The sequence below is a fragment of the Lygodium microphyllum genome, chromosome 8 (assembly GCF_053477565.2).
Source record: "Lygodium microphyllum isolate KBCC chromosome 8, Lygodium_microphyllum_v1.1.10, whole genome shotgun sequence".
Taxonomy (NCBI): Eukaryota; Viridiplantae; Streptophyta; class Polypodiopsida; order Schizaeales; family Lygodiaceae; genus Lygodium; species Lygodium microphyllum.
The window spans coordinates 80,410,433-80,482,521 of record NC_141142.1 but is presented as its reverse complement, the minus strand read 5'-3'; the positions used below and the strand labels follow the sequence as shown (position 1 = coordinate 80,482,521).

General features: G+C 41.6%; 1 protein-coding gene and 1 long non-coding RNA gene across 2 annotated transcripts; one reads left to right on the top strand and one right to left on the bottom strand.

Moving 5' to 3' along the window:
* The first annotated feature begins 11,132 nt into the window (after positions 1–11,132).
* On the top strand, positions 11,133–11,673 carry LOC148032497 (uncharacterized). The gene is made up of 3 exons (XR_015691759.1): positions 11,133–11,216; positions 11,387–11,477; positions 11,551–11,673. It is a non-coding gene; the product is annotated as an uncharacterized LOC148032497 (long non-coding RNA).
* Positions 11,674–44,143: 32,470 nt separating this feature from the next.
* On the bottom strand, positions 44,144–69,227 carry LOC148032496 (PH, RCC1 and FYVE domains-containing protein 1-like). The gene is made up of 9 exons (XM_087683172.1): positions 67,943–69,227; positions 62,719–62,805; positions 62,372–62,461; positions 62,144–62,224; positions 61,784–61,981; positions 59,389–61,518; positions 58,023–58,169; positions 45,065–45,489; positions 44,144–44,875 (listed from the first exon to the last, which is right to left on the bottom strand). Exons 1-9 carry the CDS (start codon positions 67,988–67,990, stop codon positions 44,698–44,700), a joined length of 3,384 nt encoding a protein of 1,127 aa, XP_087539298.1. The 5' UTR covers positions 67,991–69,227; the 3' UTR covers positions 44,144–44,697.
* Positions 69,228–72,089: the final 2,862 nt, after the last annotated feature.

Here is a 72,089-nt window from a genome sequence, read left to right as displayed (position 1 = left end):
TAGATGCAAGAAATGCTCAATGCAAAATCCACTCTTCCCCTCACATTCGTAGCCTGATATGGCTCTAAGCGTAGGTTCTGGCAGATCTAAGGTCTTATTGAAAGTCCATGTTGCGTTCTCTATTCACAAGGAGCCTTTTTATCATTGTTGAGGCCCAAGAAGAAGTGCTTCACTTCAAGATTTCATTGTAGTCATGATCTTGAGGTATGAATAAGTCCCATTGATCTTCTTCTCACTCCAGCTTATTCCAAACTTGTTCAAGTCTTTTTGGGGGAGCATTTGGACATTTGTAAGAGTTATACCATGGCGTTGGAGCCAAAAACACTTATATAGGGAGTAGTAGTATCTCTGAGCTCTACTTCTTCCTTCTTCTTTTTACCTACGTCTAAGTCATCTTCTATCTCTTCTTTCTTGGCCTCACCCTCAATCTCAATGGATGGAGGTGTTTCAAGATCAAAAGGATGAAGCTCATCCTCCCCCTTCTCAAACTCCATTTCTTGAGCTGCAACATGTGGTGCAAGGATTCATCCTTCTGACAAATCCACATATCTTTGTCTTCTTTCTTGTATCCTAACTCCATCATAATATATTCTACCTTTGAATACACATCCATTCTCCATCCTTCTCCCTTCACATAATACTCCATCATTTCTTCCTCTTCTTGGACTGCTTCAAGTTGGTATTCTTTGTCAAAAGATACAGGGAGATAAATGAGGCAACATGGAGTAGTGAACTCCCATATTCTTCATTATTCCATGTACTTCACACACACATATTGAATGACTATAAAGAACTAGGTCTAAGTCAATGTACACATGAGTTGAGCTTGAAGTCTCAGCACTCCCCCTCAAGCTCAGACTAGCTATTGTACTCCAAGTAGGTCCCTGAAATGAAAAAATTACTCTTTACCAAGTGATTTGGTAAATACATTTGCTACCTGGTCTTCTATCTTCACATGAATTAGATCAATCTATCTTGCAAGTACCATTTCCTTGATGAAATGGTAATGAACCTCTATGTGTTTGGATCTAGCATGATAGATGGCATTGCTAGCCAACATCATACTATTGAGATTGCCACAATGCAATGTGACTTTGATGTCCAACTGGATACCCAAATCATGTAGCAGTTTCGCAAGCCAAACTGCTTCGCATGCCACTAAGGCTCCACCATGTATTCTGCCTCTATATTAGATAGGATGCTTCTTATTACTTTAGTTGATCATCATACTACTGCCCAAACTGAAAGCATAACCACCAATTGGCCTTTTCTCATAGACACAACTAGCCTAATCAACATCTGTATAACCTATCAAGTCAAATGATTTCCCATGCTCATGAAACAACCCATAATTTGTAGTACCCTCAAGTACTACATAATCCTCCTAATTGCATCAAAGTGTGGCTTACGAGGTTTCTGCACTAGCTAATCAACCCCACTGCATAACTCAAGTCAAGACGAGTAATAGTAAGGTAAACTAGGCTAGCCACCATGTGTATTACATAGTGACGTCCTTGATCTCAATCCCAATATCAACTATAAGTTTGACATTATGATCTAATGGTGTTTCCATGGCTTTACACTCCATCATGCCATATTTCAGCAACATATCATGACCATACTATTTTTGCAACAACCATATACCTTGAGGTATAGACACAACCTCAATCCCGAGAAAGTACTTTAGCTCACCTAGATCCTTAACTTTGAATTCAACTTGTAACATTGCTTTAATTTCAACAATCCCATGATCATCATCTCCAATAATGATCAAATCATCAACATAAACCACCAGAAAAACATAACCATGCTTTGTCTTCTTTGTAAACAAGCTATGATCTGCATGACCTATCTGAAAACCAAGCTGTTGCGAATAAGTGCTTATGCAAGCATTCATTCGGTGCTCTCAATGCATGTTTTAGCCCATACAATGCCTTTGTCAGCTTATACACATATGTTAGATAGTCAGGGTGTACATAACCCTCAAGCTGCTCCATATACATCTCTTCAAGCTAGTCACCATTCAAGAATGCATTTTTGATATCCATCTACCATAATTTCCAGCCCTTAGAAGCCACTAATGCAAGGATTGTTCTTACTATTGCCATCTTGGAAACCGGGCTGAAAGTTTTCTCATAATCTAGGCTATACTGCTATGCATATCCCTTTGCAACCAGCCGGGCTTTATACCTTTCCAATGAACCATCTGACTTGCATTTCATTTTATAAACCCATTTTCTTAAAGACATCAAGCACCTCATCCTTGTGCTTTAGAATGTACATCCGTGTGTATCAAAGACCAAAATCATCTGTCCAATCGATAGTAGATTCTTACAGATTCTGTTCTACCATGTGTCCAACTGACTGTAGATTCTTGGTAATAGAAGGTACATGTAGTACATCATGTAGGCTCTTCTTTCCGCCATCAGGAAGAAAGCATGAGCAACAGAACGATACCTATATGCTAAATATCATGCTATGTATCATCACCAGTATATACAAACCCATGAGACCCTACCACTAACTCATCAAACCATTCGCCATTAGAAGGAGGTGAAAAGTCATATGATTGGATGCTCCTAAGTCTATGTATCATTTCTCATCTTTGCCTTGCTTTAGCATATTCTTTGATACATGTTGCATATAGCAAATAGTCTATCTCCCTTGTCATCTTGAATACTCATTCAATTCCTGAGACTCCTTGACTAACCCATTCAATGTCACTGCAATCAAATCATCCTCTAAAACATGAGATCCAATAATAGCCAACTGGTTAGTTATGGTCAAAAAAGAGAGAAGAGAGAATGCACTTACCTCAAAGATTGAAGAAGAATCATTTTGTGCTTCTCTCCTTCTTCTTCTTCTCCTTCATGGTTTCCCTCCTCCTTTGGGTACAGTTGTCCCCTCTCTTTTCATGGATGGTGATGGAAATGGTGTTGGTGGCAACTCTCTCTCTCTCTCTCTCTCTCTCTCTCTCTCTCTCTCTCTCTCTCTCTCTCTCTCTCTCACATTGATCTCTCTCCCTTCTCTCTATACATCTCTTTATCAACAAGAAAGAGAGAAGTAAGAAAAAGAGAAAAACAAAGAGAGAAGAGTGAATGCACTTACCTCAAAGCTCGAAGAAGAATTCTTTCATGCTTCTCTCCTTCGTCTTCTTCTCCTTCATGGGTTCCCTCCTTCTCCTTTGTAGTTGTCCCTCTCTCTTTTCGAGGATGCAGTTGCAATGGCGGTGGCAATGAGACCTCTCTCTCTCTCTCTCTCTCTCTCTCTCTCTCTCTCTCTCTCGCGTTGATCTCTCTCCCTTCTTCTCTCTATACATATCTTCATTTAAAAAATAAAGAGAAAAGTAAAGAAAAGAGAAAAACAAGGAGATAAGAGAGAATGCACTTACCTCAAAGCTTGAAGAAGATTCCTTTCGCGCTTCTCTCCTTCTTGTTCTTCTCCTTCACGGATTCCCGCCTTCTCCTTTGCAGTTGTCCCCTCTCTTTTCGTAGTGGATTGGAGGTAGCAACGGCCTCTCTCTCTCTCTCTCTCTCTCTCTCTCTCTCTCTCTCTCTCTCTCTCTCTCTCTCAAGAAAGAGAGAAGTAAAGAAAAGAGAAAAACAAAGAGAGAAGAGATAATGCACTTACCTCAAAGCTTGAAAAAGAATCCCTTCATACTTCCCTCCTTTTTCTTCTCCTTCGTGAGTTCCTTCCTTCTTCTTTACACTTAAATGCCACGCTCGAGTTTCGACATTTTTTTATGAAGCCCCTCTCTCTCCCCTTTTTTATTTCTCTCTGCCTCTCTCTTTCTTTCCCTCCCTTCTTCTCTCTATTTCTCTCCCTCCTTCCCTTCCCACTCTCACTCAATGCATCTTGTTGCAAACACAATCAAAGATAGAAAATAAAAAGCTTAAAAAACAAAGATATTGAAAGCAATGTCACCCCACCTCTCTTTATCTCTCTCTCTTCCCCCTCTCTCTTTACTTTTCTTAAATTTCATTCTCTCTCATTCTCTTATTATTTTTCTATTTCTCTCTCGCTCTCTTTTTTTTTCCTCTCTATCTCTCTTTCTCCCTCTCTCACTGTTCTTCCTCCCTTTACCTCACCCTTCTTTTCTACCTCCTCCTCCTCTCTTCCTTTCCTCTCCCACTTTCTATTTCTCTCCCCCTTTCTTTCTCTCTCTAAATTCCTTTCTTTTTTTTCTCTCTCTATGTTTCTCCCCCCTCTCTCCCTCGTTGTTTCTCTCACTCATCCTCCTCTCTCCCTCCCTTCATCTCTCATTTTTCTCTTCATCTTTCTCTTTGTTTCCTTTCTCCCCTTTCTCTCCCTCTTTCTCTCTTCCCCTCTCTTTCTTCTTCTCCCTCCCTCCCTCCGTCTCTTTCCAAGCATCTCTTTGTAAAGGAAAACAAAAAAAGAAAAGAAGAGAACACAAAAATAAAGCAAGAAAAGGCAATGTACCTACCTCAAAGTCCTGAAGATGAAACCCTTTGTACCTCCTCTTCGCACCTTCCCCTTCTTCTCCCTTGCACATTTCTCTTTCTTATTCATATATAGTGGTGGTGTTGTTGAGCTCCCCCTGTCTCTCCCTCTCAATGCTTTAAGCTATGTCGCTCTCTCTTTCATTCTTTCTCGCAAATGTTTTCTCGACAACTGTCATGCTCGGATTTTTGAAACTTTTTTCTTAGACCAACATCGTTATTTGCATCACTATGTGCCTCGCTATTAGTGTCTCTATTTGTGTTGCTATTTGCATCATTATATGCATTGCTATTTGCATCGCTATGAGTATCACTATATCTATTGCTATATGTGTCTTCTATTTGTGACCTAATAGCAACACTTTTAGCAACACCACTTTTTTGCATTGCAAATGGCCATCACTAGCCCCATTCCCTTGTAGTGGAAGTTACTATATATATCTCCTCTATATCACATGCGTTCAAGGCCTATTTATAAATATCCTTATCCGCATGAGTTTTTCTTGAATAAAACATAACCCTGATCTATTCAATTTGTAAATAACCCCTTTATACTACACCCTTTTGTATGTAAAAATTTATATTTTTAAAATGTCTTATTTTGAACCCATGTGATGCACACATGTATTCATGAGTAACTTACCTGAGATCCCTATGAGCCAAGGATGGTCTTCTTAGAAGGCCCTCTTACTAGTTAAAGGTAGGAAACTTTGTGGATTATGCTTCCAAATTTGTTCTTATTGATATGAAAGATATTGTAACAAAATAAACCTTCAAAATGAATAAAAGACTATTTACAATATTTGCTTTACTTATTTGAGTATTGTGATCTTGATTTATGTGAATGAACCATATGTTTAAAGATTAATTAAGAAATCTTATTTTACGTATTCTTATAAATGAAATATCTAATTAGATAGCTAAATAATGTCCCAAAAGAAAAGTGAGAGGGCAAAACCAGTGATAGGTTCATCATAAGGCTGGATGGCCTTGGCTACTCGAGATCTTTTCTTTAAAGTTGTGTTAGTTACCAATTCTCACATTGACCAACTATGAAATCTACTAGAAGCTTGACTATGTGTCATTTTAAGGGACTAGAGTAAGACTATGCCTTATAGGGATACATTTCCCCTGGTTTCTCACTCTCTTTGAATCAAGTACAACATGGATCAACTTTGGCTCGAGTGTTTTATGCAAAGAAAATGCACAAAAACCGATACTAGAAGACCATTTGGTAACCTAAATTTATATATGGAACCAAAAGTTGATTCCTTGTGGAAATGGCTAGAACCTGGACTCTAGTAGATCAAGGTGACAAGCTCTATGATATTCTAAGGAGATTCAAGTGGCATCACTTAGAAATGTGGCTTAATAGACCACCTAGATTCACGCCATTGAGAGCTCTTCAATCAAGCACATCACACATGGTATTAGAGTGGAAATAGAGAATATATATTTTTATAATATATGATAACAATGGATAATCTAAGTTAGATTTTAGGAGGTTTTCTCACTACTAATGTGGAATTGATAGAGTGGTCAAGCTTGGGAATACTTTTTGGTATTTTGAGCTATGTATTCATCATTGATGCACTCTTCTAATTTTGGGTGGATAAGAGAAGTTATGTGCATCTTGGATGGACTATATGATCCTTCACTGATATAGCTAGAAAGATGATGGGTTTGGAATAGACAATCTTGCTACATTGATGCCATTGTCTTCCCTATATCCATACCAACTTGAAGAGGATAGAGTAGATGGAGAACTTGAGGGTCGTGAAGAAATTTATATTGTGCAAGTCTAGAGGAAGTCCCACCTTCTTCTTCACAAGTGGTTGGTAGATCTATCTAGACCGGTACATTTACAAGGAGGTGACAAAAGTGACTCTATTAGATAGAGTGTTTGTGCAAGGTGCTCTAGTCACCACATCTATTGTGTAGGTCTCCCTGACCTTCCCTTGTAGTATAGGCTGATGGATGTCCATGGCAAACCAACATCCTATTACACTGTTGATGTATTAGATTATGAACCCTAGATCCTTTTAAGGGAAACGTACTACCTTAGGCTATGGAATCCTAAATATAGAAAGATTCTATTTTGCCACAAACCATACATAGATAAATTATCCCTACTTGATATAATAAACCTATCTAGCATTATCAAAACTACAAATAATGGAGAGAATCTTGATTAATTTTCAAAACTATATACTCATTGTACTCAGTTCATATTTTTAAACTCAAATTTATGGGAATCTTGCATCATGAACGTTAAATGAGAGAGTTTGTGTCGTTCCTGAAGTATGTTAAAGTGAACCTTTCATTAGATACATGCTTGGAGGCAATGTATTTGTTTGATCTTCAAATTGTATTAATCCTATCAACGCCAATCATTCAAGAGGTTCAATAAAAGCCTAGAAGTGGCAAATTTTGGTGATAGGATTCAAGAGAGACATCTAGCTTTGTTAAAAGAGATAAAGGCCAATACCAAAGTAACCAAAGAAATAATGCCAAGAAGATAGAGTCAAGAGTTTTGTGCCAATAGGTAGCAACAATGACATGGAAAGAAGCTAACATATTAATGAGCTAGGCCACCTCAAGAGGCAATGCCCAAAGCTTAACTAGACTTTTTGTTAAGGGTAGTTTCATAGTAAAAAGTAATCTGCCATGCCAAAAGGAAAAGGGGAATCTTCCAGTGTGACACATAAGGTATTGGAGGAAGATGAAGATCCAAGACTAGACATGGACATGGAAAGAGCAATTATCCATATTGCTCTTAACAAAAAGGGGCTGAATTGCCAATTCTTGGTCATTCAAATACCTACAAGTTATCCAAGTAGAGCTTTCAAAATTTTGAATGTGTGTGAAGGATATCATTCATTCATTTTATCAAAGTGTGCAAGAAAATTAGGAATAGATGCTATACCTACATCCACGCTCCTAGCAGAATTAGCCAATGGAAAATAAGTTTGGTTTACACAACAATCTACTAAAGTGGAATTTAACTTAGAAGGAAATCCTACAAACATGAGGTTTAGAGTTATGAACTTAGGATCCTATGAGTGCATGTTAGGAATGAATTGGCTAATCCCCAATGAGGCTTACATGCATTAAATGTGGAAAAGGCATGATTACATTACAAAACCATAAAGGGAGTAGGTGATTATCTAAGTAGAGGGTGGAAAGCCTAGGAAACAATTGGAAAAAAATTTCCACGTTGTTAAAGGAATAAGGAAAAGCCTATGTGTCTACTTAACTAAACTTAATAAGATTGAGCAACATCATGAAGTCAAAGAAGAACCATCTTTGCTAAAAGAATATTTTTGAAAGAGCTAATGAAACTCCCTCTCCAAAGGGAGGTTGTTAACCCTCAAACAAACAAGGTGGAAAGCTAGAAAATCTAAAGGAGAAGACAAGGTCAAGGCAAAAGTGAAACAGAAGATGAAGGCGCGCCAAGAAGAATCTGGAAACACAAGAAGTGCAAAAAAATCCTAAATCAAGGAAAAAGGTGCATGAGAAAAAGTGTGAGCCTATACTATTGTAAAAAAGCGCAATGCACACCATGATTTATTTTAAGAGTGCCTAGCTCTCACCCGTGCAATTTGTAAATGTAGTGGGCAGTGGAAAGGAAGCTAGGAAGATAGGAGGACAATGGGAAAAAGGGCCTAGGCCACGGTTGGCCATGTAAAAAAGGGGATAAGGGGATGACTGCCCAAAAGGGATTTAGGGTTTTGTATATAAAGTTGAAAAGTAAATGAGAAGCTCATTCTTGTGTGTAGCCAAAAGGAGCTCTCCTCTTCTTCTTCTTGCTTGCTTGAGCTTGTGCATGAAAGAGGGAGTGTGAGAGTGTGAGCGAGTGAGCGTGTGAGGGTGAGGGACCAGGGAGGAGAAGCTCTCCGTCTTCTTCTCTTCTCTTCTCTTCTCTTCTCTTCTCTTCTCTTCTCTTCTCTTCTCTTCTCTTCTCTTCTCTTGCTTGTGGAAATGGAGCTTGAGGATGGTGCTTGCTTGAAGCTTACACTTGGATCGTGGAGCTACCAAAGTGCACGAGAGACGAGGTAACTCGATCGGCATGGAGGTAAGCTCACTACACTCATGGATGGATAGTGTGTCGGCTATGTGAGAGGCAACCATTAGTGCTCGGCTTGGAACGTTGGAAGCCATAAGAGGTCCGTGGGTCTTGGCAGTTGAGCAAGAGCTCCCACATTTTGGTTCCATTTCCAGGACCAACGGATTCAAGCCTTGAGTGCTTGTGTGCTTTAAATAGAGCATTGAAGTACGGTTTTCCCCGAACCGGTGCTTGAGGTAGGTAGGTAGGAAGCGAGGGATTTTGAAGAGGTATCTGATCTCCTTATCAAGTAGGTTTTTGATTTTTGGACTTGGGAAAGCATGATGGAAGTAGTCTAGGTATTTCCCTTATGATTTTTTCTTACATTTAGGAAGGATTGGAGCAAAACATCGGAGCACAGAGTAGGGTTTTCTGTTGCTATATAACAGGTTGAAATAAGGAAAAGAATGAAAAAAAATAAAATTTTGAGTTAAATATTAGTAAGGGAAGCAAGATTAAGGTGAGTATAGGCCCAAGCAGGGTGATAAGGGGCCATGAGTGGCAAGAAAGGCCACATTTTGCATTGCAGGGTTTCAGGAGAGCTGGAGAGAGGGACAGAGCTTCATTGCATGGACCTGCTTCGATATTGTCATCTAGGAGTTATTTGCCTAGCCCAAGTAATTCCACACCTTCCCCTGCATGAGTAGCTTGGATCTGGAGGTGCTCAACAGGTAGGAAGGCCTCGATCACTCGACGTGACGAATTCTTGGAAGTCCGGCAAAAAAACTCGTCACGCTCGGCCTGTTCGAGTGACGGAAACTCTGGGCCGAGTCCCAGAATTGGCCCTCGGACCAGGCCCTCGAACCCCTCGGCCATTCGTCCCTCAGACCACTCAATCCATTCGGTGCTTTAGTATTCAGCCCTTGGCCAACTACACTCAGATGCCTTTCACTCGGCCCCGTCCGAGTGAAGCATTCGGACCACTTGATACTCGGCCCACCTGACTCGGCCATTAGACCCTCAGCCCACTCGTCCTTCGGACCACTCAGACACTCGGCCCCCTTGAACAAACGCACTCGGACCGGCCGAATTTAACATTCGGACCAATTACATTTGGCCCTCAACCATTCTAACGGGCCGAATCGGGAATTCGGCCCTTGCAATTCAAACCCGTTGGGCCGAATTTAGATTTTTTCAAATTTTAACTTGTAGATCCTGAAACTGACCGAGAGACCATATAGAGCGAAATCACATCATAGGTCTATCTTTGGGCTAAAATCTAGGAGCAAGTAGTTCAAAACTTGGCTATAAACTATCCTTCAAATCACGCATGTTGTTTACCGTAACGGCCCTACGGGCTGGGGGGACTGCCTCCCCCCCCTCCCCTGGGACCCCCGCCCGCAGAGGGGGCTCTGTCCCCTCCGCACCTCCCCTAAGTAGGTTGGAGAGAAAATGTACACTATGGCAGGTCCTCCAAATTAGATCCTATTGTAGTAATGGCTCTACCCAAGCATGGATTCTCACTTGCAAAAGAGCAAGTGAGAATCCATGTAAAAGAGCAAACAAAAGCCCATACTCGAACAAAGACAGACAAAGACCCTAGAACCTCAATGGGCCAATCTAGCCAACAAGGGTATGGGCTTTTGTTTGCAAAAGAGCAAACAAAAGCCCATACCCGAACAAAGACAAACAAAGACCCTAGAACCTCAATGGGCCAATCTAGCCAACAAGGGTAAACAGGCCATGCCATAAAAACATGTCTAGATTGCGTCTAGACTACATCTAGTCAAAGCGAAAAGCAACGACCTCAAGCTACAACTACGAGGATGACTAGACATGACAGTCCTGAAGATAGATGCACCTTGAATAGCACTACCACTACAAGGGAATGGGGCAATAGCGACGGCCATTTGCGACGCAAAAAGGCGGTGTCGCTAAAAGCATCGCTATTAGCGTCTCTATATGCGTCGCTATTTGCGTCGCTAATATTAGCGACGCAAATAGCGACGCTAATAGCGACGCATATAGAGACGCAAATAGCGACGCCGGTCTGGGGAAAAAATTTCGAAAACCCGAGCGTAACATTCGTCAAGAGAACATTTGCGAGAAAGAATGAAAGAGAGAGCGAGAGAGCTTAAAGCTTTGCGAGGGAGAGAGAGAGAGAGAGGGAGCTCATCACCATGCCGCCGCCGCTATATATGAAGAAGAAAGAGAAGTGTGCAATAGAGAAGGGAGGGAAGGTGCAAAGAGAAGGTACAAAGGGTTTCATCTTCAAGCCTTTGAGGTAGGTACATTGCCTCTTCTTGCTTTATTTTTGTGTTATCTTGTTTTCTTTTTTTGTTTTTCTTTACAAAGAGATACATGGAAAGAGAGGGAGGGAGGAAAGAAGGGAGAAGAATGAAGGGAGAGAAAGAGAGAAAAAGGTAGAGAAATGAAATAAAGAGAAAGAGGAAGAGAGAAATGAGAGATGAAGGGAGGGATAGAGGATGAGTGAGAGAAACAATGAGAGAGAGGGGGGGAAAAAACAAAGAGAGAAGAAGTGAGAGAGATCAACATGCGCAAGGGAGATTGAGAGAGAGAGAGAGAGGTCGCTGCCACCACCAATCCACCACAAAAAGAGAGGGGATAACTGCAAAGAAGAAGGAGGGAACCCGTGAAGGAGAAGAAGAAGAAGGAGAGTAGCGCGAAGGGATTCTTCTTCAAGCTTTGAGGTAAGTGCATTATCTATTATCTCTTTGTTTTTATCTTTTCTTTACTTCTCTCTTTCTTTTTGTTGATGAAGAGTGTATAGAGAGAAAAAGTGAGAGAGATCAACGTGCGCAAGGGAGATTGAGAGAGAGAGAGAGAGGTCACTGCCACCGCCAATCCACCACAAAAATAGAGGGGACAACTGCAAAGAAGAATGAGGGAACCCGTGAAGGAGAAGAAGAAGAAGGAGAGAAGCGCGAAAGGATTCTTCTTCAAGCTTTGAGGTAAATGTATTATATCTTCTCTCTTTGTTTTTCTCTTTTATTTACTTCTCTTTTTATTTTTGTTGATGAATAGATGTATAGAGAGAAGAAGGGAGACAAATCAACACAAGGGAGATTGAGAGAGAGGGAGAGAGAGAGAGAAGCTGCCATTGCCACTACCATTGCCAGCACATCCACTAAAAGAGAGGGGACAACTACAAAGGAGAAGCCAACCTCTGTCTCTTCTCCATCTTGCCCTCCTCGAGCTTGCATGGCAGGCACCAAGCAAGCATGTCCCCGTTTCTCGGCCATGGAGAGGCCTCATGCCAAAGCCCGCCACCTGGAGTACAAGGTGGAGCCTCCTCTAGTGCAGCAACAAGTACTCCCCATAGAGCACAATGACCACTAGAGAAGAAGAGGAGATGGAAACCAAGCAGGCACAAGTGTGAGACAGCCCACCAGTAGGAAGGTAGACTGCTACAGCTATGACGATAGAAAGAAGAGCCTACATGATGTACTACGTGTACCTTCTATTACCAAGAAGCTATTGTCGATTGGATAGATGGCAGAACGAAATTTGCAAGAATCTAGTGTCGGTTGGATAGATGATTTCAACTGATACACATGGCTGTACATTCGGAAGTACAAGGATGAGGTACTCGATGTCTTTAAGCAAATGGGTTTATAAAGAGAAATGCAAGTCAGATGGTTCGTTGGAAATGTATAAAGCCCGGCTCGTTACAAACGGATATGCACATCAATACAGCCTAGATTATGAGGAGACTTTCAGCTCGGTTGCTAAGATGGAAATGGTGAGAATAGTCATTGCATTAGTGGCTTCTAAGGGCTGAAAATTATGAAAAGTGGATGTCAAAAATGCATTCATGAATGGTGACTTGCTTGAAAAGGTATATATGGAGTAGCATGAGAGTTATGTATACAACCTGAGGTGTATATGGATACTAACTAGCAACCCCGTCTATCATGCTAGATCCAAACACATAGAGATTCATTACGATTTCATCAGAGAAATGATACTTGTAGGACAGATTGATCTACTTCATGTGAAGACACAAGACCAGGTAGCCGATATCTTTACCAAATCACTTGGTAAAGAGAAATTTGTTTGTTTCATGGATCTACTTGGAGTACAGTAACTAATTTGAGCTCAAGAAATGGAGTTTGAGAAGGGGGAGAATAAGCTGGAGTAAGCAGAAGATCAATGGGACTTATTCATACCTCAGGGTTCTGACTATAATGAAAGCTTGAAGTGAAGCTCTTTTTCTTGGGCCTAACGAGTGATAAAAAAGCTCCTTGATTAATACTTTTTTGAATTGATTATATCTAGCTTTTGTAATCACAATCTCTTTTTCTTCTCAGCCCTAAGCAAGTGATGAAAAAGCTCCTTGCGAAATACCTTTTCGAATTAATTATATCTTGCTTTTGCAATCAAAGGATTCAGTTTTTTTTAAATAATCTGATACACAATTTTTAGACATTAGACGTAGCTGACATTGGCAAATGAATTATGCAAGAATATTTAGTGCATATAGCTAGAAGGGTGGCAGGGCTGTATGCCCTGCCACCTATTTTTTCCCCCTCTGTAACCGTCGCTATTTGCGTCGCAAATTTACTCTGCAACCGTCGCTATATGCGTCGCTATTTGCGTCGCTAATTGGGTTAGCGACGCAAATAGCGACGTAAATAGCGACGCATATAGCGACGCTTATAGCGACGCATATAGCGACGAATCGATCGTGTCGCTAATAGCGACGCAAATAGCGATGACGGGGATAATTTTTTCCGTGACTAATTTCGTCGCTTTAAACGTCGCTATTGGGTCTATATGTTGTAGTGTACAGAGACGATCCAAGACATTAGTGGAGAATCCACATCTGGTCATGCAATTGGGGACTCAAGGGTATTTGTCAGAAGGCTTAATTTTATAAGCCAAGACCCAGAAGATGAAGATATAGTACCGCCTGCTTATCGTAGGGTCAAACTCACTGCAAAAAGAGAGCATATTGTTGATGCTATCATCGATGAAGGGGCAGATTTTAATATCTTGACCTATAAAGCATGGACCCTACTAGGCCAACCAGAGCTCACACCAACTAATCCAACTCTTAGTCCTTACAGGGTACACCCACAAGCACTCATAGGAAAGTGCAAAATCCTTGTAACTATTGAGATTGAAAGCCTACATATCCTATTCCATGTCCCTCCAAATAGTGCTAGTTGTGGAAAGAAAACCCTCCTTGGACGACCCTTCAAAAGGGTGACCAAATGTGAGGCCGACTATGTAGCACAAAGGATACACTTAACACTGCCAAGAGTGAGGATAATCACAACCTTTAGTAAGGGTGACTTCATCAAACCTCGAGGGAAAGATAAGGAACGTTTTGACATACCAGCCAAGCCTAGTGATGAGAGCAAGAACTTGTTGAAAGAGTTGCTACAAGTGCATGCTGAACAGAGAGAACTAGTGAGTGAGGCCAGGCTTGAAATAAGAAGGTCAAGAGACAATGCCAAGGGTAGGCTTTGGACTTACAAATATCGTAGAAGACCACGAAAGAAGCCCAAGTCTTATAGACGAAGGCACCGATGGAGAGCTAGCACAACACCGTGATGGATATCCAAAGCGTCGCTACATGCTCAAGGGTATTACGCAAGTAATCAATGGATTTGAGTACCAAAACCCCCTTCTAAACCACCTCTATCAGCTGAAGGCCAGATTGCATCAAAAGCAAAGAAGCACAAGAGGAAATCTAAGAGAAAATCCAGGTCTCAGGGTAAGACACCAAACATGAGTATTAGAAAGGAAGAGCCTAGCATTCTTAATAAGCAAATGTCACATGTAACCATTGAGCCTGCACAAAGACCACTAGTGCTCAAGGAGCTTTTGACTTCCCAAGAGGATCATGAGCACCACAAGCACAATGTTGCTCATAAGAAGGTTGATTTCTCAACAAAGCAAATGGCACAATTGTCTAACAGCCGTGAGCAAATCTTTCAGCCAGTGCCAAGTCCACCTACGAGTCCTAGATCTCCTACACCCTCTTTCCCTAAATGGACACATGAAACACAACAGCAGCCGTCAAGTGCAGCTTCTCAATCCCAACCTCTATCTCCATCTAAGCTTCCAAATCTCCAAGAGGTGGGACATGACACCACCCGTAGCTCTCGGCCCAAGGATATGCGTGTGCAACCTAATGTGACTAGATCAACTGATGCTTGATCTACACAAGTGAATGCTCAAAGGGCAACAAAAGACATGACCACTTCTGATCGGCCTAAGGACTTGACACCGCAATCCACCAATAGTAGCCAGTCCACTGAACTAGCTGCTACTACTTCCAATCAGGGATCATAGTAGTCATAGCCCTTGGCCGTGACCATGTCCCTTGCGGAACGTTTCCATTCACTTGTGCAGGAGGTGTCGCAACCAACATCCTTGACAACTCCAGCACTTCCAAAGCACCTAAAGCCTAGGCTTGAGGAGCTAAATAGAGGGGAATTAGCTGAAGAGCTAGACTCTCCAAAAAGAGAGGTAGTTGTACCCTCACAACCTAGCAGGGCTGTTCAACAGGCCCCAGCTATGTCCCATGAGGACACACTAGAGAAAGAGAATGCAGTTGTACCCTCATAACCTAGCAGGGCTGTTCAGCAGGCCCCAGCTATGTCCCATGAGGACACACTAGAGAAAGAGAATGCTGAGGCCTAACCAAGCACATCAACGACTGACCTAGTTCAAGGTCCCGAGTCTTCCAGGGATACACCTCAATTGCCTAAGAAAGAGAAGAGAAAAAAACAAAAACAACAATGGCAGTTGCAAGTGGTTGTAGACCCCAAGAATATTGAGATCAAGAGTGCCAAAGAGCTAAGGAATAAAGCATCGATTCCACCCATGAATGAACCCACTACCATATCTCCTAACAAGGGTGAAACCTCAAACACATCCATGTACTCTGAAAAATCAAAGCAACCATTACCATCAATGATTTCTTGCAGCACTCAATCCACCGACAATAGATTTTGCATTGACCAATCAAGAGTGGATACAACACTGTCACAACAGGGTGACAAGACTATACCGATCACATCCAAGGAGAACCATGACACAATAGTAGCAAGGCCTTAGGAGAAACATGGAAACCCCAAGAGCATAAGCAATCCTAGTGTTGACCAATCTTGCTCATCTAGGCCTAAGCCCCCAGCTATGCTAAAGCCTAAGGAAACTCCTAGAACCTTGCAAGAGATAGCAATCGAGGAAGCCCTCATTGAACATAGAAGTGTTGCAGAATGCTTAACTGAGTTGGATGCTAAACTCAAAGTATTCGCACATGTCCACATCCTTGCGGACATGGGTGCATTCCCTAGGGGGCAACTGAAAGAATACTTACCATTTCCCCTATCCTGGAAAGAGCAAGAACATCTCGACGAGCACCATGACAGGCTCCTGCATGAATGCATACAACTCATCTCTGACGAGGAAGCTGACGAACTACGCTTAACCATGACATTCAATGATGTGCTTTGCCAACCAAATCTCTTAGAGATAGAGCAACTAAAGCGACAATCAGAGAGTTGAAGTCAATTTGAAAAACATTGGTTTGAAAATCGCGTTACAATGGCTGAACTAGGAGCCTAGATTATGACAGTCTCAGAGGAGCGATTGGCCAAATGGCAGTCTCAAAGAGACCCAACCTATGTGGCACCAACTTCCTTTCGAGTGCTGACTTCCATTCGAGGTACGGAATTAGATAGAACTAGCTGAGAGAACTCTCTGGCTGATAAGATTCTCACTAAGGAGGAGTTACATGTTGCCAGTAGACTCGGACAAGGTACCATGCTACTCGATGTTGAATATCTATCATTATTGAGTAAGCTACCACGAGTACTGGATGTATATGCCACACTCAAGTAAAATCAATCTTGAGTTCTACAATTGGTTTTTATCCTCATGAAGTGACATGGATTTGTAAATATATACATAAATAGACAATGAGTTTTCTGACCCTGTATAGATAATATCAACACAGACAAGCAATGATAGTCAAGTGCAGGGAGAAGAGTTGGGTTTGACAGGCTGAGCTCCTCAGGTCCTCCTCTCACCACATGTCTAGAAGTCGTGTGACCATTCCCGCCTCTAGGTGGAGGGCATGCAACCCTCTTTACTGCCATAGGAAGCCCTCGCCAGCATCTCTGACGACGTAGATGGGGTGTCATCCCCTTCTATACACCTTTTCCCTTTCCAGTCTATCCTTCCGGGGACGAGCCCTGCTCCACTCCATGACAACCAGTCCATGCAACTTAGCATAAGCCAAGATCTGTTATAGCTGGAACACGCCCCGCAGTCAAAGCAGGGTGAATATCATCATGTGGGCCGTCCCTCTACAACAAACACTGCACGCCTCACCTCACCGCACTCCTCCTCATATGCGCTTGATAATCCACTGTTTAATCCCTTTCATGCAAATAATTCTATCCTACCTCCAAGCCTAACCTTGGTTCACATTTTGCAGATTTTCCCACAATAGCCATCATGGAGCACACAATGCAGCTGGCATGTAAGGAAGATCTCCTCTGTAGAAGGGAGCATAAGGCACACTAGCGCCCCCACTAGAATGCTATGTACCTACTCTAAAGAGGCCCCAAGAGACACTGCCCATGATGCAGGCCAAAAACTCCCCAAGCCAAGAGGAGGAAGGCTCAAGGGAGCACTCGGGGTGTGGCAACACTAGCTGTGCAAACCCCCACCAGATGCTCCGGCACCAGGTGCTCGAAAGAGGAGAAGGCAGCTAGAGACAAGTGGGAATTTGATGAATTGTTTAAAAGCATTCTTGAAGCAGCTGCGGCCACCAGGGACTACATCATTCGGGTCCTGGCCAATATCTTCCCCACCTAGCCTAACAGAAGCCCACCACTGGCACAGTCCCAGTCATCTGATCACCCAAATTCACCATGCCTCATACAAATGGAATAGGTCCTATGTGTATAAGCTGCTTGCCAAATGCCATTTTTTCATGATTTTTTGTCCTTAAGTGGTTAAAGGGGTAGGCTCCCCAACTATATAAACCTCCCTTACCTACTATTAATATATATCACGTCTTTAACAAGCGCTGAGGATATACATCGTAGTCAACACCATAGGATTTTGATAAAGTAATATCTTTTTGTGTTGCATCTCTTCATTATAATTTATGCATGTGACTTGCATATACTCTCATGAAGTGTCAAGTGGATACAGGACGACATAGGTCTTTGTACGAAAGTGTTCAATGCCCAAGTCATCGCAAGACCTCCAACCTCATAAAGATCCATGAAGAAGCCACACCTCCGAAAGCAAAAACTACCCTTGCCGATCGCCCACATCGCATGGTCCAAAGCATGATCAGTGGTGGCCACTTTCTCTTTCTGGGTCAAATGCTACACCTGGCACTCACAGCAACTATTACCTCAATTGTACCAACATCGCACGTTAAAAGAGGTTTTGCAAAATCTCCAATGTATCTCCCTATCTCAACAATTGTTCCTCTAGCAACAAGGCTATGACACAATCATCGTTGTAATATCCAGTTTCGCAGCCTTTGAACCTTGACAATGGCCGATCCAATTGAAAGGTTGTGGCCTCAACGTATTGCAATGGTTGTAGTCATGTTATTCTTTTAAAGAAGAAGAAGAAGTGTGGGAAAGAAAAGGAAAGAAGAAAAACAAAAACAAAAACAAAAACAAGAAAAGAAAAGAAAAGAAAAGAAAAGAAAAAAGCACTCACAATCACAGCACGACACCTAAGGGTCCTCAAATTAGGTACACCCAGTGACCTTAGTCAGCTGGCTCCATCCCTAGTCCCCTAGCCCTTTACACATCCCCCACAATTGTTCAGGGCACCTCAAGGGTAGGAAATACCTAGGGAGCTTGTCTCGCCTATGGTTAGACTTGTCACCCTAACCCATTTGCACGATTCCTTTTTGCACCTGCCTTAGTATCATTGCAATCGATTGTGGTAAGCACCACACGAATGGCCATGAAAAGTACACCGTACTTGTCAAGCAAGCCCAGTAGCTACCAGACCGAAATTTTGGTATCAATATGATTATGCTACATTGTGATGCCACAATGCAAAGGATGTCTCATACACCTTCATGTGTACTTCTTCTCAACATGGACAACTTTGCTTCATCCACACATTGTTACAAGAAACCGGCCCACGGCCTTCTAACTACATAATATCTAAGTATGCACGAGCACTCACATAATATCTGCACCAAAATATATACACAATTTGGGTCCTCAAGTGCAAGACAATACTCTCATCTTGCTTAGAGTTTGACCTGTCTCCCAAACTAATTGAACTATGTCTTGTGCATAATAAAGAAGACTAGCACTACCCCGAGGGAGAGACCACATATGAGAGGTTTTCAATTGCAGGTATTGAAGAATCCAAAAAAAGTGTTGTTCGCTCTTCATCAACACTCAACTGTGAATTCTTATACTTTATCATCCTGTAAGCATGCCAAGAATCGTTATGTGTAGAATCCCCAAGAACTAATACCTATGCCAGCCCAGCGCAATTCCCAATAGCGAACAACCCTACCCCCAACTCCAACCACCCTACCACTAGCCACCCATACCAACAACGCGGCCCCAATGACCTTCATCTACCCACCACCAAAAATCCTCCAAGGCAACAACAGACGTCCTTGTCACCCATGTCTTTGGTGCATGCTAAAGCCTACTACCTACGACGGTGAGTGCCATGGAACTGGTACTCGTCTAGGAGGGGGGTAATGTTAACCCTCAAATGAACAAGGTGGAAAATCTAGAAAATCTAAAGTAGAAGGCAAGGCCAAGGAAAAATTGAAACAAAAGACGAAGGTGCGCCAAGAAGAATCTGGAAATACAAGGTGTAGAAAAATCCTAAATCAAGGAAAAATGTGCATGAGAAAAAGTGCGAGTCTATACTGTTGTAAAAAAGCGCAAGGCACACCATGATTTATTTTAAGAGTGCCTGGCTCTCACCCGTGCAATTTGTAAATGTAGACGGGCGGTGGAAAGGAAGCTAGGAAGATGGGAGGACAATGGGAAAAAGGGCCTGGCCATGTAAAAAGGGGATAAGTGGATGATCGCCCAAAAGAGATTTAGGGTTTTGTATATAAAGTTGAAAAGTGAATGAGAAGCTCATTCTTATGTGTGGCCAAAAGGAGCTCTCTTCTTCTTCTTCTTCTTGCTTGCTTGAGCTTGTGCATGAGAGAGGGAGTGTGAGAGTGTGAGGGAGTGAGTGTGTGAGGGTAAGAGACCAGGAAGGAGAAGCTCTCCATCTTCTTCTCTTCTCTTCTCTTCTCTTCTCTTCTCTTGCTCTCAGCAATGGAGCTTGGAGCGTGGAGCTTAAGGATGGAGCTTGCTTGAAGCTTGCACTTGCATCGTGGAGCTATCGGAGTGCGTGGGAGAGGAGGTAACTCAATCGGCATGGAGGTAAGCTCACTCCACTCATGGATAGATAGCACGTCGGCTATGTGAGAGGTAGCCTGAGAGCGGAATTTTGGTGCCAGCAATTGCTTAAAAATAGCTTTAAAATATGAATATCAAGGGAAAAATAACCAATGTCAAAGGCGGCGGCTCGACCTAGGACGATTTAAGCGTCAAAGTGCTCTAAGGACGCACGAGCAACACTTGCAGATTTTTAGTAATTTTTCCATGCGCCTGTGGTGGTTAGTGGAGCTATCAGTCAGTGCGGGATGCTGAGATGAGCTCACAGAAATTTTCAGACTGCGATTTGGACACCATATGCGTGAGAGGCAGTGAAAAGGCCAAACGGCCGGTCAAGAAAAGGGAGGGTGCCCAAAAATTGAGAAATGAGAGGGTGCCTTTGTGAAGGGGCACCCCCCTTCTAAAAAAATCGTGATGGAGGGGGGGGGGGGGGCGGCGGCTGATCAGGCCGCTGAAAAAAACGGCGCCCCCCCCCCCCCCCCACAAATCAAGAAGAGAGGCTGAATGTAAGCCATGAATCCAATTGTAGAGGGCAACCACATTCGATCTCCGCTCCGCATCGCTCCGATCCACGCGAGGAATGGCAGCCTGTAGAGGGAGAGAGAAAATCAGTCTTTCTCTCTCCTCCCTCTCTCTCCTCTAAGGGGGAATTCATGTGGGAAGGAGAAGGAAGAAGAAAGAATGATGGAGGCTTGCCCGGCATCGATCGGATTGCTCCACGGGCTGGAAATGGTGATTTGTGATCGTCATGAGCATGAAGTGCTGCTGATTTTCAGATTTGCAGCCATGGACATGAAACCCGAAACACGCAAATAAGCGGTAATTCAATTTTTTCAAAGGAAATTTGAGATTTCATGGCTTTTGATTGATAAAATGTTGTTCATGTGGGCTAAAAATTGTTAATGTTGCTGTTTTCCATGAGTACTTGTTGATAATAATCAAAAAATCAGAAAAATATGCATCTTGTGGCTCAAAATAATACACTAAAACACGTAAAATATGGAAAATCAAGGGAAAATGATGTTTTTGGGCATAAAAATGGGAAAATGAATAGGAACACCAACTAAATTTTTATTTTTGCTGCAAGAAGGAACTAAGGGCCACAGCCCATAATCTATTTTGAATTTTCAGTAATTAAATAATACAGGAAATAAGGAAAAATACAAGGAAAATAGAGGAAAATCACTAAAAATAGGGGAAAAATGCATTTTGGGTGCGGAAAATTAATGAAAATTAAGAACAATGTTTGTGGGGACTGAAGCATGAGGATTTGCCTCAGTTCAACCCCACCTTCTTGTTCTAGGGTGTTTTTCCCGCTTTTTACACATAAAATGATGGCAAAATACCCTATAAATCTATACCACAATGCAACATTTGATCGATGGGAGGATAGAGTGGTTAAGATGTGTCCAAATGTGGAGTAAAATGATGAAAAGATTGATGTTTTTGTTTGCATGCCATATAGGTCGGTGAATGATTATAAAATAAGGGCCTAGTAGCACGAGGGTTTCCTTGGTGCTAGGTTCGTGCAACGCCGCATAAGATCGGTAGTTGAAAATCATTGAAAGGATTTTTGGCACATGTGCACAATATTGATCTCATAACTATTTGAGCACTTAGCATCCACAATATGCATAAATCATGGAAATATTTAAAGGTATCAGAAATCCTGGATGCACAGCAATTGTTTTCATTAGGATCTTGACCCACGTTGAGTGAGAGACAGGACATCCTAAGCCATAGGCTAGTCGTGGGGTCTAAGGGAAAGAGAAGTAAGGACAATGGTACATTCCTGTATACGATTAAATGGTACCTCGAGTGGATTTTGTGCGACATGTTTATATGTTGAGCGACGCATCGAGGGGCCAATCCCCAAGGTGTAGGAGAGTCGCAGAGGGGTGGCGGCACTCAGCCGTTGGAGGACCCCCTATGTGTGTGCTTCGTACCGTTAGGCAATGTGCAAAGGACTCCCTCTGAGGAGTAGTGGGTGAGAGAAGAGTGGACTACAAATGACGTAATACAAACGCAAGACATTTAGGAAGGCAATGTATGTGTCATCAACGCTCCTGGCCGCGAGGCCGTGGGGTTGTTGAGCACGTGAGATAGAGGTACGGCTAGTGCACGAGCCAGTGCCGGCCCGTTCTAGGTTCCATCAGTGGTGCGTCTGTCGGGAGCCGCTTAAAAGTGGCGGTCCTCGAATCCTGGTTGTCTAGGGACCAACTAGCAGTTTATGCCAAAGGATACTGAGATTGATCCGTTATTTAACAATAAGCATCGTCTAGCAGAAATCCAAAAGCAAGAGAGAGACGAAAGAGCTAGGCGACGTGCTGAAATTTTTAGGAGATATTCCCCTAAGCGTAGCGGTGCTGAACCCTTACGAGGGAGTGGATCTGGTGGTCTTGGGGCCACAAGCAGTAAGTTAGGAGAAGGTGGAAGCTCTAGTGCTCCCCTTCCTTCCATAAGACAGTCTACATCAAGTGCGGGAGGTGCAACCCCACCGTCCCCTATTCCTAGTGCAAATCCAATCCTTGGCATGGCGCAGCCTATTGCAATTCCAGGAGAAACGACGGATTTGCCGGCTCTAGGTTACCTACTACCCATTTTTAATGGGCTAGTTGAGGAAGATGCAGAACTCCACATTAGGGAGTTTCAAAAGCTGATGTTTAACTGTCGCATCCAAGAAGGACATTTAATGATGTTCTTCAACATGACTCTCAAAGGAAGAGCCGCTATATGGTATCATGGTTTAGAAGCCGGAACCATATTGAATATTGATGCATTTTATGGAGCTTTTCGAAGGGAGTTTGCCCCTGAAAGGAGTGGGCAATATTGGTTGCATGTACTCAACGTGACCCGCCAAGAACTACACGAGGATATTTGTGCTTATGCGAAGAAAATAAAAGAGGTTTTCCGTAAGTTGGACACCTCTATTCCTATCCCCGCAGCTGCCCAATTGCAATATTTCCTACATGGTTTGGACTTTAATATCCAATTGCAGTTGAGTAGTGTCCCCTTGGGGGATATAGATACTGCCATTACACGAGCACAAGAGGTGGAATCCCGACTACAAGCAGCCTATGCTTCTTGAGGTAATTCGAATATGGGTTTAGTATTGGGAAACAATATGGCGATGGCCAATGGCAGTAGTGGCCAAGGGATAGCGATGGCTAACCCTAATGGGAGAGGGAACATGATGCAGAATGTTCCTTTATTACCAGCTCCCCTGAAGGTATTGTTTGTAGGGAACATGTAGACAAAAATATATATTTGCTCTAAGGGGTTTAGTAGCAACTCAAGTCTAGTGATTCTGTTGGCATTATTGGTCTTGTAGTGCCCACAATGCAAAGATTTATATATGGTGTTTTGGGAATTGCAAAAGATTCATTGAGAGTTTTTAGCCAATATTTATTTCATAAGATTATCAAATTGATCAATGGTATTTCAACCTGATTCTTACGATTCTATCAGAAAAGGCAAGCCATTACAAGGAGGTGGCCAAAAAACTTGTGAAAAATATCAAAAAGCTGCATGGGGGCAACATGATATGCTGGAATTTCTAATGAGAATGGTCTAATCTCAAGTGTAGGGTCAGAGGCTGCTGATCTCACAAATGGATTTATAATGGATGGATGTAAATTAGAAGCTAAGGTTGCAAGCAATTCACTCTAGCTGGTGATACTATTCCTACACAATCTTTGTGGTTTGGTAGCCACTTGGCAATTCCTTCAAAAGGAGAGTAGGATTAACGTGGAAATGTGAAAAGGGTATCATGTGATGCTAGAATTCAGCAGGTTGAGTTGCTTCTAGAACCTCTTCTAGTTCTCCTAAAAACAAGATTGGATGGGATTGTGTGGCAATAGTTGGATAAGCGAGGTGGACTCGACTTTCCTAGTGAGAGGATAGAATGTTTAAAGCACTGATATTGAGCATTATAGTAGTATCAAAGGTTGGTTAAGGAGGACTATAGATGATGTAAGATTCATCATGGAAAATTTGAAGGGCAACACGTTGAGTTGTAGGTGGTATTACTAGCCCTACTACTCGCTTGAAGAGATCTTTTTGTCCATTTGACACATCCTTCTTACAGCCTACTTGTGGAAGATGATTTTGTCCAAGTAAAAAATTAGTGTAACAATTGTTACCTTGGAGTAAAATTGGACGTTTGACAACAATGACGAAACAAACACATAAGTTGGCATAGTCAGAACAAAAAGCTTTATTCCAGAGCTTAAGTTTTAAGCCTATAGACTTTGTTTCTTAACTATAAAATCTTTTTAGCTTTATAAAAAAACTCTTAATGTTTGGAAAATCTTAAAGCTTTTACAGCACAACTCTACGTGCTTAAACTAAAATCCTATATAAGTGTACGAAAGCAATGAAGGAGAGGACCCTGCCATTGCCCTTGAGATTCAAGTAGTATCTTGTGTGAGGTGAGTGGTCACATGCAAGAGTATGGATTTTTTGTGAGTGTTGGTCAAACCTTGCAAAAGTTTGGATGTTGTAGAGTTGAAGTATTGTGTATCAAACATCAAAGATGTATGAAGTGACTATTTGTTTCTAGACTCAAGATTTTTATATTTTGATGTTTATTGATGCTCTACCTAATGTGTATCTTCGATATTTTTATAGCTACAACTGGCATAATTTTGTGTTTATGTTCGTGTGTTGGTATTGTGTATCAAACATCAAAGATGTATGAAGTGACTATTTGTTTCTAGACTCAAGATTTTTATGTTTTGATGTTTATTGATGCTCTACCTAATGTGTATCAAATAGCTACAAGAGGCATAATTGTTTGTTTATGTTCGTGTGTTGATTGAATCATGTTCGTGAAACATTGAAATTTTTCTTTTTGTGTTGAACATTGACAAAGTCAATGGCACTCCTTAACATCCCATTTTTTGGGTTGTGAGAGAGACTAGTCTTCAATCACCTCTTGTTGCTAAATAGCATGGCTATTCGTATCACAAATAGGATCACTATTTGCAGTACTAATAGCAATGCTATTTACAATTGTGCCAATTCGCATACGAAATAATTGTTGGTATTGAGAGCGGAATTTAGGTGACGGGAAGTGCTTAAAAATAGCAAAAATTTATGAATATCAAGGGAAAAATATTCACTATCAAAGGCGGCGGCTCGATCTAGGACGATTTTAAGCGCCAAAGTGCTTTAAAGGCGCCCGAGCGACACTCGTTGATTTTTCATAATTTTTCAGACAGTCGTGCGGGTTGACACGAACTACTGGCCAATGCGGGATGCTAAGCCGGACGCCCAGGATTTTTCAGAGTTCGATTCCGAGTCCGGACGGGGAAATGGCCAAGAAACCAGTCAAGATGCGAAGAGGTGGACAAAATTTGGCCAAAATGGGCAAGTGACCTTTGGGAGCCCAAATTTAAATGTAGCATGAAACTTTCATGCAAATGAGAGATGCAAAATCGTGGGGATGGAGGTGCCATACTGCACCCGAAAAATGCGCTTGAAGGGAGGATCTTCAATCTCCAGCCTCCAAGTAACCCCTATCAATCATCATTGCCCCTCATTCCCTCCTGGATGCTGGTCATTTCGCTGCCCTCCGCTCGCGCAATGATGCCCTCTTTGAAGATCTCTGATTTCAGTCTTTCTCTCTCCTCCCTCTCTCTCTTCTAAGGGGGAATTCATGTGGGAAGAAGAAGGAAGAAGAAAGAATGATGGAGGCTTGTCCGGCATGGATCGGATTGCTCCACGGGCTGGAGATGGTGATTTGTGATTGCGCTGGACATGAAGTGCTACTGATTTCCAAATTTGCAGCCATGGACATGAAACCCGAAACACGCAAATAAGCGGTAATTTAAAATTTTCAAAGGAAATTTGAGCTTTTATGGATTTTGTTTGATGAAATGTTGTTCATGTGGGATAAAAATTGTTCATGTTACTGTTTTCTATGAGTTCTTGCTGGTCATGATCAAAAAATCAGAAAAATATGCATCTTGTGGTTCAAAATAATATGCTAAAGCATGAAAAACATGAAAAATCAAGGGAAAATGATGGGTTTTGGCATAAAAATGGGGAAGTAAATAGGAACATCAACTAAACTTTAATTTTTCTGCAAGAAGGAACTAAGGGCCACAGCCCATAACCTGTTTTGAATTTTCAGTAATTAAATAATGCAGGAAAATAAGGGAAAATACAAGAAAATGGTGAAAAAACCCTAAAAAATAGGGAAAAAATGCATTTTGGGCTTCGAAAAATAAGGATAAATAAGATCAATGTTTGTGAATGTTTGTGGGGACTGAAGCATGAGGATTTGCCTCAGTTCAACCCCGCCTTCTTGTTCTAGTGTGTCTTTTTCCGGTTTTTTCACATAAAATGATGGTAAAATACCCTATAAATCTATCCAACGATGCAATATTTAAACGGGGAAGGGTAGAGGAGTTGAAATATGTCTAAATGCCGTGTGAGATGATGGGAAAGTTACTGATTTCTATGCATACCATTTAGGACGGATGATTATTAAAATTAAAAGCTTAGTAGCACGAGAATCACCTCGGTGCTAGGCCCATGCAACGAAGCACGAACGGTAGTTGGAAACCATTAAAAGAATGTTTTTGCACTGGTGCACAATACTGTTTTGCTAAATGTTTGAGCACTAGGCATCCATCAAATGCATAGAGCATGAAAAGAATTTAAAAAGTATCAGTGATCAGCTCCTGGACATGCATTGCAATTGGTTTATGAGGATATGACCTACGTTGAGAGGAAGTGAGGTACCCATGCTGTAGGTAGACGCGGGTCCTAAAAGGGGAGATCAAGTGAGGACAATGGTACATTCCTGGACACGCTTATTTGGTACCTTGAGCGACTTTTGTGCGAAATGTCTAAATGTTGAGCGACGCATCGAGGGGCCAATCCCCAAGGTGTAGGAGAATCGCAGAGGGTTGACGGCATTCAGTTGTAGGAGGAACCCCATGTGTATGTGATTCGAGCCTTTTGGCTATGTGAAAGGGACTCCCTCTGAGGAGTAATATTGGGTTAGGATCAGTTGGACTACAACGTATTACAAACGCAATGTTTAGGAAGGCAGAGATTTTGATAGACACTCCTGGCCGCGAGGCCGAGGGGTTGTCTTGTGCGTAGTGACGAGGCCCGGCTAGTGCATGAGCCAGTGCCGGCCCGTTTTTTGGTCCATCAGTGGTGCGTCTGCCGGGAGCCGCTTAAAAGTGGCGGTTCTCGAATCCTGGTTGTTTAGGGACCAACTAGCAGTTTATGCCAAAGGATACTGAGATTGATCCGTTATTTATTGATAAGCATCGTCTAGCAGAAATCCAAAAGCAAGAAAGAGATGAAAGAGCTAGGCGACGTGCTGAAATTTTTAGGAGATATTCCCCTAAGCGTAGCAGTGCTGAACCCTTACGAGGGAGTGGATCTAGTGGTCTTAGTACCACAAGCAGCAAGTTAGGAGAAGGTGGAAGCTCTAGTGCTCCCCTTCCTGCCATAAGCCAGTCCACGTCAATTGCAGGAGGTGTAATCCCACCGTCCCCCATTCCTAGTGCAAATCCGATCCGCGTCATGGCGTAGCCTATTGCAATTCCATCAGGAACGACGGATTTGCCGGCTCTAGGTTACCCGCTACCCATTTTTAATGGGTTAGTTGAGGAAGATGCGGAACTCCACATTAGGGAGTTTCAAAAGCTGATGTTTAACTGTCGCATTCAAGAGGAAGGACATTTAATGATGTTCTTCAATATGACTCTCAAAGGAAGAGCCGCTATATGGTATCATGGTTTAGAAGCCGGGACCATATTGAACATTGATGCATTTTATGGAGCTTTTCGAAGGGAGTTTGCCCCTGAAAGGGGTGGACAATATTGGTTGCGTGTACTTAACGTGACCCATCAAGAACCACATGAGGATATTCGCGCTTATGCGAAGAAAATAAAAGAGGTTTTCCGTAAGTTGGACACCTCTATTCCCATCCCCGCAACTGCCCAATTGCAATATTTCCTACATGGTTTGGACTTTAATATCCAATTGCAGTTGAGTAGTGTCCCCTTGGGGGATATAGATATTGCCATTACACGAGCACAAGAGGTGGAATCTCGACTACAAGCAGCCTATGCTTCTCGAGGTAATTTGAATATGGGTTTAGTATTGGAAAATAATGTGGCAATGGCCAATGGCAGTAGTGGTCAAGGGATAGCGATGGCTAACCCTAATGGGAGAGGAAACATGATGCAGAATGTCCCTTTATTACCAGCTCCCCCTAGCATGTCGATACCTACGGGCAGTCAAATGATTCCAAATGGTGGAAGCCAGGCGGTCAATTATAACACCATGCCTGTCGCTCAACAACCAGTTCCTAATCGGATTGTTAGGCCGATGGAACGACATGGTAATGACCAAGGCTATGAGTCGAGTTCTTCCAATGTTCTTGGCGAGGTTAAGGACATGATGAAGCATTATACCGATATGATTACGGAGCAGTATCGACAAATAGCCGTTGATGTCACCTTCCTTAAAAAACAACAAAATTTAATAGGAAGTAGATACCCAGAGGAGGGTGCACCTTCGAGGTTTAGTTGCAAATGGTGTGGTGGGCAGCACTATCCAAGAAATTGCCCAAATGTTAAGTGCGACATTTGTGGAAAATCCGGCCATTTAGCAGCTACTTGCTGGAGTAAGATCAGTTCCCTCCAGCGAGGAAGTCGGCAACCAGGGCCTGTTAATCATCGTGCCCAAGGAAATGATTCCCAGCAAGAGGACGGGCCTAAACAAATACTTCAACGACCAAAGAATACAGTGGAGGAGCTACCAAGTGGTAGTGGGGTTAGTTTGATTGAGGCTGTACGCGTTAATGATGCTGAAATCTCTAATCTGCGAGCTGTCCTTACAAGAGGTCAAAAGGGTAGAGAGGCCGACAAGGATAAGCCTGTCGATGGAAACCCTAAACAAGGCGACAAAGGGACGCAAGTCTTGGACCCTTCCATGGAAGGGGGACCTTTGAAGCCCGTAGAAAGTAAGGCCGATAAGGAACCACCAAAGAAGAAGGTGAAAGTTAAGAAAGAGGCAATAAAGCCAGTTCAACGACCTAAAGAGCGGATGGTTTGGCGTGAAAAGTGAGCTCTATCGAACTATCATGAATTCGATTTGGCGAGCTCTCTTTGCGAAGTCAAGCCGGATGTGAATCTCTTACAGCTTATTAAGCTTTCCCCAGGAGTACGCAAGGAATTTAGAAAGATCCTACGTACCGAGTATATCATAGAACCTTTGGGTATTGCGCGAGTTGGTGATGACTGGTTCGAGCATGCTGAGAAGCATTGCCCAAGGGTTGCAGCCTATGTCGATGGGATATTAGTAGATTATGCCATTGTTGACACGGGATCATCGATCAACATTATGAGTTCTGAACTGATGGAAAGGTTGGGTCTCGCGATCCAGAAAGATACCTCCACAATTCTCAGAATGGCAGATGATAGTTTGAGACGGCCAGAAGGCTGCATTACTAAGGTCCATGTCACTGTTGCAAATGTAGAATGCCTGTTGGACTTTAGGGTGATTCGTTTTGCAGGCCGTCCAAGTTACCAAGTATTACTCGGACGACTTTGGATCTTGCAAGCGGATTGCCAAGTAGATATACCTGCCGGTCGACTGATATTCGGCAGAGGTGCCCAGCGTGTGGTGGTTGATGCTTATCCTGAGTCCCCGCAGAGTGAGAGAGCTCCTCTATCTTCTACAGAATTGGAGACATTAGAAGATTTATCTGCCAGTGAGACATCATCGAGTGACGAGTCCAAAGAGGGATCCACCACAGAGGACATCTATCAGATCACTTTGAATGAGCCGATAGAGGGCCAAGATCGTATAAGAGATGCAGATGTTATCGAGCTAGACCTTGGTACGCTTGATGATTCGCGGCCAATCAAATTAGGTTCTATGCTCAGCTCAGCAGAAAGGGAGGACTATGTGGCCTTGATCCAGGAATTCCGTGATATCTTTGCCTGGAGTTATGATGAGTTGAGAGGCATCCCTCCTAGTCTTGCTATTCATACAATTCTATTGAAAGAGGGCAGTCATCCTATACGGCAGAAAGTAAGGCGTATGCCTTTCGAACTGAGGGACGGCCTGTTTGAAGAGTTACAGAAGCTTCGAAAAGCGGGTCTGATTTTGCCTGTGCAACACACGGAATGGTGTTCGCCAGTTGTGATTAGAAAGAAGAAGAATAATCAAATCCGTTTATGTGTAGACTTTAGGGAGCTGAATAAGCAGACAGTTAAGGACTACTACCCGTTGCCATTTATTGACCAGATTTTGGATCAATTAGCGGGTAGGGAGATATATTCGTTTATGGATTGCTTTGCAGGATATAGCCAGATGGCAATTGCAGAAGAGGACAAGTTGAAAATAACTTTTATTACTGTATTTGGTACTTTTGCGTACCATGTGATGGCCTTTGGTTTATGCAATGCGCCTGGTTCGTGGCAACGAACAGCAGATAAGACATTCGGTGACATATCCCCTGAAGAGTTGAAGGTGTTTATTGATGACTTAGGGGCCGCCACCGTGAGAGAAAGGCAGTTGATCATTCTAAGAAAATGCTTTGAGCGCTGTAGACAATTCTGCATCGCCCTAAACCCGCAGAAGTGTGTTTTTGGAGTGCCTTATGGGCTGTTGCTGGGTCATGTGGTCAGTTCGGTAGGAATTGCGACAAACCCCGAGAAGGTTAAAGTTATAGTTGCCATGGGTCCACCACGCACTCCGAAGGAAGTTCATAGCTTTCTGTCTTCGGTTGGTTACTACCGTAGATTCATCAACGCCTTAGCAGAAAGAACGTTGCCGCTTACGAATTTATTGTCCTTTAGCTGTTTGTTTGTATGGGGTGACCCTTGTAAGGTCGCATTCGAGGATGTGAAACAAGAGCTAGCAAGAGCGTCCGTTTTAAAAGCACCTAAAAGAGGTGAGGTGTTTTACATATTTTCAGCAGCCACCATGTATAGTATCAGTTGTTTAGCCCAAATTTGGGAAGAGAAGTGGTACCACCCGATTGCTTTTGCCAGTCGAAAGCTAGGGGTATCCGAAATCAACTATACTTACATGGAGAAATTGTGTCTAGCGATGGTCTTTGGGACCAAGAAATTCAGGCATTATATTCTCTATGAGAAAGTCGTGCTGTATACGAAGGCGGAGGGACTTCGACTATTGATGAATAAGCTACAGCCGCCTGATCGTCTAGCAAAGTGGTTGATCACTTTGCAGGAATTTGATTATGAAATCAAGAGTAAGCCACCAAGGTTGCAAGGCATCGTGGAATGCCTTGTTGACTTTGGGGAGCCGAAAGAATCTGTGGCTGAAGGTAGTGACATGGAGTTGTTATATAAAATAGATACGGCATCTATTCCCTCCTGGTACGCTGTAATAACACATTATTTATCGACGAGAGAGGCGGGATCCGAATTATCTAAAGCTGAGAAAAGGAAAATTAAGCAGCAAGCGTTAAAGTTTGCTTTGATCGCAGGTACATTATATCGGCAAGGGGTTGATGACATCTATCGCCGATGTGTGATGCCTGACGAGATGCCATTCATTTTGGAAGAGTGCCATGATTCTGCTTGTGGTGGCCATTTTGCTGGACGGCTTACAGCACAAAAGGCTTTAAGAGTAGGTTATTGGTGGCCTGCCATCTTCCAGGATGCGTTTGTGTATGTTAAGCGATGCGATATTTGTCAACGACATGATAGTCGAGAGAATAGGAAACGACCACTCACCCCTATTATGGCAATACTTCCATTCGAGAAGTGGGGAATAGACTTTGTGGGTCCTATTACTCCGTCGTCGACTACGCAAAAGAGGTACATCATTGTAGCAACCGACTACTTCACGAAGTGGTCAGAAGCACGTGCAACAAGAAAAGATGATGCTAAAGAAACTGCTAGTTTCCTTTTAGAGCAGATAATATGCCGTTTTGGTCCGCCGAAAGAATTAGTGTCGGACCGCGGAACCCATTTCCTGAATAAGGTGATCAAAGGTTTGACAGAGATGTGGCAAATCAAGCATAACAAGACAACCCCATATAACCCGCAAGCCAATGGGCAAGTTGAAAGCACCAACAAGCAGCTTGTGGGCATCCTGTCCAAAATTGTGTCGGAAAAGAAACGGGATTGGGATAAAAAGTTATACGTGGCAGTATGGGCTTATAATACGACTTTCAAACGAGCCACTGGCCATACCCCGTTCAAGTTAGTATATGGGGAGGAGTGTGTCTTGCCTTTAGAGATTGAGCTGCCAACTATTCGGTTTGCCATCAATCATTCTTTGAGCGATGAAGATGCACTTTTTGAGCGCTTGACGACACTGGCACATTTAGATGAGCTTAAGTTGCAGAGCTTATTGCACCAAGAAGTGGCGAAGCGCCGAATGAAGCAGCTACACGACCTCAAAGCCAAGAAATACCCCTTCAAGAAAGGACAGCTTGTTCTATATTATGATGCACGACGTGAATTATTTCCAGGCAAGTTAGAGCCCAAATGGGATGGGCCCTATAGGATCGTTAGAATAGGAAAGAATAAATCCACAGTCTTGTTAGCTGACCTTGAGGGGATAGAATTTAAAAATAAGGTTAATCTTAATAAGATTAAACCTTATTATTTCTGATTGCACTAATGCTATGACTGCCTTGCAAGTCTAGGCGAGATCGATCAAACATCTGCAAGGAAATCGTGATAGAGGTTGATGGGTCGTCTGATCCCTTATTTAGAACACCCATATTTAGAACAGAGGTATCATCAGGGAAAACTCATTTGGTGGAGCAAAGGATACAAGGTGATTGAGCAAGAAGGCGGGACATTTATTTGGGAGATCAAGGTCTTCTGCCATCACTGCCTACAAATTTTGACGAGCATCCCTGTTGAATTCAATGACGATGGAGGGATGGAGCCTACAGTCCACCCATTGAATATGCTGAATTTCGATTACCATAATTACGAGTAGAGTTCAGGATGGCGGGATATGTAAACCCTTTATGGACGTACACCTTGTACTTTGATGGGGCGTCCAGGGGTGCATGCAAAAAAGGAAGTGTAGGAGTTGTCATCCGAGACCCCCGACGACGCATTATCATGAAGTTAGCTGCTTATCTCGGGGCGAATATTACCAATAATATGGCCGAATACAAAGCCCTGATCATGGGTTTGAATATTGCAAAGAAGGGTGGTATCCGCCAGTTATTGGTGAAAGGGGACTCTCAGTTGGTTTTAAATCAACTCAATGGGACGTACATGGTACGGAATCCCATCCTTTGTATGTACCATCATACTGCCATAGCCCTGCTAGACGAATTCGATAGAGTGTCTTTTCAGCTGATTCCACGGAATTGGAATCAGTTTGCCGATTCTTTGGCTAATCTTGCGTATGAAGAAGACCTCTTCTTCAATTGTGGCCCTTGTCCGGATATATCTATTGATAGTGAGACAGGACCTGGTCATTTGTGGGGTATGCTTTCTGAACATGCCCTCTTTGGCAGACGATGGTTGATTTGGGTGATGCAAAGGGTAAGCGAGACTAATCTGCCTTTATTATCTGGGACCCATAGACTGGTTAGACGACATGTGATGCGAACACCTCTTGCGATATACGCAGGAGGGATAGGTCATAATTTAATGCACTTAGTTTAGGGCTACAAGCCCTGTTCCCCTGGGAATGGTATGCTTTGATGTCTATCATAGTTGTTTCCAGGAGGATGTTATGCATAGTCATGTTTTATTTCATTAGGCCAAGAGGGCCATTTCCCTGTCTAGTGCGGGTGCGTTTAATGAGGTTTTTGGTTTAAGTGTTGTGCTGGACAGATTTCGTGGTTCGTGGACTTTGGTGGAGCCTGGAGAAGCCTTTGTTGCGATGGAAACTTCTTGCGGCCAATCCAGGTGATATTTCTCCTTTACGAGTACATTTCTTTCCTGTTATATGTGTATTTGTACTTGTCAAGGGGATACATTTTTGTTGGGGACCGGCAACCAAGGCATGAAGTCCCAGGTTTAGGCTAAGTATGTTTGAGGGAGGTCGGAGTAGTCATTGCCTCCTGTAAAGACATTGTCCGACATCGAAAGACCTGTTTTAGAAGGAAGTCTTAGTGGCCCTGTTCTGCTAGCCTGCTAGGCAGCCGTTCTAGGAGTTCTTGTTAGTAGTGAGGCAGTTAGAGAAGCCTACTAGAAGATAATAAAGATGATGCCCAGAAACTTTGTACATCCTACAAGATGAATATAAATACGAAGGTGTGTAAAAAGGGGTTTCTAACCCCTCTCAAAGAAAAGAAAAGAAATGAGAATATATAGGCAGTTGCTCATTGCCTTGCGAAGGCTTGGTAGGTTCCTGGGGACGAGTCAGACCCGGGGCCGATACCTTGTCTTCCTAGGGGTGGCTTATTGCTGGAAAATAATACCAAAACAAGGAAGGTTGGAGCGAAAATAAAAATGAGCGTTAGAAAAGGATTGTCGCCTTGCGAGGGCTTGGTAGGTTCTTGGGTGCCGAGACAGGTCCTGAGACCGATGCCCTGTTCTCCTTGGGTCACTATGCTCAGCTCCCTCCTTTTTACATGCCCAAGTATGTTCATCTAATACAAACCCTAAAAGAAGACATGTACTGAAAGAAAATACCCTTTGATCAGGCTATAGGAGTCCTCGCCTTGCAGCAGCTCCTCGTTGTGTTGTCTTTAGTTGGTAAGTAGTGCAGACTACCACTTCGGGCAACCTCTTTGATAGGTTTTTTTGTTTGGCTGTGTTGGAGCAACTGGTTCGTGACTCACTTTGGATCTTCTATTAGATGATGCTAGGCCTACTCCTTGTGGATATCATGCCTTCGTTCTGTCCAGGGGTAGGGGGAGCATTGTGCTGAGTTTTATTATATATTTGCTTTGTATCAGTTTGATGCTTCTTTGGTTGTTTATGTGCAGATATGTTCGTGGATTCGACGGGCTGAGTCGCCCTATCCCGTGGTCGCCATTGAGAGCGGAATTTAGGTGACGGGAAGTGCTTAAAAATAGCAAAAATTTATGAATATCAAGGGAAAAATATTCACTGTCAAAGGCGACAGCTCGATCTAGGACGATTTTAAGCGCCAGTGCTTTAAAGGCGCCCGAGCGACACTTGTTGATTTTTCATAATTTTTCAGACAGTCGTGCGGGTTGACACGAACTACTAGCCAATGCGGGATGCTAAGCCGGATGCCCAGGATTTTTCAGAGTTCGATTCCGAGTCTGGACGAGGAAATGGCCAAGAAACCAGTCAAGATGCGAAGAGGTGGACAAAATTTGGCCAAAATGGGCAAGTGACCTTTGGGAGCCCAAATTTAAATGTAGCATGAAACTTTCACGCAAATGAGAGATGCAAAATCGTGGGGATGGAGGCGCCATACTGCGCCCGAAAAATGCGCTTGAAGGGAGGATCTTCAATCTCCAGCCTCCAAGTAACCCCTATCAATCATCATTGCCCCTCATTCCCTCCTGGATGCTGGTCATTTCGCCGCCCTCTGCTCGCGCAATGATGCCCTCTTTGAAGATCTCTGATTTCAGTCTTTCTCTCTCCTCCCTCTCTCTCTTCTAAGGGGGAATTCATGTGGGAAGAAGAAGGAAGAAGAAAGAATGATGGAGGCTTGTCCGACATGGATCGGATTGCTCCACGGGCTGGAGATGGTGATTTGTGATTGTGCTGGACATGAAGTGCTGCTGATTTCCAAATTTGCAGCCATGGACATGAAACCCGAAACACGCAAATAAGCGGTAATTTAAAATTTTCAAAGGAAATTTGAGCTTTTATGGCTTTTGTTTGATGAAATGTTGTTCATGTGGGATAAAAATTGTTCATGTTATTGTTTTCTATGAGTTCTTGCTGGTCATGATCAAAAAATTAGAAAAATATGCATCTTGTGGTTCAAAATAATATGCTAAAGCATGAAAAACATGAAAAATCAAGGGAAAATGATGGGTTTGGCATAAAAATGGGGAAGTAAATAGGAACATCAACTAAACTTTCATTTTTCTACAAGAAGGAACTAAGGGCCACAGCCCATAACCTGTTTTGAATTTTCAGTAATTAAATAATGCAGGAAAATAAGGGAAAATACAAGAAAATGGTGAAAAAACCCTAAAAATAGGGGGAAAATGCATTTTGGGCTTCGAAAAATAAGGATAAATAAGAGCAATGTTTGTGAATGTTTGTGGGGACTGAAGCATGAGGATTTTCCTCAGTTCAACCCTGCCTTCTTGTTCTAGTGTGTCTTTTTCCGGTTTTTTCACATAAAATGATGGTAAAATACCCTATAAATCTATCCAACGATGCAATATTTAAACGGGGAAGGGTAGAGGAGTTGAAATATGTCTAAATGCCGTGTGAGATGATGGGAAAGTTACTGATTTCTATGCATAGCATTTAGGACGGATGATTATTAAAATTAAAAGCTTAGTAGCACGAGAATCACCTCGGTGCTAGGCCCATGCAACGAAGCACGAACGGTAGTTGGAAACCATTAAAAGAATGTTTTTGCACTGGTGCACAATACTGTTTTGCTAAATGTTTGAGCACTAGGCATCCATCAAATGCATAGAGCATGAAAAGAATTTAAAAAGTATCAGTGATCAGCTCCTGGACATGCATTGCAATTGGTTTATGAGGATATGACCTACGTTGAGAGGAAGTGAGGTACCCATGCTGTAGGTAGACGCGGGTCCTAAAAGGGGAGATCAAGTGAGGACAATGGTACATTCCTGGACACGCTTATTTGGTACCTTGAGCGACTTTTGTGCGAAATGTCTAAATGTTGAGCGACGCATCGAGGGGCCAATCCCCAAGGTGTAGGAGAATCGCAGAGGGTTGACGGCATTCAGCTGTAGGAGGAACCCCATGTGTATGTGATTCGAGCCTTTTGGCTATGTGAAAGGGACTCCCTCTGAGGAGTAATATTGGGTTAGGATCAGTTGGACTACAACGTATTACAAACGCAATGTTTAGGAAGGCAGAGATTTTGATAGACGCTCCTGGCCGCGAGGCCGAGGGGTTATCTTGTGCATAGTGACGAGGCCCGGCTAGTGCATGAGCCAGTGCCGGCCCGTTTTTTGGTCCATCAGGTATTTCTTAGTTTTCTTATATTGATATGCGACTATTTGCACAAGCATCTAGAAGTCATTCTACCCCCTAAGGTAGACATAAATACTATAAGAAACCCAAAGCTAACTTCTTAAAAAACTTTAGTATAGAAATATAAATTCTAAATTCCATTTATTTTCCTTTTCACTTTTTCTTTTTTCGTTCATCGTTTCCTACATTCATATTTGGTGACACTTTATTTTCTACCATGACCCAAAGAGACAAAGGTATCAACCCCAAACTTGTTTCACACCTAAGAATCTACCAAGATCTTACAATAAAACATATATATTTTCTTTGTTTTTTTTTTCCTTCTTCCCTATAGCTACATCTCACCCCAAGGAAGACAAGCAATTGGCGATGGCCTAGATCAACCCATGAACCTACCAAGCTCTTTCAAGGTGAAAAGCATATTCTAGCTTTACTTTTCTTCAATTTAATAAGATACATAATTCATTTAGCTCATTTCCAATTTAGTCAAAACCTAGCCCCTTATCCACTATGGGATTTTAACATTACATGAAGCCATCCAACAACTCATACATAGGCTAGCTACCTTACAAAAGAAAGTTTAATACCTATTGACTATCGATGTGAGCTTGTAACATTCCACACCTTTCTTATTCTACTTATAGTAATTAGATATTTAAATCATTACGCTAATTTATTTATATTTTAATATTTAAAAAGACAAACATGTTTTCTAAAAAGAGATATGTAAAGAATGAGTTAACATTAAATATAATATAAAGAATACATTAACTTAAAAGCTTGCTTTTAGAAGAAAATAGCAATTATAATAAAAGTAGTAATTCTAATTTCAAAAATTTGATAGTGCTTGATTCAGAAAGATTTTGCAGAGACAGCTTGTATTGGAAACCTTGTTCTCAAGGACTGCACCCTGTAGAACATATGTAAGATACCACATAAGATCAAAAGAAAAAGTATTTTATTTAGTAAAATTTATAAGATTATATTTACAAAAATTATTTTTTATTATAAGTTAGAAAAATACATGTGTTATAAAGTAAAATGGATCATTTTATGGCCTTATAATATGTAAAGAAAGGGCTGAGCATTTCTAAATACCCTTTGAACGAACATCATATAGACAATTTCTTATAGGTGTACCCCCCTCGAGACTATCTTTTGCTCAAATTATTTAACTTCAACTACTCAAATGCAAAAATATAAGTTTGAAGCATAAAGTTATAAATATTTTTTATTGCTATCTTGAATCTATTTTGAAAAGAGAGATACAAATATGATCTACATGTCTATTGTATGGATCTATATGAAGAAGATAGCTTATCATCAAATTGAGATTGAGTTTGTGAGTGCGATTGAGATCTTTCATCTACATAAATATATCTCGGGGGTGTTCAGGTGGATCGAGCTTTACCTAGGACTGCATGTCCTAAGTTTGAGCTCTTTTAAGGAGTGTTTTTCTTTATCAACATCTACTCTCTTCAAAGGAAAGAGCATGTTATTAAGAACTTTCATTTATCTTCCTTACAAGAGTGGTGAGTGGCATGTTACTTGAGATTGAGAATATGTTAGAGTAGAATCCTTCTCTATATATATGATTATGATTGTAAGCACTACAAGAAAATGCAGCCATAGTGATGGCCATTTCTGATACCAATTAGCATAGTCACTAAAATCATCACTACATGAGTCACTATATGCATCAATATTTGTATCACTATATGTAGCAATGCATGTAGTAGCAATGCGTATAGCAATGCTTTGTGATAAAAATAGTAACATTTCGTAACATATATAGCAACACTCTGTGATGCATATTGCAAGCATATAGCGATGACATATTGAGAGGGGAAAGTAGCGAAAACTCAAGTGTGGCATTTTCACAGTGATCGAGTGAAGAGAATGAAAGAGAGAGGGAGAGAGCTCAAATGTGTGTGTGTGTGTGTGTGTGTGTGTGTGTGTGTGTGTGTGTGTGTGTGTGTGTGTGTGTGTGTGTGTGTGTGTGTGTGTGTGTGTGTGTGTGTGTGTGTGTGTGTGTGTGTGTGTGTGTGTGTGTGTGTGTGTGTGTGTGTGTGTGTGTGTGTGTGTGTGTGTGACAGAGATCCCTCTACCATCACCGCCATCCATAAAGAAGGAGAGGCATGTGAAGGAGAAAAAGAAGGGAAGCTGCAAAGGTAAAGAAGGAAGGATGCATGAATAGATTCTTCTTTGAGCCTTTGAGATAGGTATATTTTCTCTTCTTTCTTGGTTTTTCTATTTTATTCTGTTTTCTCTTTCCTTTTATTTGTCGGGAGGTGCATTGAGAGAGACAAAGAGAGGGAGAGAGAGGGGAAAGAAAAATAGAGAGAGGTAAAGAAAAAGAGAGAAGGAGAGAGAGGGAGAGAAACAAAGAGATAGATAGAGAGAGAGAGACAGAGAAATACAAAGATGGAGGGCAGGAGAGAGATAAAGAGAGGGAGGGGAAGAGTAGAGAGAAATAGAGGGGGAAAAAAAATAGAGCAAGAGATAAAGAGGGAGAGAGGGATATAACAAAGAAATAAGAGGGAGTTAGAAGGAAAGTGAAAAATAAAGGGAGGGAGAAGGAGAGAGAAATAAAGAAAAGCATTAAAAAATAGGTAGAGAAAGCGAGGTGTGTGTGTGTGTGTGTGTGTGTGTGTGTAGAGAGAGAGAGAGAGAGAGAGAGAGAGAAATAAAGTGATAGAGAAAGAGAACCAAATCGAGATAAAAGGAAAATAAGAAAAAATGGAGAGAGGGAGGGAGATAAAGAAAAGAATGGAGAATAGAGTGAAGGATGGAGAGAGAGAAATGTGTGTGTGTGTGTGTGTGTGTGTGTGTGTGTGTGTGTGTGTGTGTGTGTGTGTGTGTGTGTGTGTGTGTGTGTGTGTGTGTGTGTGTGTGTGTGTGTGTGTGTGTGTGTGTGTGTGTGTGTGTGTGTAGGGACAAAAAGAGAGAGAAATAGAGGGATGGAATTTTAAAAAAATGAGAAAAATAAAGAGAGGGAGGAAATTTTTAAAAATGGAAAATAGAAACAGAGAGAAGGAATGAGAGAACAGGAGGGAGCGATAGAGATAAAGTGGAGGGGGCAAGATAGAGAGAGGAAGGATTGTGTGTGTGTGTGTGCGTGGTGGGGGGGGGAGGGACAAGGAGGAATAGAGTAAAAAGGAGGGAGGGAGATAGAGAAGAAAAGAGTATAAATATAAGGGATGTGTATCGTACGCATTATTTGAAAGGGCCTTGACACTTTCCAACAGCCATCAGTGCTTCTCCAAACCTCGATCTATGCTCCTTCACACTCTAGCATCATCCCATGATCTATACCTCGCATCTCAACCCGCCCCATGAAAACACACATCAAGAGGAGAGAGGAGAGGAGAGAGAAGAGAGGAGAGAGAAATACTAGAAACTAATGATTCTATTCAGGTAGCCATTTTGCGAGCGACAAACACCGATGAAGAGCAAACAAAATTAGAGAATTCATTGATGTGATCTGATTGATTGATTGTTCATAGCCTCTCCACCCCCTTCCATCAAATCGACGCTAAGGGGGGTGTCATTTAACTGTTTTGAAATGGTTCCCCCTATAAAAAATTTGGGACCTTTGGGCCCCCAAGAGACCCTGGCCCTTGCCCTTTGAAATCTTGATCAATTTTTTACCAAGAAAGTGCTCGACTGGTGACGATTGATTAAGAATCTGAAAAATCATTTGTATGGCTTGATGTCCCAAATCGAGAAATCACAATAGTCAAAAAAATTATGAAAAAACTGCAACCACCATAACGGTCAAAATTTGCATTTCTATCTCCACGGTCTCTAAAAATTTTCCAATCCGCATTCTCTGCTTCTGTTGTCAAGCTTTTTTCTGAAAACTAGAAACCCCTAGTTACTATAGTTAGGTTTGGTTTTTGCTAGCTTGGTTATTTGCCTAATATATTGTTTGGTTGTTTTGTAGTTGGATTTTATGTGTTTGTCTATTGTAGAATTTTTTTTTGTCATTCTATTTGGTTTGTTGAGTGTGGAAACCTGATGGCCTTGGTCGAGTTTGGTATTTTTTTTGGACATGTTGGAGTTGGAGCTTGACAATAGCTGACTAAACATTGTGGAGAAGATTTGTTTTCTTGCCTAGACATTTTGCATATCACAAGGATTATGGGTTCATGAGCACTTCATGTTGAACTTGTTTGATGCACTACACTCGGGGGTTGTCTCCTATTCTATCAAATACTTCAATGCCATGGGTTGGTTTGAAGCATGTTTTGCACCATCGTTGATGAGCACTAGCACGGCATGAGACCCACTACAACTATATGCTGTAAATTTTAGTTGCACGCGTACATGAGAGAGCACTTGTCATTGAGCACCCATAGTTTCTAGCACATACGATATTTGGGATATTCCTCACTAAGTTAGGAACCTGTGGTTGAGTGAAAAAGGTGGTTGGATGAATTTGAGGGTCATGAAGGATGCCTTCAATTGTTGTGAGATAGGTTGTTTTTTGGTTGACATCATGAGGACCATCTTTTTTTTTTGCGATAGCGAGAATTTGGATGGGTGAAGCAGAGTATAGACATTTCTTCTTATTGAGTGTTGAGAGATGAGGATAAGGATCTTAAATAAACAAGGAACTCTATTTACATTTTGCATTATGCACGAGCACATGTAGATAGGCTGGGTACAGTTCTTCAGTGCATCCATATTTTTGTGTGGAGCATCGATTGAATGGTTGCATATCATGGATCCAACATTGCATCAAATCATGAATGATTGGGCACGAAGTTCTATTTTAAAGCATATTCTACTAGGACACATTTCATGAATCAAGCAGGAGGTGACGATAGTGAAAGGTAACAGCTGGGTGTGGAAAACAAGTAGCAAATGACCAAGATGGTGTTCATATCTTTGCAAAGGGTTACCTACTATGTTTTCTTGGGTAAAAGAAATTTTCTCAATAGTGGAATATTGTCTTTTGGACATTCTGTTGATGATGGGAAGATTATATTTGCGGATGCCAATGTGATTATTGGTGCATCCAATAATTTCAACAAGCTTCAAGGGTGGCTACGATTGACTGAAGAGAATATGTTCATTTTATGTAACTATGAGAGGGTTTTATTTGATGCTCCAAGTGCGTCGTTTTTTTTTTATAGTGCAATTGCTATTGTTTTTTCCAATTGTGAAGTGTTTGGATGGCATTCGCACCTAATCATGATTCAAGTCGCAATGCATACAAGGGCATGTAGATGCTAACACTAAGGGACCATGTAGATGCCATTGATTAGGCTGTGAAGGAGGTGGAGTGATTGTTTGTGAGCTATCAGATCATCCGAGTGTGTTCTTGAGGTCTTGGAAGGGGAAGTTACACACTCTGAGATCTTGGAAGGGAAGTTATTTGTTGATATTATTAATTAAAGGGTTTTACACAAATGAAGGCAACATTATTGACCAAGGTGATAGCATATTCAAGCAGAACCATAGACTTGACGTGGCGATGCTTTGAATGCAGATTCGACGGCTTGCTATAAGAGGCATTGTGTATTGTTTCGTTTCGTGTGTGGCTTGTGGTGTTTGTTGAATATTTAAATTTTTTTGTGTTGTGTTGTGCATCCAACAAAGTCAATTATTCTCACCGGCACTCCTTAACGTCTCGTTATCAGGTTGTGAGTGAGGCTTGCTCTCAATCACCGCTCGCATAGCACTGTCAGCTTTGAATTCCTCGTAAAATTTGCATCATTCCGCTCCTTTCCAACACTCCCTGGGTGTTTAAATTCTACTCAGTAAAAAAGTTAGCATGAACCCCAATTGATCCAATACAAATAGTCTGAATGGTAACTCAACAATATTGACACATGGCTATTGTGCCAACATAAAAAAGGAGACTTGCTCTTCTTAATTGGGTGCATCTTTCATGGTTGTCCAAGCACAAAGACAATGTTTGTGGATGTGAGTGTTGGTTGATGTATGACCATGTGCTCCTTTGGTTTGAGACCAAAAATGTGCACACATAATACATGTCTTTGCAAGCAATGGAGGACTTTTTTACACTCTTTTTTGGAAATTAGAAGTGGTGCAACTAGGCTCTTCTTTAATGTGAATATCATATCCCAATTGTTTCTCCCTAGTGAACCAACCAACTCTCACGCAAAAGTGTTATCTTTGAAGCGAATAGATATTTTTTATCGTGCCTTTGGGATGTGGTTCGTAGGGTTTGAACTCACACCCCCGTAACTCAACCCACACGCAAACCACTATGCCACAAGAAACTGGAAAAATCATTTGCCTATATCATCTTGAGCACTAACAAATTGCAGACGATATCAGTTTTCATTGGCTGGTTTGGTCTCCTTTGACCTTCTTCGCCTACTTCAACCTCATGAGTTATATAGTGTTTGCTCTTTAATCCTCGTTTTTGCTTTTTTAATTCTTACTTCAACCTCATGAGCTTGTTATCCTGTTTTCTTCTTATTGACATAGCATTTTCAACCATTAGAATAGTAACCCTATAGACAAACAGCCTTCAACCCTCTGTTCGGTCCAACTTCTTCAGGGAACATCATAAGTGTATATGCAAGTTTTGGTTCTGTCTCCAAGTTTCAGTGTCACCTTTGACATTAGGGGCATAATCCAGCTGGTTAGAGCTCATGATTATGAGCAAGTGTGAGTTTGATTCCAGCTTCCACCCAAAAAGCAGACTCTCCTCATCTGCCGCAAGGAAATATAATATATAACACATTTTTTTTAACCTGCCACTTCCAAAAAAGAAAAAAAGGGTACAGGACACAAAACGCTCCTTTGACCTGTAGCCACCGTTTCTTACATGAAAAAATGCTGGTCCAGTAAAACCACTGCTTTCCAGGTGCATTACAATCATTCTCAAAGGAAATATTCGACAGTTTGCTGCTGACAATTAAAGGCAGACACATAAGGACTCGAACCTTGAAATTCATCAAGGTTTCCCTCCTACTTTCATCAGTATTCAAAGTAGGCAAAACTGTGTTTAAACATCTTAGGATGCTATAACACCAATTCTCATTAATATTCAGTGAAGCCCACTTAAAGACTTCAGCAAGATTTGCTTCTATTTCCGAAGGAAAAGAGGAAACAATTACATGAAAAGAATGTGACAGATATTCAGTATACATTCATAGAATTTGATTGGATTACACAAAGTACCACGCCATGTAATCAGAAATCTTGCTGACAATTGGCCAAATCATATGGCCGAGCTTTGACTGCTGTATTATTAAGCTATACACACTTCTGCCTGCTTCGAATACTGTGCACTCAGCATCATCCATGATCTGATACTTCAAACTTTACAACTCTTTGAGAGTAATATTCCCTAACCTTTTATAGCATCATTGGGTACAACTACAGAGATGTTCAAAAATCATCTGTAAATCCTCAACCCATAGAAGAGGATATCAGGCATGCATAGGGTCTTCAGAGCACAGCCTGATCACAAAACTCCATCCCCACATCACGGGTGTGTTCTATTGAGCCGACTGCTAAGAGTTTACTCCAGCAGTTTCTGATTCTGAGGAGCATTTTGAAGCCATTTCACTTTCAAGATGCTACATCAGAATCAATACAAGATACCCTGTATGCCTGACAATTTCAGGCTCAAGGCATTGAGTCACCAAAGCTACTTGCAAAACAAGGTACTAGGTGCCTCTTGAAGAAATGGAACTGCTGGGGCTTTTTTCATCTTCTCCAGATCTTGGTGAAATAGGATTACCTGTGGCTGATCTTTCAACCACTCGAACATTATACTGCTCATGAACCCTTGCCTTGTTTTCTTGCCACCATAGCTCTGCTTGCTTTTCACTGAAGCGTTTTCGACTGAAGCATTATAATGCCAATAGTTAGTATCTGTATGCTTTGATGATTCCATATGCATTCAAACAAGTTTAGGCATGAACATTGAAATAGCAAAATAAAGTTGACTAAGTCTGTTCATAGACAAGGAGCACAAAGGGCATATGACCAAAACTGCACCCAATTAAAAAAGAAAAAAGAAAAAAAGTTCACCTGAACCTCACACGCTTGAGGTCTCTGCCACCACCTGGCAAAGACATAAGAGTAATGTATACCCCTTGCTCATCTTGCTCAACCCATTCTACTCCTGGTTCTCGCCCATTCTCCAGTGGACCTGGGTTCATAGCAGTCCTGTGATGAACATCTGACCTTTCATCTGGAGTCCTGCTTGGAATTTGGTTCATGGCTGCTCTTCCATAGGCATGAGCAGAACCATCTTCTACAGAAACTGGGTTCCCATTATTCGCAACAGAATCAGGAACATTTCTCTGGCTATATGTGAAGTTGCCTCCATTAGTATCCATACCATAGGGAATGGGAGGAGGCCGTCCTGGAGCATCTGTGTGATTGACTGGCACTGGTGCCAACCTGCTATAACGATGAAACTCTCCTGGAAGCCTCTCTGTCATACCCTTGAGCTGTTCACCATGCAGTAATGGCGTCAAAATCATTATCATAACTGGAACATTAAGAACATATTCATATACAACAAACAGCCAGGTATTTGAACAGCAGTGTCTTGAGCAGAGATGATATCAGCCATTTGCAACATACACATTTCAGTAGATGAGTTAAATACTGAGAAAGCAGCCAGGTCAATTTCATTCACAAAAAACCACATATTAATAAGACTACACACCAACTGTGAATGCATTTCATAGATCTCTGTAGGAGTCAAACAGTATTCAAACAGCAAATTTTCAAGAGCAAAGAATACCATCCACTTGCAAGCTATATGAATCCGACAACAGGCCAATTTTACGTGGAAAAAGAAATGATATATTGCAAATTCTAAAATCACATAATCTACACACTGCCTGTGAATGCAGTTCTTAGATCCTGAACAAGTCCACACTGAAGAGAAGCGAGATACTTCTAAGAAACTAAGAGAACCAAACAAAAGAGGAAAGAGGAAGCATTGCATCCCAGTCCATTTCCAGAGGTATATGCCCATCATGTCTGCCAATATTTGGTTTTGCCTACTTTGTTCACCAATTAGATCACTAGCACGTTTTAAGCTGAATGAACACATGCCCAAAACCTTGATTTGAAATTGCAGCTTGGCCATTGACTATATTTTCTGAGTATCCATGTTATCATGAAGCATTAAGCAGCCATCTCAAGACCTTCAATCCTTTATTAGTGAGGACTCCAAGAAAATTCAGTAACTTAATGTAAAGACATTTATTTCTATTTTTATTTTTTATTTTTTAAAACCACACAGTTCATTGTGTTTCCATTCGCCTTTGCAGGACTTGGTAGGGCACTAGGCAGCCAACAAGCACCCTTTGTCCGATGCCTTGTCCTCTCTAGGGTGACTACTTGGAGTCCCTTCATAAGATATCCATCGCCACTATAGTCTTGGCAGTCCACTAGGCAACCACCATGCACCTTTTGTCCGATGCCCTCCTTGCTTTGGGATGAGTCCCCTTAGGTAATGGCATTCCATGCTGATTAGCCTCTTAAACGACCCCAAAACATGCTTATTTGATGAAAAACACGAAATCGGTGTACGGTTCGAGAGAGTTTCCGTGAAACCTTATTTGGGAGGGTCCATCTACATCTATAAATATAGACAAGCGGCCCCCATTCAGTCTTCATCCCTTCTATGCAAGTTTTTCATGTTCACATGAAGATTTTTGCCATCATCCTTCCTCCATGTGGCTATCCAACCTTTGTGACCGTTGCCACCACTCCATCTGTTGCTCCAGCCCCTAGCGACTACCCTTTCAACTGCTGCCTGCTGCCTGCTGCCTGGCACTTCTTCACTCCAAATAGCCATTGCCAGCCCCAGACAACACCTCTTCTGCTATGTTTGGCAATTTCAGCCATCACCAGCGTTCTCATGCATCTCCACTGTTGTCGCCAGGCATCCTACTGCTTCCAGTGATCTACGTTTTGGTCTTCTATATCCGCCGACGCACTCCAACTAGTAGTTATAGCACTCAGGATCCATCTTTGGTGGACATCACACTCCGACACTCAATGCTCTATCCTTGAGTATTCTATACACTCTTGCATTCATTTATTTTATTGATTCATTCACTTCAGAGTTATCCTTCTCTCTCTGTTTGTGTTTGTGTTTTTTGCATTTTTGAGTTTTGCATTATGCTTTGCGTTTAGGGTTTAAGTATTGCATATCACTATCTATGTCTTTGTGTTTCTGTCATGGTTGTACACTCTGTGTTTCCTCAATGCAAACCCTAGCAATGAAGACATTGTCTTCGCAACATTTGCATATTTGAGCTTATAATCAAACACTAAGCAAAGCAATAAAATTTTACGTCCTCGACAGACTACCCCTTGAAATCCTTGCAATCGTCCTTGATTGCATTGCAATATGCCAAAGCATCTATTGTCACTACTGGAAATACATACTAGCATCGTAGTCAAACAACATGTGCACCTATTGCTTAGCCATGCTTATGCCCTCTACATGTGAAATTCCAATCATTTAGACCAGCTACAATCCACACACATGAATTATAATCGTTGTCACTACAATAAGGAATGCATCCACATGCCAAAACCCAACATTGTTCTAACTACCATGTGGTGGTCTACGTGCAGTGAAGGTTCAATATTTAGCAATGGCAATGGCGGGGAGAGAGAGAGTGTGTGTTTGTGTGAGTGAGTGAGCAACAGTAGAGAGTGCGAGCGTGTGAGATGCACAACGTGTGGGTACAAAGAGTTGTACCTCTCTTAGGTTTTTGTGATAGTTATATGTAAAGTACTAAAGTACAAGTGCTAAGGGTGTGTTTACACCCGAGCATGTATAAAAGGCATAGTGGCCCTTTATTCCCAACAACCTCCCACCTAAAGATAGCGTGCCTAGAGGTTGAGAAAAGAATCGGCTAAGTCTAAGTATATACAAAGCTGAAATACATATACTATCCAACTCCCATCATTTGTCAGCAATGGGCAAACCGCTCTGCTAGAAGCCCCTTCATGAGAAGATTTGCACGATTATCATCTATATATACCTTGACAAGCTCAATGCTTTAGCTATCAAATACATCCCTAATAAAGTGATACTTCACTTGTATGTGCTTCGTCTTTGCATGAAAGACAGGATTTCGTGCTAGCATGATAGCACTCTGACTATCACAATGAAGGACAGGAGTCTTAGTAATGCCAAGCTCTCCCACCAAACGTGAAAGCCATAATGCATCCTTGCATGCCTCAATGGCGTGGCAGGTACATACTCTACCTCTATAGTAAACAATACAACACACTTCTGTAGCCTTGAGATCCAAGAAATTACTCCCCCTATGAAGGTGAGTATGTACCCTAAAGTAGACTTCTTGCAGCCAGTATGACCAGCTTAGTCTACATCTGTAAGGCCAACGACAGATGCCTTCTACTTTCCAAATCAGATGCACAAATCCTTTGTGCCCTTAAGATATCTCATGATACCTTTCACTCCTTCCCTATGCTTTCTACAAGGATATGCCATGTATTTGCTAACCACTCCCATTGCAAATGTATGTCAAGATATGTAGCAACCATAGCATAAGTCAAGCTACCCACAACTGAAGCATATGCAATCTTGGCCATTTCAGCCTTTCCATCATCAAATATAGGGCTATCCTCCACACTAAGTTTCACATACAGAGACAATGGTACACCAATTGCTTTCCCCCCCTCCATATTGAAATGCTGCAAAATCTTGGATCCATACTCTTGCTGTGATAAATAAAGAAGACATTTCAATCTGTCCCTGAATATACGCATGCCAAGAATATGATTTGCTTCACTAAGATCCTTCATATCAAAGCTACTGTGTAGGTTTTGCTTCAATATGTCTAACGTATAAGCATACAAAATCAAGATAATAAGGCTGTCATTTTCTGCCTTCTTGATATATAAGCAATGATCCACTTGACTTCTTTTAAATCCTTGAAATTACATAAATGTATCAAACTTATGATACCATTCACATGGTGCCTATTTCAGCCCATACAAGCTTTTGTTAAGTTTACCTATCTTTTCTTGCCCCTTAGCCACAATAGTTGTTGCATATATATATCCTCATGTAGATCACCATGTAAGAAAGCAATCTTTACATCCACCTGTATGAGTTCCATATCTTCACATGCAACCAAGTCCAATATGGATCGCAAAGTAGTCATGTTGACTACAGGAGAAAAGATCTCATCAAATTCAATATGTTCATGCTTGTACCCTTTTACAACAAGTTGTGTTTTGTACTTTGGTGAGAAACCAGAAGTGACCTTCATCTTATAAACCCATTTGCATGGTAAGACTTTCAAGTGCGAGTGTCTTTTCCTTATGTGAATAATGATCTCTTTTGCACGTGAATCAATCACTGCATGCATACAGTGACACCATGGCATACCAAGCAACGCATCACAACTCTCAAGAGGAGCAATGAAGAACTCTTCGTTATACACATATCCCTGTATATGCAACCAAAGCTTTCCAATGAGCAATATAATGAGCTCTACATGACCTTTACATGCCATTTCAACTTTCCCCATGGGTCCTATTTCATCCTCTCTGATGCCTAGACGAGTGTTGCTAGGTTAACACAGATGAAGTTGGCTCATGCGCCATTATCAATGAAAATCAATTCATGCTTATCCCTAATTTTACCCCACGCTTTGCACAACTCAATAGCATCATCATTGGATTGATCACTAACACCATCGAGCACCAATCCCACTGATGTTTTGGGCTTCTTTCCCTTAGAATCTCCCTGGTGCTAACACCAAAGTATCCATTGGATTGGCACTTCCATGATGGCCTTGCATTTGCATTCCTTGCCCCATAGATACCAATTGTTTTGCTTCATTAGCATCCATAGTTACCAAGGCTTTCTGAAACGTATGATATGAAACACGTTTCATAGGTTTCATATGAGTTTCACAAAATGTTGAAAACGGGTTTTATTCTAGATATAAAAAAGTATGGAAGTTTTATATACATATACTAAATGACTCATGTGACATTAGAAAATACATATTGACATTATTTATTATTCCGTGCAATCCAAATGAACGTTCAACATAGCATCAATATTTGCATGCATCAGGGTCCACTATCCATGCCCAATATTAACTTTAGCTGTAAAGGGAGCCATCAATATATGCAATCATCATGGATAATAACTAAAAATAAAACTCTGACAATTAATGCCAATATCCATGTCAACATGTTCAGTAAATCCATGATAAACGATGATTACAAAAGTCCCAAGACATTTAGGATACCGCATAAATAAAAGTTTAAATAGGTGTTCATACATTTATAAAACACCTAGGTATGAAACGAGTTTCCTAACCTTATGAAACGGGTTTTTGGCAACTATGTTAGCATGGGAGCTTCAAGTAAAGGCTTTGGCATTACCTTCAATGCACCTTGCTATCCCAAAGGTGTAAAAGATGACTTATTCTTCTTGCCCTTGCTATCCTTCTTTGGTGCATTCAAAAATCGGGTGAATTGACGATCCTTTGCCAATTCAGTAAAGAGATTGGCTGTTGTTCTCATCCGATTCTTGAACAGATCATCAAATTCCTCTTCACTTTGCTGGTCATAAGTCTCATTATGCCTTGCAGGCCTTGCATCTTGCCCAATAGCAACATTTTCAGCTTGTTGTCCATGGTTTGAGCCTTGTCCAAGATTAGGCATTGCATTTCCTTCTTCCCCATGTGAGTATCCATACTAAGAGGCATCATCACTGGTTGATTCCATCTCACTGTATAAAGACATATTGTTGTATTTCTTAGCTAAGAGCAAAAATCAGCACCAGCATAAAGTTTTGGCTTGCAATCAAGTGCCTCAGGCCCACCAAATCAAAAGATTGAGTGGTATCCCAGCAATAGAACCATGAAACTAGCCTTCCTTGAAAAGGGTGGTAATTCCTTGATCAAGCACTTAATTACAACATCTAATAAATGAGCATAAACCGAAATAGATACATTACGTTATCAATCGTAGACAATAGACACTCGATTGGCCCCAAAACTAGCGCCCCTTTTAGTTGAGATTCCACAATATCCTTTATTGATCCAAACGTAAAAAGAATGGGGTGTGTTCAACAGGTGAGAGTGCAGAGAGAGTGCAGACTTGAGTTCGGTGTGTACCAGTGTGGCACACACAAAGAATAAAAGAATGTATTTATACTTAGTGTACAGTACACTCAATACTCGCAAGGGTATGGTCACATATACAAGTAAATATAGTGCAAGAAGTGTAGCGAAAGGCCTTTACATCCAACACCTCACACCAACTTCGAATCGAGACAAGTAGATATAGCACAGATTCCCTCCCCTCGGAGGACAAGATTTGCTAGCTGTGTCAACTTGAGCCAAAGATAAAGGAGTACTACTTATGCATATGCCCAGTGTACTATGAGATCCAAGGGTGCTTCCATTGCTTGTTTAGAGAGGGATTTGGGCCACTATCTAGGGTTATGGATTTCTCGAATCAGAGATGTCTCGGGCTCTTCTTATTGGAGCTACTTTGCTACAGAGAGCACCTCTTACGGACCCAACAATAGAGATACGGAGCCACACACCAATATACACTAACAAAGTTACATAGAGTATCAACTACTCCCTCCACTAGAAATCCTCATTGGTCCCTGATCGACACCCCCACCATGGGGGACCACTCTAGACACAGCCAAAAAGAGAGAAAAGCCCGTCACCCATGCCCAACCAGTCCACAACCTCACAAGAGGCATCATCTGCAAATACAAAGGATACCACACTGCCACCGGGCAACCCTACCTTGCCACTTCAAGCTCTCTATGCTAGATAGACCCATAAGAGACATCTTAGGATGAGTAGCTTAGACATCATTTTGTACTCATCAGCTATGTATTGTTCTGTGTTTATTCTCTATTTAGTTAGTCATACCATTAGATGGCAGCTTTTTCAAGATATCGAAAATTTCCAACTTCTTAGATGTAACATTTTGGTCTCATAGGCCGATTTGGCCTTTTGTAGACATTAATATAATTATCCTTCTCTCTCTCTCTCTCTCTCTCTCTCTCTCCAATTGTCCTCATCAATCATCCTCATTATCTCATGGCATCAACATCCCAAGCACAGGGGGTAACCACTCGTCGAGGTGGTCATCATGGCACAAGAAGGAGCCATGAGTTCAGCAAGGAGTCCAACAAAATGCTGCTGAAATATTCTGAAACTTGATTTGCATTCAGTTTTTTTATGTTGGGTCGATTGAGCACATGCACTAGTGCTCTAAGACAGCTCTTTATCAGTGACGAGTTTACTTCATCACCAACAAAATGCTGCTGAAATATTCTGAAACTTGATTTGCATTCAATTTTTTTATGTTGGGTCGATTGAGCACATGCATTAGTGCTCTAAGATAGCTCTTTATCAGTGATGAGTTTACTTCTTCACCATTGGCTATCACTGCTGCACGGATAGAATGCAAAGAATTGGCAAAGAAGCTTGTGTTTTGGGAGAATGTGACACGCATTGATGCTATGGTGCAGCCAACAATGCATTTGTTGAGGCTTGCGGACAGTATGCAGCCATGCATTGGCAAGATCTATGAGGCCATGGACAAGATGATAGACAAATTGAAGAATTTAGTGTTGAGATTTAGGCAATCACACCCAGTGTGCCTCTTTGTATGGAGCAGTTGGGCCAAGGACATACAGGCTTACTAGATCCCATAAACACAATGGTGCATAGTGCTACCTATCCTGAACCTATAAAGCATTGTACTTTCCTTTCATTTTGAATGCAATATATGATGGTACTTTTGTCCTTTCAGTAAAGTGTCTAAGTCATTGTTCAACCACACAAGATTGTGTTTATGAGTCCAAGTCTCAATCTTGAAACCTAATTCACTTGTGTGACATTCTGTCTTCAACTTTGTGTCTTCATGAGTTCACTCTATGTCTTCAAGCCACCATAGCCAAGCTCTAGATCCATGTTTTTCACATGGTATCATAACTCAGTAGAGCATGGCTTAGCTCAACTCAGCTCTTCTCTCTACTCTCTCAGTCTCTCTCTCAACCTCAGTCCAACTCAGTGTCAGCTCATGACTTCATTTTCAACTTTATTTTCATCTTCCACCTTGTGGCAGCCATAGCCAGGACTGCACCTACCCACCTTGGAGCCTCTCAATCTCTTCAACCAGGCTATCTCAGCTGAAGCTTTCTTCTAGGAATATCTTCCTGACCTCAAGGCGCTTCCTCTTGACACCTCAATCATAGACATTGGTGATCTCTGACTCCAGCATTCTGAAAGTTTGTGCTCGCTGTCCTGATCATGCTGCCGCCTGGTCGTACGATTCGTGCTCCTTCTATACACAACGCTTCAACTTGCGACCATAGGGCTTCTCAAGTACCGCATGTAAGCTCTTTCTTCACCAAACAGTTTGTCAAAACATTGCCCCTACATGCTGCACGAACTCAAAACACGGTCACCTACTGTAACCCTAACAGAGAAGCCATAGCTCTTTCAACCTCAAGCTTCTATTTCACTTCATTTTCTTACTCTTCTCAGTCAATTGGAGTTCCTGCCACTTGATCTAGAGTTCTTACTCAATTTCTAGCAACCCTTGGACATCAAACCAACAAGGAGGGGACATTTTGGAAGATTCAAGTTCAATCCAAGAAGATACAAGCACAGTGTCCATTGACACTCATCTAGTGCTTTTAGCACTTGTGTCATTTGACACAATCAATATTTTCCCTGATCAAATCTGAGAATTTGGTGCTGATTTGCTGTTGTTCAAGCCACTCCAGCATGGGCAAAGACTATCCAACAGTTCGCTTCAAAGGAGTCAGGTTTCATACCTGACAAACCGCATCAAGCTCATCCTGATGAAGAAAGGCCTATGGGCCATCACAAATGGCAAAGAGAAGAAGCCCCGAGATGCGGATCTTGCAGCTACTTGGCAAAAGAATGATGGCATTTGGAGTTGGATAACAGCTACATCCATCATGTGGATGCTTGTGACACGTCCCATGATACTTGGGATAGATTGGATCCTTTGATGCACGGTCAAAGTTCTCAAAGTATGGTTTACTAATTGAATTTTTTCGACTTGCATGAAGCCTCATACTACATGGAAAGTCTTCTAATCCAACTTGCAAGAAAAAATCTGAAAATTGATGAAGATATATGTATTGGTTGTCTTTTCTGCGTCAGCCTCTTGTGTTTACCATATTTGCGGTGTGCCCACACTCTGCAGGTGGTGCTCACTAAAGCCTCTACACGCTTTGTGCCTTTCTGGTTGTGATTGAGAAGGGGTGTTGATATTTAGGCAATCACACCCAGTGTGCCTCTTTGTATGGAGCAGTTGAGCCAAGGACATACAGGCTTACTGGATCCCATAAGCACAACGGTGCATAGTGCTACCTACCCTAAATCTATAAAGCATTGTACTTTCCTTTCATTTTGAATGCAATATATGATGGTACTTTTGTCCTTTCAATCAAGTGTCTGAGTCATTGTCCAACCACACAAGATTGTGTTTATGAGTCCAAGTCTCAATCTTGGAACCTATTCACTTGTGTAACATTCTATCTTCAACTCTGTGTCTTCATGAGTTCACTCTACGTCTTCGAGCCACCATAGCCATGCTCTAGATCCGTGTTTTCCACATTTAGAGCCCGATGCAAACAGATATAAGTCCATCCATGACTTGTGCATCAACAGATGGAATTTGTACTATTCTCCCTTGCATGCAATAGCGTTTGTGTTGGACCCATAATTTTAGGGTGGTAATCAAATGAAAGATAAACAAGTGCAAGCAGGTTGGAGGACTATCCTAGAGAGAATGGCGCCAGATGTTGATACGAGGAAAAATATTAGAAATCAGCTAGCACAATATAGAGAGCAGGAGGACTCTTTTGGCTTTCCAAATGCACTTATGGACCGTTTTAAGATTGGGGCAGCATTATGATAGGCGGATTTTGGTGTTGATGGTAAGCTGCAGGATTTGGCCATTCATGTACTTAGTCAGTTGGTAATTTCATCTTGTCTAGAGCAATTGTGGAGCTCCTACAGCCATCTAGCATTAAAAATAACGAATCACCTTGGCACACAAAAGGCAATGATTTGGTTTTTGAGTGCCAACTTGCGTATACTTGGTAAAAGCATGATTGCAAAAGCAAATCCTTTTGTGGAGTAGGAAGAGCAACAAACGGAAGAGCCAGAGGACCACCATCAAGATGAGGATGAGGATGATCAGAGTGATCATCGTGACAAGGAGGTTTCCAAGTGATGCTTGCAATGATGGCATGAGTGATGACCCATTTGATTTGTCTTTACTAAAGCCTCCATGTATCTTGGGCCTTGGCATTTATGATATGTCATTTTGTCATTTTGATTTGCAATAGTCTTGACTCTTTTTCTCATTTGACATTTTGTATTTACCAAAGTAAACTATCTACTTCAATCACGTCTGACTTTTATATCTTTCAACTTTGTATCATTGAAATTTCATTATCAATGCTAACTTGTCAAATGAGTCATGACATATGTACTTGGCATTCTCTACAGCTTATTTTTACTATATCTTAAAAATTAATGAGCTTTGTACTTGCCTCGGGGGATGGCCCCCTAGGCTATTTGTATCATGTTAACAATTATTTGTATAAATTAGTGTTAAGTTACACTTTCTTATGTTACTTTGATAATGCACATTGTGGATAAAGGTAAAGTTACAAAAATTATTAATTTTTAATGTATATTTTGAATGTTGTTTATACCATTTCAATCCCCCATCCCTCACCCCCTTTTTTCGACCATCCTCGTCCCATCCCCATCCCATCACCATCCCTATCCCTTGTCACTTGTGACTATGGACATGGCCTGTGGTCACACCTAATCCTACTACCAAGCTTTCTAAGAATTTTCTAGGTTAGCCCTTTGGTGAGCATACTTATAGATCAGTTGTACGGAAATTACTCTAGTGGATTCATACTAGGCTAGACCTTACATACTTAGTGTCTTTACTCAGTCAATATTTCAATGCACCTAAGATGTCACATTGGATTGTCTGTATGCATGTGTCGAGATATGTTCAGTGTACTTATTCATATAGACTAACTTATGGTCATGGTTTGCTTTTGCAAGGATACATTGATTCAGACTAGGTCGGAGATCCCGACACCTAGCATTCCCATGGTGGCTCTATCTTCTCTTTGGACACGGCTCCCATTTCTTAGTCAAGCCATAAGCAAAAGACAATAGCTATTTTCACCACTGAGGTAAAGTATTGGGCCCTCTTTGACAGTATCATAGAGCCTGTCTGCCTAAGGGACTTGTTGGTACTGCTTCATTTTCCATGTGTCTCACTGATTATCCTTTACTGCAACAACTAGAGTGCTATTGCACTAGCTAGTAACCCCATCATCAATCTATGAATGCGACACGTTGGTGTACAATACCACTTCACCAAAGAGCAGATTGAGCTAGGCACCATCCGCCTAGAGTTTGTCTTTATCGAACAATTTTGCAGACATTTTGACCAAGCCGATCAACCATCCAATTCTTCAGTATATTATATCTAGAATTGGCGTGGATATAAACTCCCCTACTACTTCAAATTGACAAGGAGAGGGTGATTTTCTCTACCTTTTCCTTCCACTTTAAGAGGAAACAACTTTCTTCTCTTGAGAGTGACATGATTTTGATTCATTTATTGCTTCACAGACAGTTATTTTCTGTACATTTTATCATTATTCACATCCTTTGGATGACTATGATTATAAAAGGGTGCTTGGGCAAGTGAACAATTCCCATGCAAGGGCACTACCTAAGTGGCACCGTTGCATAGCATTTTGCATGAGCATGATGACTTGCATTGATATTTGCATTATCCAATACATTGACATTCTTCTTATAAACATACATTTATGTGCATTTATCCCTTTTCCATTTAAGAGTGGTCGACTCTAGATCCATCATATTCACGGCAATTCGCTTGGCAATCTCCTAGAGTAGTTTTTCTTGCTTGCTTCCATCTTTTCTTTTTGCTTTTCCATTTGCTTTTCCATATACACCCATAGCTTCCTTAGCTTTTTTCCATCGTCACCAACACCCAATGGTGGTTAGGATAGCTTGTTCATTTTGTGATGTGTTGGGTCTAACCATCCCTTTTATTCTCCCCTAGGGAGACAAATTACTTAATAGGACAAACACTAATTAAAAAACACACTTAATGCTACAACTCACACAAACACACACATAAGTCCACTGTGGTCCCATCTGCCTTTGCAAGTCCTATTAGGCCACCAGGCAGTCAACATACACTCTTTGTCCAATGCCTTGGCTTCTCTAGGGTGATGCGTCTACCACTAGACGATCATTTGTTGTTGTTGCGGGTGTTTGCCCATCTATCTCACTGATCCGGCCATCACAAAGCTGCATTTGCTGCTGCCAGACATTAATGGAGGCAGCCTCTTGCGTTTCGCAATCCATCAAACTACAATACACTCTTTAGCTCATACTCTTTGCCCTGGTCCTTGAGAGTTAAGACACGAGAGTTCGAGGTTTAGTGTTCACCTTGCATACTGTGTTTGCTACATGGGGCATCGTATTCATTATTCAAATTCTTTCACCTTCTGTGTTCAATGTCTTTGTGTTACTCTAACCCTAACTGTATTTCTTTATCAGTCTATGCATTTGTCGTATGATTGTGTTTGTTTTCTGTAATCAAGCATTACACCCTTGTGCTGTTAACATCATCTACTTCAAAACATACATGAAACTCAATCCTTCCCTTATTGTCCATGTAAGACTCCATAGACAATTTATCATCCTTTACTCAATTGCACACATCGCCATCAAACACATCATTTAATTCACAAAAACCTCATCAAACATGCAAAAAATTATGTGCATACTAATTGCAAAATATCACTATTCAATTTTTATATCTAAGGACAATGCAACAACAAAGGCAAATTTACACTACGTGAAGCTGGAAATCAAACCTGTGCTGTAAGTGACTTGATGACATCTTTTGCAGCTTTGCATTTAGCTGCTTCCTCTCCTGCAATATTTATAGCTTCTTGTAACTGGCGTGCTGAATGCTTCAGTTCAGCTTCCTGGAGCTGACAACGTCGAGTGAGATTCTCCACCTGTAAATATTGGCTCAAGTTATCAATGGCTCATGCATATGGTATGAGAAAACCTATGACAAGAGCGGCAATGCAGCTAAAATAATTTCAATACGAATGGTCTACTCACTGCAACTACATAAATTGTCAATTTGTATAATCATCTTAAGTACTCTTTTGGCCAATACAAGAAAGGACTTGGTGCAAACAATAAACAAATATAACACGGAGGAAAAGATACATCTCTGATCAGCCTAGCAAATTAAGAAATTGTTTTAAGTTATCCATGTCTTGAGATTTTGTCAATCTGTAAGACTGAAGTAAATGATGGTCATCCTTTAAAGAAGAATGTATACACTAGTATGCCTTTGACGAAAGAGATGTAAAACAAAATGGTCATCTGAGCATTGAAGCATGGCTGAGAGGTAAGAAAATGGCTATTCACGTGCCATATCTGCTTTTGCATGATAACCATAAACTTTTGCCTTTGCAGTGGCACAAAAACAGGAATAGAGGTGCTAGCTTTAATTCCATGTAGGCAATGTTGCTTAAATGTGTGGAATAGCATTGACTTTGCACATCACATGCAGCAGTATGTAAAATAAGAAGGTACACCAAATACATTTTTGGCAGCCTTACCTAGCAAGGTAACCACATGCAGCTTTTAATATTTATGTTAAACCACAACAATAAGAAATTTAGGACAAGTTTGGATAAGATCCTAGGAGTTTTGGCCATTGATCCTTAAAAGTCATATGTCCGTTTGATTTACAACTGTTAAAACAGGCAACATCTTATCCACCACTAGATTTCATCTAAACCTCTGAAGTCGCAGTAATGGGCACCTCTTGACAGGCTTTCTTGTATAATATTTTCCACTTTGGTACCAATAATCAATGTGAACAGCTGCTTGTGCATCATACTGGTCAACTTATGCATGATCCCCTCAACTCTCATGTTGGTTCACCTTCAATTGGTTTTTAAGACCTGTAAATATTGACATTCTGGATCTCACTTTACATGTTACTGTTACTATTAAGTTCTCCCACCTAGACTCTTAATGATACAATAAGTATCATGCTATTAGCAAGTTGGATGAAGCTGTAGTATTTATGCCTGAAGCATGCAAGGAGTTTTGAGAGCCCCAGAAACTCTTCAAATCCCTTGTAGGGAAGATGCAGATGCATGCTTCTTTGACTACTGGAGTGATTGCGATATAACAGAAAACTGTACATCTCACCTGTGACCTTAACTTCAGAATCTCCTGTGCAAGACTTTCATTTGTTCTCTTCATATCATCTTCAACAAATTTTGGAGATGTAAGACCCATCAAAGTTGGAGTAGGGGTCGTTGAACGAGGAGGACTTGATCTTCTTGAAGGTATAGGAGATGTTGCTCGGGACACTATTCTTGATTGTGGAACTGAAGCAGACATAAGCCTTCTAGGTGGAACTGAAGGAGGATAGTGAGAGAATCCATTCCTAACAGGTGAAACACGACTGCTAGATGTCTCGGACCGCTTGCTGCGCTTTGAGTATGACTTGAACTCATTAAGCTTAAATTGTTCAAGAGCTGTCAGCTTAGAAAGAGCTGGCTGAGACCTAGGTATGTTTGGATCCCATTTCTCTTGTCGGTCCTTGCTGTCAGCAGGTAGTCGTCTTGCAGTGCCCATTCTCTTGCTTGCAAATCCTGGAAATGTTGGACTAGTTTCAGCTGCTTTCTTCAATTTTGTGAAGCATGGATCACAAACACGATAGGGTTTGTTGGGATTTCGAGCCATCGATGCCTTCAGGGCCTTTTTGGAGCTGCATGCATGGCAAAAAACAAGCCCACAATTGTAGCAATTATGGCGCTTTCTGGTAAAGCCGAAAGGTTGCCTACAACCAGAGCACATGGAATGATCAGCTCCAGATACTGACTTGTGGAGGCAAATGGCTGCAGTGAAGCTAGAACCACAAGCAATGCTTTTTACTTGTTTGTCTTTCAAGGCTTCCACTAAGGTTGGAGTCTTCTTGTCTTCGTAATCTCCATGTCCCAATCTTCCATTGGCTCCTTTGCCCCAAGTATATACTTCGGTCTTTGATGTTAAAACTGCCACATGAAATGCACCAGAAGCTATCTCCTCAACCAATGCATCACGAAGACACCCCTCGACTTGTCTAGGTGTCTTTCCATCTGCATGAGGATCTCCTAACTGTCCATACACCATACTTCCCATAGTAAAAACCTGACCCGAAGTTGTGAGGGATACAGTTAAGCTATGCCCACAAGCAACTTGGCGAAAATTATGTTCGACTAGAGCTGCTACACAAGTTGGCACAAGCTTTTGTTCTTTATCTCCATGGCCAAGGCGACCTTTGTCACCATCTCCCCAGGTGAAAAGCTTTCCAGATGAGCAGACACTAGCACTAGCAGAGCCCACCATGACTTCAACAACTGCAGCTGTATGCCATACACCGCATGCCACTGCAACAGTTTTCAAACCTTTCAAAGAGTCTACTTCTCTAGGAGAAGATATGCTTAGCCTGTCACCATGTCCAAGCACACCAAAAGTGCCCTCGCCAAATGTGAATAGCTGTCCAGATGAAGTAACTAGCGCTGTGTGCCAAGGACCACAAGCAACAGATGCAACCCGCAACCCTTCTAATGGACCATTGACTCTCTTAGGCATCCAATGACTAACATCACTGCCATGGCCTAGCAGCCCAAAGTTGTGAGTACCATCTCCCCAAGTGTAAAGCTCTCCAGAAAGGGTAACAGCACAAGTATGATATTCACCACAAGCAATCAGTTCTACATTGACATTCGCCAGTGCCTCCACAAGCTGAGGATGTGAAACATCAGCATCAACTCCATGTCCAAGGCGCCCTCCAGACTCTTCACCCCAGCAGAAGACCTCACCCTGCTTGGTGACCAAAGCAGCATGCCTGCCTCCACAAGCAATGTTTTGAACATCTAAAACTACAGTAGACTCCATGGCCTTGGGTAAATCTGCATCCATCTTTGCTCCTATTGCTTGACCAACTTTATAAACTCCACCACCTAACAATCCATCACCAACTCCCTCTCCCCATATGTACACATCACCCAAGGTATCCACCTCATCCTGTCCCGAACCCTGACTTGAAGAGCTTACAGCACTTGACATACTAACTCTGAAAGCTTCAAGAGATGCTGTGCGGATTTGTGACTGCACACTGTCAGAGCCTATATCAGAGCCCATGGAGTGTACAGATCCACCAACAGAACTTGACTCAAAAAAATTTTTAGTTCTTGAGGGGCGCAAGTCATCCTCTGATAAAGCCTTTCCCAATCCATGGCGAGGAGGACTACCATATGGACTTGGGCTACATTGCGCTTCTCCAGATTCCTGAAACAAAAAGATTGACAAAATTCAGGACAGGAATTAAATCGATGGTAATGCAACGCGGAAATACTACCTAAAAAACTTTTATGTGCATCTTCAAGTTTCTTTCTTTTGGGGGCTGATTTATGCGGAAATATCATTCAGGCAAAAACACAAAAAACAGTCATTCAAACTAGTACAACCAACCCTGTTTTGCCAGAATACTATAGCCTGAATATGCTATAATGACCATTGACAGCTTAGGTGAAACTCACAGAACAAAGTTGACCTGATTTAAGCTTTCTGTACTGCCAAAAGGCGAACTTAAGGGAGAGTTCTTTCTGGTATAACCAACTGGGCTATTTGCATCAGAAGAGGCTGCTCCATCACTTTTTGTGTCGAGCTTCCACTTTCTGTTCTGACCACCAGCAATGAGTGCTCTAAGTCCTGTGAACCAGACCTCTGCTTCCTCTTTGTCCTTACATATCTGCAAATTGCAATAAACAAATAAGCATTCCAATTAATCATTATTGCCTCAAGTGGTAACTTGCAATATTACAATTAGCTGAGAAATTTTTCTCAAGGATCCCAAGTCAGCACAATAAAATATAATCACTATATACACCATGCAAACCATTCAAGGCTTTACCAAATCAAGGGATCGGTCATCACAGATCAAAGAGAAGGACTGGTACTCTTTCTCTGGGCGAGGGTACCGCTGGAAAATTGCCTACAATGAGGATAGCCATACAAATAAGAATGCCTTCATTGATTTTGGAAAAACATTGCTTATGACGTGATTCTGAACATGTCATAGCAATATTATCACTCATTCAACAGTCAAATCAATGAATCAAAATCACCCCATGCTACTCACAGTACGCTGTCCAGGTACAATCCTGGAGACTGAACTGAGTCTGAGTTGCTTTTCTTCTTTGCCAGAGTACCAGATCAGTGATGACTCATCCTGCACATTGTAAAAAATGTTCGTGTCAAACTGAATCTGCTTTTCTATCTGAAATTGGCAGCTGCAAATGCATGGATGGTGACTATGTGTCTTACATTCTGAAAGGAAATAATCAAAACAAAACATGAGTAAGTGCTAACAAATTAACCCCTGCAATAAAAGTATCACTCTACCACTTTTTCTCTATCTGTTTAAGAGAATTTAGATTTCAAGTTAACCAAGAAACTGAACATAACTATCCTCATGGCCATACTTACATTGGAAAGTCTGAAAGGGCAGAACTTAGGCTTTCCTCTACGCCCATATTTTAGTAGGCATGCTCCTTTCTTCAAAGCAATCACCGCCTACCCATGCAGCAGCACAGCATAAGTTAATTGCTTTCAAAAATATACATTATATAAATTGAGATACGAATTTGACAACCCAGACAAAACAGTGATTGAAAGTGTGAAGTTCCAAACAAGCAACTAAAACGAACTAGCATGACCAAAGTTGGACATGTTCCATTCATAAAAGTAGAGAGACCAGTGAACTATGTGTACAGGAATTTATAAGGAACTTGGAATTCCAGAGAAGAGGTTAAGCAGGACAGGGATGGGCAACTAGTAAACCTCTCTACATGACCAGAATTGGTGTCTGGCCTCTTAAAGATATCCATATGCTAAACATCTTAACATTAGTAGACCAGAACACACTAATAAGGAAAAGTGGTCAATAATTTAGCAACAAGCTTTTCTTTTTTAAGGCATTATTGTGGACGGATATGTACACTGTAAGCAGTGACTTTAAAGTTTATATTCATAACATTCAATTATCAGCATCATCTTGTAAGGGAATTTTTGTGATAACCCTAGTGATGATCATCAAGATATAGGAAGGCTGGTGAACTAGTTAAAAAGGCAGTTCTATAGTTTGCTATGCAAAGAGGCGCCCATCAAAAATGTGACTTCATGCCAGAAGTGCAAAAACTAGTAAAGCAAGAGACACATACTAAGAAAAAAAGACTCTTCCTTCTTCAAGGGATTTCGAGAAAATATGCCTACAAATTCCATCTTGGTTATCATGATTGAATTGAGTAATTAACAGCATGTTAGGTAAAGGTGGGGTGCTATATCACACTAAGGACTGATGTCGAGATGCCTAACTCAGGATTGCTCTTTCTTTACCGAGTTTATAGACTATATGGACTTTCTACTAAACAGGTCATTCATGATGGGTTAGAAACCTAAAAAGTCAATTTGGAAGGGCCAGTTTGTAGAAAATTGATCTAACTCTCACTAGAAAGAGAGCTGAGAATACTTACTTGGATGGTCAGACCAAAGAGCAAATCAAGAATTTGAGGAGAAATTGTGTACAATGTGTAAAATATACTTCATTCATGTGAACGTGTGGGTTTCATACTGGGCTCCAAAAAGAAACAAAAAATTGGCTCATAAGTCCCTTCACAATCTGCCTTCTATGGTACAAATACCCAAGAACATCATTCATTTCATGCAGTTTGCATACAAGCATATTTTCAATCCTCATTTATAATGACCTAAAGTTTTTAAAAACCAGGGTTCACTGTAAGCCATTATCAACTAACCCCTTGTTCTCATATTGTCTTGGTTATACATTGACAAGGAATCTTCTCGATTCATAGATTGTGAGGAGCAGAGCTACTACTAGTGTCACAAGACAGGATGTTTGCTGCTGATGTTGCAGCTTATTTACAACATTATGCAGCCAAAACATCCATGGAATCCACAAACATGCTGTAAAAATTGTTCGGCACAGAGAAAGATTGACACAAAGAGCCTGCACCAACACCACACTAACCAGTTTGGGACTCCCTTGCATATCATATATGTCAAAGTTCACAGGAGCAAGAAAGCTTCAAGCGTAGTATTACACAATTCCTTTGACAACTATATCTCATACCCACAGCCCATATGCCACAAACAACAAAATTACTTAATAAACGCCAAAAATGACGATAGTGACCAAAGCAACAAAGATATAGTTCTGCGCATCAATTCTGCCACAATCAAAAAGCATAAGGAGCATTAGTCCAACAACACAGCCACACACATAGAAACAAGGTTTTGCAAGGTTTAGAGGCAGCAAGGCTTTGCTCATGCACTTACCCTAGGCTGTCAAGCTACATCAAAATTATCCTGAAACTTAACCTCACATTATTGGCTAAATTATTTTCACTCTCAACTGCCCCAAAACTTTTTGTACATTAATTTGAATATGATACAGAACTCTAAGAGCTTTCAATAGGACAAATGGCTAAAAAAGTTTAAAGTTCTATAAAAGGGTACCAGTGTGTGACCACCCCTTCATTTTAAATCATCCCACTCTATCCCTTGTTCATGTTTGCTTGCCTTCAGCCTTTGCTATCTTCTCATCACCGACATTTCAACATCATCACCTGGCAACCAATTGCTGCTACTGACATTATCATCCATCTGTAGGAGTGAGAACATTCCCTCCTGTCATGCGTAATCGTGCTACTGTCTGGAAGCCCCAGCCCTGTGTTTACCGATCCAGCTACTGCATTTTACCCTGTTGCCCTACTGCAACAGCATCTAGAATGATCACAACAGCCTACAGCCTGTGTTCACCCTGCTGCCCTGGTATGATTGCACCTAGAGTCTATCACAACAGCCTTCTCTATCTGTCTTGTGTTGTGCGACACTTCTGACTGCATCCTCTGCCTCAGAACTGCTGTCTTTGACAGTTTCCCCTGTCATCCAGCTGGCACAGCTTTCTTCATCAGATTCGAAATCAAGCTTTGGTGGTTTGCTGCATTCAGGATCCATTCTGGACGGCAACAGTCTCCTTCAGCTTCCCTCGGCCCACTCCCACAAGATTGGCTATTGGACACTCCTGCACTCCTTAAGTATTCATTGTATCACACAAAGTATACTCGATTGTTCCTAGCGTACTTGGTTAATCATCAAGTTCTTGTTAAATCATCCATTCTCTCTCTCTCCTTTTGCGCTTTTCTAGTTCATTTTTTCATTGTGTTCTTGCATTCTGTTTTCTTTGCAAACCCTAGCACATTCTCTCATAGGTAATAGACTGCACTATGCACCTAGAAGCCACTCCTACCCTTGTACTCTTCTTGGCTATCGTGTTCAATCCACTTCAAGCACTCTGATTTCCAGCAGTCTATCATGGTATCAAAGCATCAAGTGTTCTAAGTACTAGTGCTGATAAGCACAGATGGCTTCCTGTAGGAAAAAGACTAGGAGTGATGGCCAGCAGCAGTGGCAATGGCAGTGCCGTTACTCCTTTGCAAACACCACAAATTTTTCCACCTCCTTTCACAGAAGGCAAACTTGATGGGAGCAACTAGGCGCAATGGCCAGCAGCAGTGGCAATGGAGGGGTGGCTACTCCTTTGCAAACACATGAATTACTAGAAAAGGGGCTGATACAATTTAGCTCATCTCCTTCTTGTTCACCTATAGTTTTGGTGAGAAAAGAAAAATGATAGTTACTACACATTTGTGATAATAGAGCTCTCAATAGATCCCTATCGAAAATAGCATACCAATTCCACACAGATATGAGATTGAAGATTAGTTGTCCAGTAGATCTACCTTTAGTCACATTGACTTGAAAAATGGATATCATCAAAATCGTTTGGTACCTAAAGATGTTCATAAGATGAGCATGTAGGACTTCGTTTGGACTGTATATGCGACCTGTGCGTCTTATGGATTGACAAGCACACCTATAGTCAACTGCATGATGTACAAAATTTTCAAGCCATACAGAAATTTCAGGCATACTTTCTTGAATGACATCTTGGCTTCCTCAAAGAACAAAGGAGTACACTGCCAAATTATTTATATCCAAAAAACTAATCAGCACAAGCTGCAAACTAATGCCGAAACAGTGATTTCTTTCTTACATTCATTGTTTAACAGTATAATGCCTCGGAGGATGGTAGAAGAAGCATACATGTAGATCATTTAATACTTGGTTGGCCTCAACTCATAAATGAAAATATGATGAGAAGTTTCCTTTATATCCTCTCATTACAGATGCTTTGTCATGAATGTTCAGCTCCCCTACATAACTTCATGGAAAAGAATATATATTTCCGTTGGGATCACAAGCAACAAGAAGCTTTTGATAAGCACAAACAGGCTATGAGTTCTAGTCCAATGTGGCTGTGTGAAATCTAAGGAATGCTTCCTGTAAATTGTCGTGGGAGATGGGGAAGAAGAAGAGCAAAGTCCAATAAAGGGGGGTAAAATTGGGCAGACTGCGGTACCAAGTTATGCCTACACCTCAAGCACCTCACTCATACCCATGCCACCACATGTGGATCAAGGCCAGTTTTTTCTCACCATTCCAGGACTCCGTAACATCCCCTCAGATTCACTACACTGAGTACCACAAAGTAGTGTCCCATGTTGAACATTTTGAAGGGGTAGGCAACATGATCATACTAATTTATGTCCCATCTTGAACATGTTGGAGGGGCAGACCACATGATCATACTTATCAATATGCCTGACAATAGCACTTGAATGTGTCAACTTGCGCCAGACAAAATATATGTCTGTAACACCACGCAATAAGGCATCGAGTGCAAGTTTCTAAGCCTGAGAACAGAGTCTCATGCTCCGACACAGTTTGAATCAGCATATGGTTATGTTGCTTGATTGCGTTGTCGTCTTTTACACACAAGTTCTCTTGGAAACGAGCCAGCCAGAACTGTTCAAGTGCAATCCATTGCAGCAATCAGGAAGTGGTAGGTCTTTGACCCAAATTCTCACCAACTTCTTTACCACCATGTACTGTCTACAAATTATTCAGCAGCAGTACCCTTTGAGCTTATTGTCACGACTCACCACAAATTGCAAACTCAACATGCTTCACAATTAGCGCATGAAAACTGCAGCATGTAAGCTTCATAATTGCCTGTACCAGTTGTATTGGTTTTGCTGGAATCCCTACAAGTTCCCCAATGGAACACTCTGAATGCAGGACTTATATAGAAACCACCCCACACTGACACGTTTTGCTTGCGAGCTTAACAGCCTTGTGCACTGAAAACATGACAGAAACAGAGTTTTCAGTCCTCTTGCTGTGGGATCCCAGCTCAGATAATCAATTGTAGGAGGTATGGCCAGCATGGGATTAAAATGCAGTAAAGAATTTGCACAGAGCACACTGACACGTTTTTCTTGCGAGCTTAACAGCCTTGTGCACTGAAAACATGACAGAAACAGTGTTTTCAGTCCTCTTGCTGCTCAGATAATCAATTGTAGGAGGTATGGCCAGCATGGGATTGCAATGCAGTAAAGAATTTGCACAGAGCACACTAGGCAATGAAAGTTAGGAGGGGAACGTTAACAGCTAGCCAGAGAAGTTTTCAACAATTCGGTCTGAGGCCCAAGTTTATGAATCAAAGATCAAATTGTACCTGTTCAACATCCCCCCTCCCCAAGTTCATGAATTAAAGACCAAATTGTACCTGTTCAACATCCCGCTCAATGGGACCGTTCCGCGACGGATCTGCCATGCGAGGGTGCTGTTGAAGCTGAAAACAACGGCATCAAAGTCCTGCTTGCTGTTATTATAAATCCTCAGGTCGCTTTGGTGCTTTCCAACTGATCCACACAAGCACAGACACCTTGGTGCTTTCTTCTACTCATCCTGAAGGCCCTTTCTGATGCAACAGCCAAAATTTAACCTGTATCTTCTTCTGAAAGCTCATTTTTCCACGCAGGAGGTGATCGATCTGGAAGTGTAGTCGAATCAGGTGTAATGCAGGAAAATCGGGAACCTAAGGGCATCCAGCCGCTGTCCGGGGTGCGGAGAAACCCTAATTCTGCTGTTGGTGTGCGGATAGGGAAGCTAAATTCTACTTTGGTGCAGGTTCTGACTATGTCAAAGCCAAGTAGTGCTGTCTGATCTTCTTCAGTGAGGTCCTGGAATGGCTGTTAAGAGAGAGAGAGACCGTTACATTTGATGTCTACGAGCGACAGGGGATGGGATGCAAGCAGGGATGGGGGGAAAGAGGAAGGGGAAGGAGGTGGGATCGGTGTCGAAATTGGTCTGCCCATTTGTTTCTTTTTTTTCTTTTTATTTTTTATTTCTTCCTTTTTGGTTGCGCTGCGAGTGCGGGAGTGCTCTCTCTCTCTCTCCCCCTCTCTCTCTGTCTGCGTGCTTTTCTGTTGTGGATGTTCCTTTCTTGTTCCAACTTTAGGCCAGGTTACGAGTGGAAAAGTGATGGAGCCCATGGCGCAGCAGCAAGACCAAAACGGACACGCATACCGCCACCATCACCACCACTACCACCACCAAACATTGAGAGACAGTCCCCCCCCCCCCGCGCACCCCGAGGTCCTGGGGGTTTGCACACACACAGACTCGAAGTCAAGGGGAAAAAAATGGAAATTTCGATGCAACCAGCCTCCGGAATGCCTCTGCTGAAACCCTAGCTAGAGGCGGCCTCTGACGCAAGCAGCATCAGCTTGATATTGATCGTGGTGTCTCTGTGGTTATGCGATCGGCAGCAGCCATGAGACAAGGGGATGCTTTTGGAGTTCAGGGCATGATATGGTGAGAGGACCATCGCAACACAGAAAGAGAGAGAGAGAGAGGAGAGAGGAGAGAGGAGAGAGAAGAGAGAAGAAGGCAGGCAGGCAGGCGTCTCTGGCAGGCTTGTACTTTTCCCGTTATTCTTTTCTGTATAAAAGAAAAGGAAGCTGCACCGTCAGAGTCCCCTGGGACAGGGAGAGTCGGGAGAGACTCTCATCAAAAAGCTAGACGGAGACGGAGATGGTAGGGATATAGGGAAGAAGACTAGAAAGGGAGCTCCCAGCCTCCCTCTGGTTAAAAAATTTTTCAGGAGGGGTAAGAAGATAGATGATGATGATGAATTGACAGCAAAAGGCATATGATAGTGGTGGGGAAGTGAGAATTTATGTGATGATCACAAAATGCAGGGCAAGGAGGAGGAGGATGATGGTGATGGTGATGCAAGAAGCAGCAATGCTTGTGGTAGATGATTATGACAGTTCTCTCTCTCTCTCTCTCTCATCCAACAGCAAACACATGGTAGACACTAGACTGTAGACAGTCAGCAATCAAATTCTTGGACATTGTTTTGATTCCCTCTCTCTCTCACACACACACAAAAGTCTCCTTCATGTTAGATCGATGTAACAGATGTAATTATTATCATTATCATCACATCCCCCCTAATTCTTTTCTACATGAATATACACAGTTCACTGTTCATAGGTCTAGTTCCTACTTCATGCTAGATCAATGCACAAGATGTAATTATCATCACCATTATCGCACACATGCTTTTCTGCTTTCTGAAGTCAATATAGATAATCAATCCACAAAGCCTTTCACTTCCTGGCCAGTGGCTCTTATCGGGAGGATGCAAATGTAGGTACATCATCATCCACAACAGAAATGTGATATATTTAGTTATTTCGTTTGCAGTCATCCGTCACCCACTCAAGTACTCACTGAGAGACAGAGAGAGAGAGAGAGAGAGATGAAATTTCTGGTTTTTTTATTTCTGGTTTTTTTATTTGGAATTTCTGGTTTTATGTTTGAATGGCGCGATCGGACTCTCGGAGGTTTCCACCAATTTCTTTCTTTTTTTTTTGGCCATTTGTCATTATTTTATCGTTATAAAATTGGGGGTGTGAAATGGCTGCAACGTGACCCTTTTCTGTGCTTTTTCTTTTGTTATTATTATTTTATAATCATGCGTTGGAAACCGAGATTTGGGAAAAACTAGACTTTTGACGTTTGTGCCGGGATGCTCTTGTCGGAAAGGGCAAACAAGTTTCATGCATTATTTAATTCAATAATAATTAACAATGCGGTGTGTGTGTTTGGGGGGGAGGTATGTGGTTTACTCCATATTAATAAAGGTAGGCCTACTCAAGGAAGAAGGGGGTGATATCATCGACCCATAAAAGCATAAAATCAATGAACTGTCTGTCTCTACTCTCACTTGCATGTGTTGTTGGCCCTTTATGACATGTCTGTTGTTTGTTATTCTTTGTTTGTCCTTTGTGCAATTTTGGCAACACGCGTCGCATTCGTTTCGCCTTTTTCTTTTTGAAGAAAGGCTGTAGAATATTGTGTTGAGAAGTTAAAATTTTTTACAAAGCTTGAACGATTCAAAAAGAGGCTTTGAGAAATAGCCACACAATGATGTTCAAAACCGCAGGGACTTAAGTATGGCATTTTAGAATGGTAGCAATAATATAACATGGATAAGATGTGCCTAGAACAAGTGTACATATGAAGTAATAGAGTAATTGTATCCCAACAACTTCCCTAAACATTAGCTCAACTAAGTGCACAAGAAAAGCTTCATTTTTCTATCTTGGACTTTTAACCTCCATAGCCAGCCTAGCACCTACCTTCACTAGAGGAGCTCATGTGAGAAAAGGAGGGCATAACTTGCCTTGCTTCCTTCTAGAGATCTTGTCCTCAATTCATGGTGCAACATCCTAGCACAAAAGACCCTGACATTGGCGTAGCAGCATGGCATTGTAGAAAAAGCAGAACTGGTGCACTTTTAGATAGCGTGAACTTTCAAGCTTGCAGCACAGGCAACACATGGTGCAATTTGTTGAGCCATCATAGTGCATTGATAGCCCCACTAGTGGGATATCCTTCCACAAGAGGACTGCTCAAATCCTTGCCCATGAAAAGAGAAATCTGTCAAGCCCTAGCTATGGGTTTTCAAGCAGCCCATAGCCAAGAAGCTTCAAGCTCTCCTATTTTCATTTTTTTCACTTTAGGAGTCATTAATAGTGATTCTAATCATTGAAACATATTCTTTGAAGCTTGTTCTCCAGATCTAGGAGTGGCTCCAACACTCAAGGGACATCAATGAGCTTACCAGGAAGTTAATTTTCAACCGGTCACTCAAGCATATCACTAAGCTTAGCGTTAGTGTTATTAAACACTATTGATTAACCTTCTAATCACTTGCTTGTTAGATATTTGTTAAATTTGTTATAATAATGTTGACCATTATCCTCATCCCTCATCTCATCTTGTAATACATTACATTTGAGCCTACTACTTATTAATCATTTTATTTGCTTTCACACTTATATTGGCCATTGTGTAAAGGACTAAACACTACTATTGCCTAGAGCAATCGATAAGTCCTTCCTATCATGGCCATGGCCTATGTTGATGTTAGACCTCAAGTCTATAAGTCTGATGGAAAAGACTTTCACCCATGGCAAGTATTTGTGAAGTATAAAATGATGGAATGGGGCTAAAGGCCCTTCATCAAAGGGACCAAGGCTATTGATCCATCAAATCCATTTGATGTAGAATATGATGAAAGAGCCCAAGCCATAATCATGATTTATCTAAATGAATCTTTGATTCATCACATTGACCAACTCTCCACTACCAAGGAGAAATGGGATGAGCTTAAAAAGCGTTATGGGTCTAAAGGAAAGAACTCTAAAATTTTTCTTATGATCAAACTTTTTAGCTTGGAGTATAAGCAAGAAGAGGACCTAGGTAAGCTCATCTCACATATGAAGGGACTCATGGCACAACTATCCTCAATTCAAGCTCCAATTCATGATGAAGATGTTATTGCAATTCTCTTGAAA

Excerpts from the sequence above, each read along its gene's own strand:
- LOC148032496 (XM_087683172.1), bottom strand. The coding sequence starts at position 67,990 with ATGGCAGATCCGTCGCGGAACGGTCCCATTGAGCGGGATGTTGAACAG. Across the intron at positions 62,462-62,718 it reads GCCCTTTCAGACTTTCCAAT|GATGAGTCATCACTGATCTG; the intron begins GTAAGTATGGCC and ends TACAATGTGCAG. Across the intron at positions 61,519-61,783 it reads GTACAGAAAGCTTAAATCAG|GAATCTGGAGAAGCGCAATG; the intron begins GTCAACTTTGTT and ends TTTTTGTTTCAG.